At 32.3% G+C, this 72,089-nt stretch overlaps 1 long non-coding RNA gene across 1 annotated transcript; it reads right to left on the minus strand.

Annotated features, from left to right (window-relative positions):
- Window positions 1-14,671: 14,671 nt before the first annotated feature.
- On the minus strand, window positions 14,672-30,944 carry LOC142871381 (uncharacterized). Its single transcript, XR_012919632.1, has 3 exons — window positions 30,863-30,944; window positions 25,258-25,358; window positions 14,672-14,840 (listed from the first exon to the last, which is right to left on the minus strand). It is a non-coding gene; the product is annotated as an uncharacterized LOC142871381 (long non-coding RNA).
- Between the last annotated feature and the right edge of the window lie 41,145 nt (window positions 30,945-72,089).

Below are 72,089 nucleotides of genomic sequence, written 5' to 3' on the forward strand. Positions count from 1 at the left end.
TAATTGCTTCAACTTCCTTTTCCATATTTCAACATCACTTATTTATATTTATTTCTATCGACCGATTTTTCTCAATATTATAAACCATATTTCCCAAGTTTTATTAATGACTAGACATTTTGTATAAGATAATAAACTGTGAATTTTATATTGTTGGTCTCAGGACTTTATTGTAATTCCATTAAAAGTATTGGATTTTGTTTGTGCATACTGATAATGTATTAATACTTTGAGTCCATAGAATTATTCCTAGACTTGCTTATAATCTTTGTTTAGTGTTACTTTAGAGAAGCTTGCAATCTAGGGCCAATTTACCTCTCTTTTTAAGGAAATATCTTTCTAATTGTCTTCTTATGCCCTGTGAATTATAATATCTTTTCCATCCAGCTTGTGGCAACACAATCTCAGCTCTCAAAGAGCTCTGTAATACATCTTTATGGTGTTTTTTTCCTGGAATTTATGCATTTCCCCCACATACTCAGATCAATATTCAGGTGAAGACTCTGGGTGACTTCTCTTTAGATTTCTGGAGATCTTCTTTACATCTTCCTCATCTCCAATACTCTGCCAGGTGATTCTTGCTCTCTCTCCTGAAAATGCCTACCAAGCAGTAAATTTTTGCATTCCCAGAGCTGATCATATTTTCTTTCTTTTTCTGGGAGTTTGTAGGCCGTTGCTATGCATTTTGTAGTATAAGATACACATGATTCAATATATTTTACTGTTTTTCTACCTGTTGAAAGCCAAAGAATAAATCTATCACCTGTTCCTCATATTGGTCATAAGTGTAAGTCCCTTTCTTGTTCTACCATATTTTTTTTTCATTATGGAACTCCGTGAGTCTTTATCATCCAAAATTGTTAGTAATATTTGAAATGTTATCTGACAATTAAAAGTACAGTAAAAATAGCATATTATATTTTGGAAATCACTATTCTATACTATCTAGATATTATGTATCTTAATAGGCGATATATATTATAAATTTGTAATGAAGTTTTTATCATCCATTTCACCACTTATAATCCAGCTAACTAAAATAACTGAAATTCAATTTTGTTTTATTATGAAACAAATACAGTTTAAAAACATTGTTTTCATTAAAATGCATAGTTCAATTTATGCTTAGTCCTTTTGCCTGTGAAGGGCTTAACAATAAATTTATTCCTTATTTAAAGGAGATTATGAAGAAAAAACTTTCCCTAATTTTTATATCTAGATAATCCCTCCTGGAAGCATTTAAAATAATGATATAAGAACTCTATATCCACAAATTTTATATAAACCACATGAAACTGACCTATTCCTTGAAAAACACAATCTACCAAAATTCACAGAAGAAAAAACAGACAATCTGAATTGGACTATTTCTATTAAATAAATTGAATCAGTAATTTCTAATCTTACAAAACAGAAAGCACCAGGCCCAGAGGTAGTAGCTCATGAATTCTACAAAACATGAGAGGAGAAAATTATCCCATTTTTTCCTACAATGTTTTTCATCAAATATATCCAGAGAGAATAAATCAATGTCTCTGATTAAGGTACATATAAAATTCCACAAAAATATTAGCAAATGGAATCCAATAATGTATAAAAATGATTCTATACCATAACTAAATGGAATTTATTCTAGGTTTGCAAGGCTAATTTATGAATAAGTTTAATCACATAATTTCAATATCTGGGATAACTATGGATGTGTTTTAACTCTTTGCATATTATTCATGCAAAAGTATCTCACTATATGATTTGATATAATTCTACTTCATCTCTTTTTGTGTTTGAAACATTTTAAACATACGGTAACTACTGAAAAAATTGTTTAGCACTTGTATTTTCCCTGATAAAATACTCACATGTATTTTTTTCAATTAATATTGCACTGATTTCTGCATACTCTTACTTACATAAAATTATAACATCATAGACTAAAGTTTTTTTCAAAAGAGCAACTATTTTTATAGTCTTCATTAAGGGAGAAATTATAAACAGAGAGATAATTTTACTGGTAATATATTTCTAGATGCTACATTGTAAACATACCTGCTATCTTTCACATGAAATTCTCTTTCAAGTTAAAGAGTTACAAGGGTCTTTTCCTTAGCTATATTTTATTCACTGGTCATTAAATTGTTTAATTTAGAACAAGTTGGTAATATTGGAATTACTAATAGCTAAAATTTATTGAATGCTTACTATATGCTATACATGCCCTAATATCCTAGGCTACTTGTACCTCATGTCTACCTATATTATGTAGGCATTATGAACACTATTTCAGAGACATATGAATTTGCTTATATTTAAAAATATTTTAGTGATAAAGTCAGGATTTGAACCTAAGTATGACTCTGTATATATATTAGTGAAATACAGTTAGGAGGATACATTTTGAATCTGTTATTAAAGTCAAGAAATATTAAAAAGCATACCGTATTAAAACTTTTTATTTCTCTACAATACATGGAAATCAAAAGCATCCAAATAAGATTTTTATGTAATGCTGCATATGTATAATAATATATTAACTGGAATGTATTCATAATTCACTAGAACCATTGAATTAAAAAAGCCTTGGATTCTCCATAAGTTATAAAAGTGAATAGCTTTTTTTATTTTTTACCTGCTTGCAACAATCCCCTTCCTCATACAACTAATTGCTCCTCTCATATCCACCAAAAAGAGATATCTAGCAAACATGATTTTATAAGTATTAATAGTTTTCTGCTTGTGCAAATTGAGTCAAGTTCCTATTCCGTGAATGTTTTTTTGAGTGAGACACAGACCAATATGCTTAGAGTTTGTACTAATTCTTCAGTGCTGAAAGTATAATTTTTTATTTTTATTTTTATTATGAGCTTCAGGATATCTGTCTATGCCTTGGAAAATTATCATTACTTATAAGAGGTATTTTAAGGAAATCGTTTAAAGGTAAATAGAAACATGAGTAAAATATATGTAATAATTTGGAATATTGAAAAATAAACTGAAAAGGGGTAGAATCATATTCTAAAAGTACCAGTTGCCAGACACTGAACATTTCTTGCTAGCACTTGGAAATTCTAAGTCTGGGATATCTACAGGCTGTGCTATATTTCTTGCCAGCAGGAGTGATCCAGCAAGAGGAACAGGCCATATTGTGAATAGCACATTCTCATTAGAACTAGAGACTAGATATAAATTTCTCTTCTATTTTATACTTAATTACAGAAAATTTTGGAAAATGCATTTTTGAATATTTGGACAAGCACACTAGATCTGCTAATCAACATATATTTGTATCCAACATATATTTGAAATTCAATATCAGTTTAATCTCCTCTTATATCTTCATATGAAATGTAAAATTGAAATATAATGAATTATCAGTTTGAGATATTCAGTACCATAAAAAATTCTGGAGTAGATACAGTATTATTATTTAATAATAACAATAAAATATCATCCATTGGTTCTAAGCTTCTTACCTGTAATTTGTCATCACAGAGTATATGCAATCATCTTGAAAGTTAAATACTGCTGGGAAGCTCAGAATCAAACATGTGTCTTAATTTCGGTAACACATGTTCTTCATATCTGAAATAATCCTCTAGTCTAATTCTGTATTTTGATATAACTATCCTCTGTCTACATATTTTTATTTATAGCACATGTATTCTTGAATGACACAAACATTGGAGGATCAATATCATATGGAGAAAGAAATAGATATGTTAAGGCCCTTTAATAAGTTGCCAGAGACTACAAATGAAGTTATAATTTATTTTGTTCCAATTCCAGGTACAGTTCTTGTGACTAAAGAGATTTTTCTTGTACTTTTGCAATTATTTGGATAACTTTTGCCTGAGTTTTAGATATTTTTATGCCCTAAACTAACATAAAATTCATTTCTCACTTTCAAGAATGTGCTAGAGAAAAATATTTTAAGTTTGTAATTACCATATGAAGAATATAGGGTGAATGTCAATTAGGTTTCCAATAACAAATTCTAAAATTGCCTTAAATATTGATTCTCAACCATCTAAAAAAAGAACATCTTTATGAATAAAAACATAATGTTGACTGAGAACATTATATTTAAATATTCTAAGAATACAGAAAAAATCTTGTATTTCCTTAGAAGTCAAGGGCAAACTCATTAGGCATGCTGACAATATGAGTTGGCACCAGAGAAAGTCCATCAAGGTGGAGTTAGATTGAGCAGGAGAGTTAAGTGATATAAGTAATAAGGTCAGAAGAGTGAATGTACAATGTAATATAGGAGGAATCCTCACGTCAGCATCACTGAGATAGTCTAAAGTATAAGGGTCAAAGGTGACAGTAAAAGTAATAAACAGTTCAGAAAACAAAATTCTGAGATGGGCACCGTCTGGGGGACAGTCACCCTTGAAACTCTGACTCAAGAGGGGAGAGGGGAATGGGCAATATACATGACCTTAACATTTGTACTCCCATAATATGCTGAAATAAAATAATCAGTAAAAAATAAAATAAAATAAAATTAATGTTGTCAGAATATGTGTACCTTTTTATTATGTATTGAAACTATGTTATAGGTATGGGTTGATTATCATAGACTCCCTTTAGAACAAGACTGTGGACTCCTTCCTGAGCACAACAAGGCTTTATACAAGCTGCTCTCTGCCATGACTTCAAACATTTTCTACCATTGCCCTATGACCTTACAATGTTTCAAGCTTACTGGCTTTGTGTCCGTTTTATAATAGGGCCCATTTCTGCTTTCTGGCCTTTGGATTTTCTGTAACTCTGCCTAGAAACTCGTGCCCCAGATATTCATATTGTTGGTTTCTTCTTCTTATTAAGATATTTATTAAAACCCTATCTCCCTTTAAAGTGACTTCCTGATCTTGATACTCCAGTTCTGGAGCTGACTAGTTACAAAGATCCACTGCTATCTATTATGAATATCACCTACCACATTCTGAAATCATCTTTTTTGTTTTATATGTCCACTTGTTCACTGTTTCTCTCACAGAATTTAAGCTCCAAAGAGGTGGTCCAGGGGTTGCCTGTCATATTAACAACTCTATTTCAGTACCTTAAAAATACCTGGCACATTGTAGGCAAAAATGTACATTCAGTAAATGTATTTATATCAGTCAATTTTTATTAAATACTTCTGGAGAACCAAACAACTCTTAAATCCCAGTAAATTATGTATAAGACTTATTTATTACTTGTGCTTTGTATTTGCTGTGTGCCAACTGCCAACGTGCTGCATAAATATTCGTTCTAGGACCCAGGATGAAAGAGCAACTTCCATATGGGCCATTATTGAGGCAGAGGGGAGCAAATGGCAAAGTAATGCAATGGCACAGAGAATTTCATTTTTGTTCACTTGCTATTATGTTAAGAAAGTCACTAGACCAAGGCTGACTTGAAGAGGAATATAGCAAGTCATATTGCAATGACCAGGGATGTATATTCCTGGTAGCATGCTTTAGAGATACAGGTTGATTAGTGCAGACTACGTAGAACAGACTGCACATACTCCTTTCTGTGCCTTCAGGGCGGAAAATCAGGTAACTATGAGCAATAAAGCATTCTGTCATGGTATTAGAATTGATATATTAGTCTACATGTAACAGAAAACTATAGGGCACATTATGTGAAGCTAAGTGAACTTTAGGAAAAGCTAAACCTTTGACCCAGCTCTCATAAGCACAATTAACAAATTGATCTAACTAACATTGAAAAGTCCTTCTAAATATATGTATTCCATGGAACTAAGATATCTTCCATTATAAGATAACACCATTAGTTTATATATACCTAAACAAGAAAAAAAGCCAATTAAATATACATAATGTTAAGAAGATTTAGCAGAGATGTTAAAATGAGACTAACACATGAATATTAAAATCAATAAAATATGTATTTAGACATTAATTTAGACATAAAGACAATAAAAGATGTATTTAGCAAGTGTTTAGACATTAATTATTTAAACTTAAGATAGTTTTAAAATATTGAATGTGTTTCTCTTTGACCTAACAAAGAAGAGATTAGCTAAGCAAATTAACAGATTTCATAAATTTATGTAAGAACATTTAACCTGCTCTTTTGGTTTTTCAAAGATAATCACCTATTAATTTTGATTCATAAATGATTGCTACTAGTTTTTAATTTTAATTTTTATTAGTTTTTATTTCAGAATAATATGGGGTGCAAATGTTTTGGTTACGTGAATTGCCTTTGCACAGCCTGAGTCAGAGCTACAAATGTGCTCTTCCCTCAAACAGCATGCACCACACCCATGAGGTGTGAATTTGCCCATCCACTCCTCCCCCTCCCACCTTCCCTTCAAATGATGAATGTTACTTCCATATGTACACATAAGTTTTGATCAATTAGTATCAATTTAATGGTGAGTATGCATAGTGTTTGTTTTCCCATTATTTAGATACTTCTCTTAGGATAATGGTCTCCACTTCCATCCAAATTGTAGCAAAAGGCATTAAGTCATCCTTTTTCACGGCTGAGTAGAATTCCATGGCATTAATATATCTCATTTTGTTAATCCACTTATGAATTGCTGGGTATTGTGGTTGATTCCACATCTTTGCAATTGTGAATTGTGCTGCAATAAACATTTGAGTGGTTTCTTTTTGATAAAATGATTTATTTTGCTTTGAGTGAATAGTCAGTAGTGGGATTGCTAGATTGAATGGTAGGTCTACTTACAGTTTTTTGAGGGGTCTCCATATTGTTTTCCATAGAGATTGCACTAATTTTCAGTCCCACCAACAGTGTATAAGAGTTCCTTTTTATGGATTTTTAGGTAAACAAATAGTCATTATGAAATAGATTTAGAGGTAATGAAATACGCTTAATCAAGGACAATTCTTAGATTTATAGATGATGGATATATCTTCTATCATAATCAAGATAGAAAAATCTAGGGGATAAAGAGATTCACTGACAGTTTCAAGAATTCTGTCTTTCATTTATTAATTTTGAGAAGTATATTAGATATCCAAGTAGAATTTTAGGAAGAGAAATGTATAAATTTTGATTTCTAGGAAAAGGCTTGTCAAGAAATGTAGGCAACCTCTCAGAGCGAATCATAGCATTCAGGTGGTGATAAAGAAAAGGGGACTTATAAAATATTTAATTGATTAATAGGAAGTGCTAGATTTGGCAAACTAATAATCTTTGGTAACTTAATATTAGTAATGCATGCGGGGAAGAAACTTGGGCTCTATCAGGGTAGGTTAGTTAGAAAATAAATCATGATAATGTGGAGACACTGAGCATGCAAAGTTTTGGGAGAAAGCTTTTCTGTAAAGTATAGAGGGGAAAATTGGAATGGTTGATCTGAGGGAAATAGAGTGGTGGTGTACATTTCTCCTAAAGATGGATATAATAGAGCTATGTGGATAGGTATGAATAAAAGGGGGAAAATCACAGGAGTAAGTCCTTGAGAACACTAGAGAGGGCACCAAATAATCAAGGATATTACCTTTAGTTTATCAAGAAAGAAGACTGATAGAGACAGCGAGGCTAATTTGATTTAGTAGATTTGAATTCTGGAATTTCTTATTCAAGAATTTATGTTTCCTGGATAAAATTTGAAAAGCTTGACATCTTAATAGAATAAGTTGTTAGGGAAGTCCTTGTTGAAAAGTATCCCTTTTCAATAAATGGTGCTGGGAAAACTGGATAGCCACCTGTAGAAGGCTAAAACAGGACCCACACCTGTCACCTCTCACAAAAATCAACTCACGCTGGATAACAGACTTAAACCTAAGGTATGAAACTATTAGAACTCTAGAGGAAAAAGTTGGAAACACTCTCCGAGATATCGGCCTGGGCAAAGAGTTTATGAAGAAGTCCCCAAAGGCAATCACAGCAGCAACAAAAATAAATAAATGGAACATGATCAAACTACAAAGCTTCTGCACAGCCAAAGAAATAGTCATGAAAGTAAACAGACAACCTACAGAATGGGAGAAAATTTTTGCATCCTATGCATCCGATAAGGGACTGATAACTAGAATATACTTAGAACTCATGAAAATCAGGAAGAAAAAATCAAATAACCCCATTAAAAAGTGGGCAAAGGACTTGAACAGAAAGTTTTCTAAAGAAGACAGAAGAATGGCCAACAAACATATGAAGAAATGCTCAACATCTCTAATCATCAGGGAAATGCAAATCAAAACCACAATGAGATATCACTTAACCCCAGTGAGAATGGCCTTTATCAAAAAATCTCCAAACAATAAATGCTGGTGTGGTTGCGGAGAGAGAGGAACACTCCTACACTGCTGGTGGGACTGCAAACTAGTTCAACCTCTGTGGAAAGCAATATGGAGATACCTTAAAGCGATACAAGTGGTTCTACCATTTGATCCAGCAATCCCATTGCTGGGCATCTACCCAAAAGATCCAATGACACTCTACAAAAAAGACACCTGCACTCGAATGTTTATAGCAGCACAATTCATAATTGCAAGGCTGTGGAAACAGCCCAAGTGTCCATCAATCTAAGAATGGATTAATAAAATGTGGTATATGTATACCATGGAGTACTATTCAGCTCTAAGAAACAATGGTGACATAGCACATCTTATATTTTCCTGGTTAGAGCTGGAACCCATACTATTAAGTGAAGTTTCCCAAGAATGGAAAAATAAGCACCACATATACTCACCAGCAAATTGGTATTAAGTGAACAGCACCTAAGTGGTCACATAGATACTACAGTAATAGGGTATTGGGCAGGTGGGAGGGGGGAAGGGGGCGGGTATATACATACATAATAAGTGAGATGTGCACCATCTGGGGAATGGTCATGCTGGAGACTCAGACTTGTGGGGGGAGGGGGAGAAATGGGCATTTATTGAAACCTTAAAATCTGTACCCCCATCATATGCTGAAATAAAAAAAAAAGATATAAAATAGTTACTTGAGACAATTGAAAATTTAGGGAGATTTTTAGGTAATGATTGTACCCATTTGTACCCTTTGATCATCAATTCAAAGTGACACCAGTTGGTTCTATTCTTTGATTTTGATTTTTTCCCAGCAAGTTAAACTATTTAAGGAACATCTGATGGGTCTGAGAGATACTGGTCTAATCTGAGCTCTTCTACTTGCAGAGAATTGACTTGATGATCAAAGATGGATGGTTTACTCAAGAGGACAAATCTAGAACCTAGCACTTAGGTGAGACATTAGACATTTGATATTAAATTAAATTAAATAAATAATTAAATAACTATAATATAAAGAGTTCAGTAAATGATACTGTTCTAATGGCAACAAATATGGACAGAAGACTGATGGGAGAAATACAAAGTAAAAATTTATTTTCATGAAAATTAAACAAGAATATCTACTCAATAATATTAATAGAATCAGCTTGAAGCTTTCAGCCTGATTCATACTTATCTAAACAGAGACAGAACAAATTGTCATGAGATTATGGCATTTTGTTGGGGAAACTTTGATCTTGTAGTAAACTAAACAGGTTTTAAATGACATACATAAAAAAAAAATTCGCATGGTTATAATTTGGTTGCTTGTGCGATTGCACATTTGGAATATTAACAATATGAAAAATATATGAAGCAGAAACATTTTCAAATCAAATGTAATATTTCCTCAAATTGCTTAATGTAAACTGTCAAAATCAGTTTCTCTTGAGAGTATACTTTATTCAATTGTGTTTTCAGATCCACTTAATTAGTAGTTTTCACTGATGCAATGAAAATCATGATCTATAATTTTAAAATATTGTTCCTATTAAGATTTGGTCACTTGTGGAGTTTTTTATTTAAAATGTTAAAATTTTTAATATTTCTATTAAAAACCTAATTTACTCTGAACAAATTGGGTAGGAAGATGTCTATGTTTTAAAGAATTAAAAATAATAAAGTACAGATGAAGTTTTTAAGATAACAATTTTAATTTTATGGGACTAGTGAAGACAGGTTGCAAATCTCACATAGTAATAGGAAAAGTAGAAATTGAATGGCAGAAGAAAAGGAAATCGAGCATTAAATAGTCAGAAATTCATGGATGAGTGAAGACAGATTATGTATTGATAGTATTGACAGGATTGGAAGAAAAATTAAGATTTGCATGGTTCTTCTGAGGTCAAATAATAGTTGGACGGATTTAAAATGAAGCTGTAGGTTATGAGCCTTGTAAACTGCACTATTTAATGTGGATATAATAGAACAAGAACTAAGGATACATGTGTATTTTCCTGGTGCCCAATTTTAACAGCTATGCAAACATGAGAAGATCTAAAATTGCTAAACCTGCTGCTTTTTTCTCTAAATTAGAAATAAAATTGCCTCCATACATTCAAAAAACATATTTAGTTACTTAGAATATTGCAGACACTGGAACAATGTTGACAAAAATAGGCAGGGGTCTTGCCCTCTACTGTAAATATAATTAACAATTATATAAATAAATATGTGATTAAACTATAAAAAGAAATATATAGAAAAATTGCAAGAACATTGAAGCATAGCTGGAAAAATTAGTTCAATCTAGGCTAGTCTGAGGGAAAACTTTTCTAAAAAGTGAAATTGTACTTGTTATTTATAGGAAGTGTAGGTGTTAGCAGGAAGCATAGGTGTTTGTTAAACGAACAGGATTATGGAGGGAGGAAAACAGTTCAAACATTAGTACAACTTGAGCAATATCCTGAAGTAATAAGGAACATGTGGAGATCCATAAACAAATTGATTTGGTACTTAGTCTGTAGCAAGCAGTTGATCTATTATTTTCCTGTATGGTTGCCTTACAATTTAGTTTCAGGAGGAGCATGAACACTAAATTTGAACTGAATAGCTGATGCTCAATTTGAAAACATTGACCTCTGTCAAGTTATGTCTGAGCATTGTTTTCCTATTTGCCTACCTAAGCCAATATCACATATAACAGCTTTCTGTGATATGTAATATAAGCCAAGTGTTTATCAAAATATCCAATGTATAGTAGATGTTCAGTAAATTTATCTATTTTCCCTTTCCTTCATGGATTTTCTAAATGTTTTGCTGCATTGTTTGCAATGATTTCATTAAAGTCAAACATCAAATTTGAGAATGTATTATAAATCTGTAAATTCAAATTTTTTGTGGGAAATTATGAATTATCTCTATTTTCTCAGACCAGCAATTGCACAAGGTTAAAACAAAACCTTATAGGGTAAGAAGGAAAAATCAGCAAGTAGATGTATCCATATCTATATACAATATTTAAAATTCCAAGTGATTCTGAGTATTCAAATTTCACCAGTGAATTGCTATTTGCATTAAACCATGTGTCAATAGGCATAGTTTATATTTCAACATGCCAATCTATAAAGAAATCCCTATGATTTCCATAATTCTCATAAATGATTTGAACAATAGTCTTTAAAGTAGTGATTCATTGTAAATACAATAAAGGTATAGTATTTAAATTAATGTGACTGTAGATATTTTTAAAATAATGTAATTAAATAGAAAAGAAAACCCAGAAATAACTTTACAAAATGTAGTTCATAAACAGGCAATCACAAAATCCTTATAAGAAAAGATTACTCAATAAATAGTCAATAAATGAGTTCTTTGTACTCAAACAAATCAGCAAGGTAAAAATTTAAAAAAATTGAACAAAAGACATGAAAGAAGCTTTACAAAAAAAGATAGACAAATAGCTAACAAACATATGAAAACAATGCTCATTAATCATCAGGAAATGCAAATTAAAACCACAATGAGTTATCACCTTACCCCTATCGGAATGGCTATTATTGGAAAGCTCAAAACAATAAATGCTGGCATGGATGAAGAGAAAAAGGAACATTTATACACTGTTGGTGGTGCTGCAAATTTGTATAACCTCTATGAAAAACAGTATGGAGATTTCTCAAAGAACTAAAAGGAAACCTACCATTCGATCCAACAATCCCACTACTGTGTATCCACTCAAAGGAAATGAAGTCATTTTATCAAAAGACACCTGCACTCAAATGTTTATCACAGCACAATTCACAATTACAAAGATACTAGAGCATCTGTGCCATTATCATTTGTCTGACCAAGCAAAAAACACAAATCATTAACAAACAAAACCAAAGTGAAGATAAGCCTATTAATTTCCAAATATTCTGTAAATTATATTTTATGATATTGTAAACATTTCTAAATGTTTAGCACTGAAACATCAACACATGCTTTGAATCAGGAAATAGTAGTTCTTTTTCACCAATATTAATTACAAATTTATAATTACACCATCCAACTAGAATTTTAGTATAGTTTGGAACTGAAAGATTATAGTTTCTTCTAAGATAGTGATCAGGGTGCTTGGTTAAATATGGCACTTCTTAAAAATGCATAATGAACAAAAGTGTCAGTCCAAACTTCAAAATTCATAACACATTTTATTGTCATTTTACATGGGACTTACTTCTCTGCCTAAACTCTAAAGAAACTCTGTCACTTTGTAGACAATGATTATCCTATTTCTGCACAAGTACTATTGGGATTGCAGTACTTTATAGGTCAAATACCGCTTCCATGCAGTGGATATTTATAGCATTCAACTTTTCTGGCAAAACGCTGACATTGCACTACTATGTTTAACTTGTGAGCTCAGCTAACGGACTGAGTTGATAACATTAATTCCAACTTTTACATTTCACCTTTCTTCCTTTCAATATAAAGGAGAAAAAGTAGAGTATCCTCTTTGTGGATCATTCTATCTACCTATTAATACTTGCCCAAATGTCATGTCTGTCAATTCAGGAAATATCTGTTCCCTGTTCTTTTCTCACCCTGGAGCATGTACTTTGCTTTGAGAGACACAGAATGAAAATAAGTGGTATCAGACCATTTCTTTAACTAAGCAAGCTGATAAAAATGTATAGTGTTCTTATTTGTGGGGATTTTCTTCCTTCGATGATCTCAGAAAAAGCAATGCATGTAAGAATATGCTCATACAGGTTCAAAAGCACCAAACACAGACCATAATATGCATAATTGCTAGCATAAGTCTTTTAGTTCAGAGTGGAGCACATATGTCAATCTATTTGGGTAGCTGTAATGGAGTATCTGAGGTTGAGTAACTCAGAGAGAAAATAATTTTATTTGTCTCATGTTTCTGCAGGCTGTAGAGAAGCATGGTGCCAGCATCTGCTTCTGATGAAGGTCTCAGGCTGCTTTCAACCATAGCTACAGGTGAAGGGGACCAGACATGTGAAGATCACAAGGCAAGAGTGGAAGCAACAGAGAGAGGGTGCAGAGGAGGTGCCAGGCTCTTCTCAACAACCAGTTGTCCTTGGAACTAAATATGACAACTCGCTCATTTTCCAGAGGATGGCACCAAGCCATTCATGTAGGACCCACTCCCTTAACCCAAACTCCTACCACCAGGCTCCACCCCCAACACTGGAAATCAAATTTCAACTTGAGACTTATCATGGCCAAACCATAACCAAACCATTGTACCACCCAACCCTAAAGGAAATCTGTTATTGACTCAAGTAGAAATAGCTTGGTTAAATACATTTGAAAGTACATGCAGACTTAGCATTTATAGGATCTCTGGATAATTTTTCAGATGAGATTAACTATAATGCAGTATTATGATTAACTAAAACAAAATAAATAATAATGATATTACTACTATACTTTTCTGGATTTCAGTGGCCTTTTAGAAGTCTCATCACATCTGGTTATCCCAGCAACTCTAAACCAAAGTGTACCTGGAAATGTATTAATATATTGGGGAAAATAAACAAATTTCAGGGTAATTAAAGTCAAGTACTTAGACAAACAATCAAATGAATAATATAAATATAAACTGAGATAGGCAGAGAAGATAAAAGACTAACGAAGTAAAGAAAATATAGCTGACAAGTTCATCATCAATCTTAAATAAATTTAGGTTGATTTACAGAAAGGAAAAGACTGAAAATTTATAAGAGCAAGCCATTAGAAGAGGCACAATAATAATCCAATTGCCAAGACTCTTTTCTAAATTTTCATTAGGTTTAACAACTATTCCCTTGATACAGAAATGAATATTAGGTTGCATTTGGTGAATTTCTCTTTCATATAACATGTTTTCATATTTATGTCATCTAGAATTTATTTGTATGAGTTAATGACTCAATATTAAATCCTTGATAAGGATCATATGAGATTTTTAAGCAGCTTGAATGAGTATACATTGCATGCAATTCAATGCACCATATTTAGAAAGGTTTTCACATGTAATAAAATCATTTAACACTACTACAGTTACAAAGGTAACCCAAAAAATCTGTATTTGCATACTGCAATAATACTGGCTTAGCACATGCAAAAATACACAAACCACCAAACTTTTGTAGCACCATGTAGTATGATTCATTAAATGTTTGAGTTAATATTTATTCAGTAGTATTGAAACACATATTGTTCTAATATTTATTTAATGCCCAGTAATTTAAGTTTCAAAAAATATTTGATAAAATAGTTTTCACTACTAATGCAAAGTGATATTTTATCAAAGAGATATATTTTATGTTCAAAGTGAAACTATTTTAGAATGTACAATTGTAGATAAAATTTGACCTTCATATCATATCAGCAAAATATTCCATTTGAATTCTGAGAATATGTATTCAAAAATGTTGGGCTTTAAACAATTAGGGTTTTTAATTTCATCACATAAGAAGAAACATAAAGTTGGGCTGTCCAGGGTTAGTACTAAATCAGTGTCATCAAGTACCCAGGCTGTTTGTTCTCGGTCATTCCTTCCATGCTTATAATATGCACAGTCCCGAGATGGCTACTGGAGCTCCAGTCATAATAGCGATATTTCTGAAAATAAGAACATATAAAAGGGGAAGACTATGAAGAAAAGGCATGCACAGGCTGTTAGCCAACAACAGCGCCAACCTCCCTCCCCTGCCCCTTAGGAAACTTTTATGAAAGTTCCACTCAACCATTTTTGCCTACATCCATTACACAGAAGTTAGTCACATGGAAGCCACTGTAAAGGACAAGGGAGAACAATTTTTTAGCAAGCCACTTTACTGCACCCAAAACAATGATGATCTGTTAACAAGAAAGGAGGAACTGGGAATGGGTGGGCCACTGGTAAGTTGTACCACAACATAGACTGAAAGATGGAAAAATGAATATGTTTTGTTATTTTTATTAAAGAATCACAAATTCCCTTTATGACCTTGCTCACCTACATTTGGAATTATCTCCATTTCTACTTCCCATTTATCCACATCCTACCTACCAAGCACACCCTTCTTGATATGTAATCTCCTCCCATATGTTCTTGATCTATTGAACCTACAAGTGGCTGAATGTGAAATGTTTGTTTTTCTAAATATCACTTCAGATCTTTTGAACAGAAGTAATGTTTTCTCATCTATTAAAATAATTATCTTATTTAATTTAATCATTATATAACATTTTTATTACTACCCTCTGTATATTAGAATGGTACAGTGTGAAATTCTCATCAACTATATTAACCCAAAAATTCAGTACCATTTAATACATTATACTTAATAATATCGTAAATTTAAGTTATTCTAGCTGTAAGTATATAATGACTTACTGATCATAAAGGTCTAAGCTAAAAGAAAACACAGCATGCTTGAAGCTAACAAAGCACTACTCAGGAAAGACCAAAAGGGAATTTAAAAAACCTAGATCATTTCATGCACGTGAAATTCTATTTCATGGCCTTATTTTAAGCTTTCTAAAGCTTTGTGAAATGCAATTTAAAAGCTCAATAAAACACCTTTATACACATACAAGAATAGCTAAAATTCAAAAGAACAAAAATGCCAATTATTGTTGAGTAGTGGAACATTTAGGACATTCTTCCACTATTGATGGGAATCTAAAATTGTACTACAGTTTTAGAAAACAGTTTGTTTCTTATAAAGTTTAATATGTACTTACAATGTGTCCAATCAGTTCAACTAAAGTCAAATCAAAACATGTTCACAGAGCAATTTATATCCACCTGTTTATGGCAACATTCATCATAATATCCCATATGTTGGAACATATATAAAATCAACTGATGAGTAGATAAATAATGACAAATGGATAACAATGGAATATTCTGGATATATGTACCAACATGAATTAATCTTAACATCATCTTTCCAATTTACAGAGCTAGACAGATACTATATACATTTTATGATTCCATTTAAGTGCAACTTTAAGGCAAAATTACAGTAACAGAAAGCAGGCCAATTTTATCATGTGACTGTGGCTAGGGACAGAGTATTAACTACAGTAGGCACAAGAGAAATTTTATGGGTGGTGAAAATAGCCTATATTTATTTGCTAGTGGTTACACCACTGGATTTATTCGTGTAAACTCATGGAAATTTGTACTTAAAATGAGTGAATTTTACTTTATATAAATGAAACCTCACTAGCAATTTAAAAAATGTATTATATTTTTCCTTTCTCTTCCCTTCCTTTCTCCTTTCCCTGCCTGAAAAAAAATAATAATAAGTCCAAGCCATTAGATAGAAATGAATAAAGTAGAGTCTTATGCTACTATGATAGTGAAAGTGGAACGAGCCACAGTGGTTCAGAAGGCAGTGAGTGCTTCCATGGCAGTGGGTGAGGGCCCAGCATAGAACAGTGCATGGAAACCAAAGGGCATTGAAAGTTCTTTGGGCTTGCAGCCTGTTGAGGATATACAAGTTCAGGTGCAGTTATATAGATAAACATGGAGGAGATCACCTGTTAGAAAACACAATATCACTTCTCTGATATTTCTGCCAAAAAGACAAGAAAATAAACTAAGGAGGAATATCAAAGAAACACAGATTTGGGGATTTTACACAAAATAATTGGCAAAAAAGGTCAAGATTTTTATAATCAAGGAATTAAGAGCAAAATGATAGAACCCAAGGAGACATAGCAGTATATTCAATGCATTCAATGATTCAATGCATTGAATTCAATGCATTCAACAATACCAGACCAGATCATTTAGCTATTAAAGACACTTTTTAGAAAATTGGTGAAATTTTAAGAGTATGTGAGAAGTAGATAGTAGTAACATATAAAAGTTCAAAATTAGATATTTTTATTGGAGCTATATAAGATAATGTTTTTGGTTGTGGGAAATATATACAAAAATATTGAGGCATCATATGAGTAATTTTCTCACAAATGGTTGAGAAAATTTGTAAATTCTCTGAACTACACTTTTTTGTAAGTTTGAGTTTATTTCTAAATAAAATTGAATTATATATTACAGATTTCCCATAATTAACAGGGTTATAATGTTGTAATACTCTGAGACAGATTAGTTGAATATGATTGATAGCTAAGTAACAATCCCTGATGTTTAATATTTTAGTTTAATATAAGAAACAGATGTTGATATTTAAGGGGAAAATCATACGAAGTATATTTGCTATATAAATATTGAATATCACCACATAGTATATAGTAATTCAATAGTTTTTCTCAGCTTAGACACAATTCTTATATAAATTATTTGCAAGATGAAACATTCCAAAGTGCCTTTTAATTATTTCTCAATAATTAAAGTTAAATTTAATACAATTTCTGAAATGGTAAAGTCAGCAATGTTATGCAAATTTTGCATTGCAAGATTTTGCATGTTAAACATGTAGAGTCTGATCTATGATAGAATGATACAATAATCTGTATTTTATACATTTTATTGATATATTATTTATATATAGCATAATTCACCTTTTAAAGTTATAATTTTATGATTTTATTATATATATATATATACACACATACACACACATACATCCACCACCAAAATAAAAGTAAAAATAGTTCAGTAACAACATCAAAATTAATATATCTTCTTACTTATAAATTTCAAACATTTTCAACATTAAAATATAAATATTCATGAGTTTCAATATTTGTTCATCATGCAGTATTCAGTATATACTTAACAGACAATAGACTACAGTCCTAAATTTTAATATCCTTTCTATCTATTTCTTTCCTTATTTGTATGCTTTTGAGACTTTGTGTTTTGGCAAAAGGATCCTAGGATCACTGAGCACAATCAACATAACTCATTCACCATTTCTTATATCATTCATATAATTAAATGAACATTAAATAAAATTATTAATGATACTTTTCTTCACTGCTCGTTTGATATTTTTTTCTAAAAATTTCTATAAATTATCAATCCATCCTGAAATTTTTTTTTTCATTCTAATTTCCTGGTCTTTCCGTTTATATTTATGGTCAAGTAAGATGTTTGTAAAAATGTGGCACATAGTCTTATTGACATCTTTTACATTTCCTCTCCCCCCAAAAATGGAAAGAAAAGATAAATTATAACTTAAAAACTAAAAAAAAACCTGTGTATTTATATTTTAAAAACCGTACCTTCTATTTCATAAATATATTTAATTCCATTATAATATTCTTGCCATCTTATAGAGGTTCTTAGTCTATTGCTATTGTTTTGCATTTAATAACAAGTATGTTAGAATTAAAGGACAATGAATACACATAAATATTTCTACCTATTTGTATGAACCCAGTAGAGTAAACAAGTGAAGAAAGAGCCCTTAGAAGTAATCTAGTCCTAAAACAACTAGATTCAGAAATTGGAAAAAAGAAATGTTGATTTTCCTGTTCAATAAAATCTTACTAATTGGAAAATCAACAGTGTTTCAAAGTTCCAAAGTTTTATTTTTTCTGAATTAGGTACTATTTCATTATCCAAAAGCATTGACAGTATTAAAGTATTTTATGTAGACTCATGCCTTTTCCGATTGCTCTGCATTTATTCTTTTTGTCATTGGAAGAAAAATGGTCTGCTTATGGAGCACTATCATATGATAGGTGTCCTATATCATTGGGTATTTATGAATATTTAATCAAACAGTAAATCTTCAAGACCACTTTAAATATTTTCTAGGGAGGAATTTATCTTAAAAACTGATAACTAAATTGTTAGGAGATACTCAAAATCTTAAATTTTCTACCACCACCTTAAAAATCAAATGTGTGTTTGGTGTTAACAAAATTCTCTCTCTCTCTTTCTCTTGTCATTTATTGAGTACTTGCTCAACAATACTATAACTTATATCCTTTTTTTTTTCCTACAGGCAGTTCTCATAGGTTAGGGAAACAAAATTAAAATACCACATTTCCTTTGCCCTGACATTTATAGAGTATTTGCCACAAGCATTTGTACAGAGGTGTCTGCCTATTGATCAATTGTTAAATTTCTATGTACTACATGTGAAAGGAGATTTTGAGGTTTTTTTCCCACAAAAAAAATACCATGGAATATTCTGTGTTCTTTTAGAAGCTAAATTTCACTGAAAAAAGGTAAATATTTTTAGGAACATTAAGTATATTTGTGACCATGTTGGAGGTGCTATCCTTTAAACACTTCATCAAGATGCACCATTGCATTTTATTCTGAAAATATTCTCTGTTGTGTCCTAGCAAAATATGAGAATCCAAGCTTAGACAATAATTTGTAAATTTAATATTCAAGAGCACAGAGAGGAGGATCAAGATGACGGACAAGAAACACCGCCAGAAAGAGTGTCTCTGCAGAAAAGACAAATTCAAGCAGAAATTTGAAAAAAGAAGCAAGAAGGCGAGCATACAGCAACCGAGGGCCAGAGGAGGGGTACCTGAGACACCGGGAGACTCCACAGAAGGAGGCTGTGGAGGAGAACTGGAAGCTGAGACCGCCAGAGCAGCCCAGAGACCAGAGGGAAGGGTAGGTGGATAAATCACCTTTCCCCTCCCCTGCATTTGGGACTCCTGGTGGGCTCCCCAGCAGGTGGAGAGACCTGCAGACACCAGCCCAGAGACGGCCACCGCCAGCTAGCGGTGAGCCTGTAGCGGACACGGCACCAGGTTCCCAAATCCCTCGGGGCACCTCCCTGTGCACAGACCCGGGCCACGCGGCAGGCGCCATATTGCCTCTTTCTCTCCTCCGCGGACCCTACCTGCGGCTGTCCAGAGAGACAATACAGCCACCAGCTGGAGGCACCTCCAGGGAACGGGACCTTCCCTTTTGGGACCCTACAGCTGACTAAGGGGAAATCAGATGGTGAGCTCCCTACCCACCAGCCCTCCCAGGTGCTGCTGGCACAGTGTTCCCAGGAGAACGGTGCCGACTCAGAGGCTGAGAGACACAGACACAGCTTGGGCTCCCTGTGAGTGAATTGGGACCAGAACTCCTCTCCATGGTGGGGATACAGTTTGAACTCTGGGACCCAGAGGTCGAACCTGCAGACCAGATCCCATGCACCCAGGTCTAGCATTGCCTGGGACACAGAAGGGATATTTGTGAACAGCCTGCTGAGGTGTGTGTGCCTCCAGGGGCAGATCAGCGTACTAGAGGGCAACCCTTCCACCAAAGGGAGGCCATTCGCCCAGCCCAGGCAGCGTTTCTGCGCAGGGAACCTCCCCGCCGGCATCACAATCCGGGGAGGCCTGGTGGCGTGTGGTCTGGCCTGCTGGCAGAGGCCCAGGTGTAGTTGGGGAGTCGGGGAGGGTGGAAAGAAGCGAGGCCTGCTCCAGACTGGGGGTCTCAGACAGCCCCACCCCCACAAGCAGACTTTCTGGCTGAGTGGGACCATTCCAGCCCCGCCCTGACAGCTTTTCCTGGAAGCAGAGAATAGAACATTGACCCTGCTAACAGCATTGGTGGTGCCTGAGGGCAGGCTTATCCAACCCAGCTCCACCCAGAACAAGAGCTGATAACAGGACACAAAAACAACAGCATAGCCTGTTCCTCCAAGCAAACGCCACCTACTGACAGGGACAGCATCCTGCACAGCCTTTTCACGGCACCCACTGACTCATTATACAGGGAGTGGTCAAATCTCACCCACAGACACCACCTAACGGCTCAGAAACTAAACAAGGCCTCTGAATACCCAAACAAAAACCTAAAGGAAAGAAACAACAACGGATCGACATGGGAAGAAATCAGTGAAGGAACTCAGGAAATATGAAGAACCCAACGGAAAACACACCCCCAAAGAGGAGCACCAGCCCCCTACAAATGGACACCAACCCAAATCAGGCAACCAAAATGACAGAAGAGGAATTTCGTATATGGATCATAAGAACACTCACCGAGCTGCAACAACAACTCAATAACCAACACAAAGAAACCACAAAAAGCCTCCAGGAGCTAGAACAAAAGTTAACTAAAGAAATAGATACAATGAAGAAAAGTTTAACCGAACTCCTGGAAATGAAGAATCAATTCAGGGAACTACAAAATACAGTGGAAAGTCTCAAGAACAGGGTAGATGAAACAGAAGAAAGAATCTCAGAGATTGAAGATAACACCCTCCAACTACATAAAACCATCACAGAGATAGAGCAGAGAAACAAGAGAAAAGAGCAAAGCATACAAGAGATGTGGGATTATGTGAAGAAACCTAATGTGAGGGTCATAGGGTTACCAGAAGGGGAAGAGGACAACACCCAAGGGTTGGACAAGCTATTTGAAGATATAATAGAGGAAAATTTCCCAGGCCTTGCTCAAAATCTCCATATACAAGTTCAAGAAGCTCAGAGGACCCCTGGGAGATTCAATGCAAACAAGAAGACGTCACGACATGCAGTCATCAGACTGACCAAAATATCAACTAAAGAGGCCCGTCTAAGAGCTGTAAGATGAAAGAAGCAAGTGACATACAAGGGAAAGCCAATTCGAATAACACCAGACTTCTCTAATGAGCCTTTACCAGCAAGGAGAGACTGGGGCCCCATTCTCACTCTTCTGAAACAAAACAATGCCCAGCCTAGAATCTTATTCCCTGCAAAACTAAGCTTCGTATATGAAGGAGAAATAAAGACATTTTCAGACAAGCAAAGTCTCAGAGAATTCACCAAGACAAGACCAGCCCTACAAGAAGTACTCAAAACAGTGTTATGCACGGAACACCATAATAAAAACTCACGAATATAAAAACAACCAAAACCCAAAGATTAAAGGCCAGATAATACAATGGCTCAAGAGAGAAATCAAAGCAACAACATCCAACCCAACAGAATGAACAGTAATCTACCTTACCTATCAGTTCTCTCCATAAATGTGAATGGCTTAAAGTCTCCACTCAAGAGACATAGGCTGGCTGAATGGATAAGAAAATACAGGCCAAGTATATGCTGTTTTCAGGAAACACATCTAACCTGCAAGGATGCATATAGACTAAAAGTAAAAGGGTGGAGATCAGTATTCTAGGCAAGTGGAAGCCAAAAGAAGGCTGGCGTGGCAGTTCTAATTTCAGACGATTTAGTTTTTAAGCCAACAAAAGTAGTGAAAGACGAAGAGGGTCATTATATAATGGTGAAGGGCACACTTCAACAAAAAGAGATAACGATTTTAAATATATATGCACCCAACTTAGGTGCACCCAGTTTCATAAAGCAAACCTTACTGGATCTAAGCAAATGGATTAATAGCAACTCCATAATCACCGGAGATGTAACACCCCACTGATGGCACAAGACAGATCCTCCAAACAGAAAATTAATAAAAAAGTAATGGACTTAAACAGAACCTTGGAACAACTGGGTCTAACTGACATCTACAGGACATTCTACCCACAATCCACTGAATATACGTTCTTCTCATCAGCTCACAGGACATTCTCTAAGATTGACCATATCCTAGGACACAAAGTAAATTTAAAGAAATTTAAAAAAATAGAAATCATACCATGTACCTTCTCAGATCACAGTGGAATAAAAGTAGAAATCAACCCTAACAGAAACTCACATTTCTACACAAAAATGTAGAAATTAAACAACCTCCTACTAAGTGATTACTTCATAAATGAAGAAATCAAGATGGAAATAAAAAAATTCTATACTCCTACACTGCTTGTGAGACTGCAAATTAGTTCAACCTCTGTGGAAAGCAATATGGAGATACCTTAAAGCGAAACAAGTGAATCTACCATTTGATCCAGCAATCCCATTGCTGGGCATCTACCCAAAAGATCCAATGACACTCTACAGAAAAGACACCTGCACTCGAATGTTAATAGCAGCACAATTCATAATTGCAAAGCTGTGGAAACAGCCCAAGTGCCCATCAATCCAAGAATGGATTAATAAAATGTGGTATATGTATACCATGGAGTACTATTCAGCTCTAAGAAACAATGGTGATATAGCACATCTTATATTTTCCTGGTTAGAGCTGGAACCCGTACTATTAAGTGAAGTTTCCCAAGAATGGAAAAACAAGCACCACATATACTCACCAGCAAATTGGTATTAACTGAACAGCACCTAAGTGGTCACATAGGTACTGCAGTAATAGGGTATTGGGCAGGGGGGAGGGGGGCGGGTATATACATATATAATGAGTGAGATGTGCACCATCTGGGGGATGGTCAGGCTGGAGACTCAGACTTGTGGGGGGAGGGCGGGAAATGGGCATTTATTGAAACCTTAAAATCTGCACCCCCATAATATGCCGAAATAAAAAAAAATATTCAAGAGCACAATATTTTACACAACTTAATATACTTAGTCACTTGAATTCCAAACCTCCTCTCTGTACAGTTAATCACACATTAAAAGTTGTAGAAGTTACCTGGGGATACTTCATATTCAGTTTCACTGCAGGTATTTACACGTTAAAAATAATGCTATTTAAATATGTATGGAACATATATAAGTACAAATCAAATGTAGCATATTTACATTTGATTGATGCCTATGAAGTAAGTTATTTACAGTTTCAACTAAATAAACATTGCTAGTTGATCCTGTTATTATTCACAGGAAAGAAGTACAACTCTTTATCCTATTGTTCACTCTTGACATACTGGAGCAATTGTGATTAAAGATATACTGTATAAAATAGCTAGATCTTTAGCTATAGTCTTCTAAAATGTTAAAAGAATGTGCATATTATTAATAATACCTTAATTTAATTTTCAAAAGGCTTTGTATTCTTAAAGGAAATGAGTAGAGTAATAAAAATCATTATGTTTTCCTTTCATCATTATAAATTTAGATGAAAATAACGTATAAAGAGTATAATTACAATTTGATAAATATTTGATAATTATAAAATATGTCAGAATAACTCACAAAATAAATTTTAACCACCTACCCATAACTCAAAGCATATTTGAAAAGAAGGTTTTTCTTGAAATTTCGGGCAAACTTCCTTACTAAGAAGGAAACAGACTCAAAATTCCCCAATATTTTTATTTTCTCTGTAAAAACAAAGGCCTAGGTAATTATCCAGAGAGGAGAATGGTGTTTGTTTATTATAAACTCAGCAAACTTGGCAACTACTTTGGTATTTGCTTTGCTATAAGACAAATATCCCTTGCAATGAAAACATATCTTTTAAGTGGTTAATTTTGCCTCATTAATTTAGATGTCACTTTTTCCTGGAATCCTTTCATAATTTGCAAAGATTACATTAGGTTTACATCTATGAGAGGATTCTTAAGTTTTAAATAACATAAATGACTGACCGAAATGTTGTTGATCTAGAAGAGATGGAAGGCTGGAGAGCAAGACTTAAGGCTGAATGTAGAGAAAAATTAATTCAGAATTTGGAAAAACAATATTAGAACTCTCTGGTAAGAGCCAAAGTTTATCAATATAGATATGTTACTGGTTGTAAGAAATCTCCTGCTGGCAGGTAAGAAGCAAGCGTGAGAAAGAAACGTTGTCATGTGGAGACACATAAGGGCAATATCCTTAGTGAAGCAGAGCAGGACCACAGTAAGGAAGAAACTGTTAAATCTAACAGTCTTGCTTGTAGCCGTTTGCTATGAGTATAGGTATGTGGCCCTTTCTACTGCTAATGAGTCATAATTGCAAGTAACATAAATATTAATATTCAAAGTATAATCTATTTTGCAAAAATATTATGAGTAGCCAACAAGAAAAATTAGGATTGGGAAGCAAAATAAATCTTAAAATTGGTAGGTTTGACTTGTGATTTGGTGGAACACTGTCAATCTGCTATAAGTTAGAATATTACTATATTCAATTCTTCCTACTAATGTTCACTGCATTTTCCAATATTTGAGGGTTCACTATAGGCTATAATTTGTGTAAGTAGTTTAACTCCTGTTAAAATACAAAGATACAAATATGGTTGCTTAAATATGTCAATATAAATTCAGTAACTAAAATCTTAATTTACAAAGGCAATTTCAATCTCGCCAGCAAAACTAAAATATTCACCATTAGACAAATGAAATGAGCTTACCAGAAACAACATGTCTTCTAACATCCAGCTTGAATATGCTTTCCAATACAGCCTTTATTATTCCACCAAGGTAAAAGCAAACTGGAAGACATTTTCTATATCTGGAATATTTGTCAATAAACAAAGATGAAGACTCTCAGAGCAATTAAAGCTTTGTGTGTTTAAACTTTTTTTAATAATCATAATTTTTAAGTATTAAATGTTTGTGTCATTATCTTTCAATTTTAAAATGTTGTTTTGGCATTTATCAGTGTTATAATTCCTTTCATTAATGTTTCTATCATTAATATCAGTCATTTCATATATGTAATGTATATATAAATACATAACATTTATATAATATTCATTTCTATATGAACTCTTCTGATATTTAAATTTTGAATATATTATTAAATACAAATTTAATATAAATATATATTTTTAGAATCTCTGAAACTTTTAGCATAGCAATTGCAAAATATGATTTAATATTTATTATTATGGATTTTATGATTAAGGACTTGTAAAGTATTATAAAACATAAATAATATCTCATAATTTCAGAAAGTTTAATTTTTTATTTCTAAATCCTCAAAATTAATATATTCCAGGAATTTAAATACATAGCATATACTTCAATGATCACCCAAGAAAGATCAGACCTTTCTCATCTATTGCCATATATTTCCCTGTATTTTGCCTTCATAGAAAATCCCCAGGTGAGTATAAATGATTTTTATGACTCTGATCTAATGCCCTTCTTCTCCAGTAAATATTAAGTGCCACAAGGTCAGGTATAAGCGTTTTTGCTCATGGCAATACCATCAAGTCCCAGAACATTACTTGGAATAATACAAATATTCAACAGGCAAGAGCTGAATAAATGCTTAATGAATCAGATAGATACATAAATAAAGAGATTAAGGAGTATGAGGATCCTCTCCGTTACTTGCATGAAAACTTCATAATTTCAAGGTGATTTTGCTTTAAGATCTGAGTGGACATTTTACTAAACTATATATTTTTCTGTTTTACAAATCCCTTATTAACGGAAAGAAAAAACATTAGGGAAATGGAAGAGAAATAGAATTGTCACTTTTGGATACTGACTACATAACCACCATTTAAAACTTATGTAATCACATTTATTAGACTTTCCATAGTCAGGTACACTGGCAAGTGCTTTATGTTCTTTATCTCATAAAACATCACCAATTTTTACAGATGAGAAAACTGAATACAACAATATTAGTGAGTTTTTCTTACATTCTCACATATTATGAATGGCAAAGTAGAGATTTTAACTCATGTTCATTTCACTCTGAAGGTGCCTTTCTATCAAAAAGAATATGTATGTGGCAGGACAATTTTATTTCAGGGAATCATAAAAATTTTACATCTATATTAATACCTTATATTAATGTTTTTAAAATAACAATATATAATTTTTAGATTTATTTTTCTTAAGGAGATGTGAGAAGTACATTTATTTGACATCATTTTTATTGTTGTAGTTTGTTTATGCTAGCTTTAAATATTTTTTCTACCCATATTGGATTTTAAATTTTTAATTTTGTCACATTTATCAACACTTTCAGAAACATCCAAACTATTTTCTACAGGAGAATAACTTACATTATTTTTATACCCGTTTCCTTGGCCTATAGAATATAAAACTATTTTTAAGTATTTTAAATTTGTAGAAATAACTGTGACAAAAGCAGATGACTCTTGGTAAACAAATCATTTAAATGTGAGAAGAGTTCCATCTTACTATTGAATAATTTAATAACCCTTGTCAGCATCAGGCAGTATATCTTTAGGCAAAATAGAAAGCATGCATTAATCCAGAATGGAATTCTGTTTTGCATGCTTCCATTTTATAGCAAAAATTGAAGGTTTTGTTCCCCTGACACATAGTAACAAAATTCTAATAATGACAATTTTATATGAATACAAGCTCATTTATGTATTTCTAGCACCATATCAGAGTGCTGGATAACCCATATTAGATGCTGAGTGAATAGTTGTTTAATGGAGAGTTGGGTGGCTGGACATATAATTATAACTTCCAACCTTGGAATGATTCATTAACTCTATTCAACATCTATTTAGGGAGCACCTATGTTAACCAGGTATATTTATAGAGATTGAGAATAGAGCTATAATCAGAGTGAACAAAATCCATGCTTTTATGAAATTTACATTTTAATGCATGTGATATACAAAATAAATTGGTAAAGTATAAGAAAGTGGAATTATTAGCAATGAACTAACTATACATGGTGTAGTAGCCAGTGCAAAATAATTGAAAGCAAATATCTATCATTGATTAATTTTGTCCATCTTGCACACTTGGATATAAACAACTTAGTATATGATACTTTAGTAATAGGTATATTTTAAGATGATGATAGATAGAACAAGTGATCAGTTATACTTCTAACTTCTTTCCAAATGGAAAAGGCAATCTAAAAAGTTGACAATTGCACTGTTTTTTAATGTAACACCTCAAATACGGCAGTTTCGTATTTGACTGACTTACAGTCAGTATCAAACATGAAGATTAGCCAACAATAGTAGGTTAAGGAGACTTTCTGCAACTCTAATACTCAATTCTTTATTATTTAGAGCATTTTCAAGTGTGATCTATATGGAAGCTCTTGAAATCTGAGAGAGAATACTGATATCTATTTCCCTGGTCTTCAGTATTTTTTTCATTGCTATTTTACAAGTATTTTAATGTGTGCCTCACTGGATAATTAGATTTCCCCCACTGATACCTTCATCGTATGGAAACTTTGAACCTTTCATTAGAGTTACTTTTGTCTTAATAATTAGTTTTATTTCCCTATGTATATTTTTAATTATTTAAAGGACAAAGAAACAAATCTATGTAAACAGCATTGTATAAATCATGATGAAGGTTGAAATGAATGTACAAAGACTAAAAATTGTTTTGGTTGAAAGGGCTCTTAAAGGTTGAATAATCCAACTATCTCAATCATGATGGAATCTTTTTTTACAACATATTACTTCAAGGGTTCATCTAGTCACACTACCCAAATTCTTTTCTAAAGAACATTTAAAATGTATACCCTTTAGATGTGTTGTTATTTCTTCCTAAATATTTTTATACTAATATATCTCTCTTGATGCTGGTGGATTTCCAGAAACAGCTTTTTTATTTTTTCAATGGTCAAGAATCCCAGATTTAATCATCAGGCTCAAAATGATCTTAATCATAAATCTATATGCCTACATGCAAATTTGAAGATAAAGTTCAATAGTTCTAAAAAAATGAAATGGAAACCAACATTGAGCTTATAAACCTTTTTATAAAAAAGTAATACTTTAATATATATATATATTACAGTAGCAATAGTTATTTTTCCCCTATTTAGAGCAATACAAGTCTAGCATTTTGGCCTCAAGACCCCTTTACATTAAATCTAATAAAATATACTTTATTAGAAATTAAGACTATTAAAATTAAAACATAGTAATGTATCAATTCTTCTTAAAATAACAAAACACACATTTTACATAAACACATTTAACATTCTTTATGAGAAAAAATACATTATTCTCCAAAGCAAAATAAGCAAACAAAAACAGCAAAAAAAAAAAAAAAGTAGTGAGAAGAGTTGCATTGTTCAGGATTTTTACAAATCATTGATGCTTCTTATATCTGCTCTGAATTTAATTTACTGGGAAATTATATGCCATGTGGAAAACATGCAAACATACCTCTGGAAAACTCCATTGTATATTTTGAAAAATGCTATTTTAGAGATTTATTCATAATGATATCAGAATTTTTATGTGATTTCCTAGAAATATTATAATCTTTTTCTATGTGATTGTTAATGAGATGTTATTGCTCCTACTATGTTTTCTGAGACATTATGAATAGCTATTGGAAAGATTGTTGAACGATATGTTCTCTTATTATTTCTTCTGGCTTTTATTTTTGCCTTAAATTTGACACTTTAATACTGATAAAACAATATGAGATTTCTTTTTGTGTTTATATAGGCATATTATATTTGATGTCATTGTTGATTTTAATATTCAAGCCTATTTCATATTTATTTGTTTATCCCTTATACCTATCTCTATTCATTTTCTCTCTATTTTTGACTTCTTCCTGATTAATCAATAATCACAATTTCAATGTCTCCCCTTTGTTAGCATTTGGTCAAGAATACCTCTACTCTTAGTGGTATCTCTAGAGATTAAAATATTTTTCTTGATATTATTAATATAAGGAAAATTACAATATCATGATTTACTACTATCTCAAGATGCAATGTTTCTCCCATTCATGTGATTTTATATATTAAGCTCTGTGTAATTTATAGGTATTTTAACCACCTTTCTCATTCATCAGTTTTGAAAGTGATATTAAACAAGGCTCACAAATATTATTTTTACCTCTTGCTTGCCTTTTGTGGTATTATGATAATGCATTCTAGCTGCCCATCTATTTAAGTTTAACAGGTGATCACTTTTTATTTTTATATAGTCAATATTCAGTTACATATACACATATATACACACTTATGCTTCCACTTCTGCCTCTTTTATTATTTTTCTTCCCTGTTTTCCTGACCCATGATCAAGGATCATTTTTCTCCTACATGAATGACATCACTTTGATGTCAATGTAGTGAAAAATTCTAACAGGAGTCCTTAGTGTGAAATACATTATGATGACTCTATTTGATAAACCTGGAGTAGTTACTGTTTGTTGCTAATGTTTCCACCACAGACACAAGAATAAAGGGCCCTTATACTTTCTGTCTGATTGTGGCAACGAAAATTGGGAAAGTACAGCAGAAGAACATGGAAATACAGGGGAAAATATAGAGAAAGAATTTTTGCAACTCAAAAATAGCCTAGTAAACAGTGAAGAGCTGCTTTCCTCCTCTTAAAAAAAATCTAAAATTTGAGTTTTTAAAAAAGAACTTTACATATGTTGTTTCAAAGAGTAATCTTACATGGGAAAAAGATCCTAAGTTGACAGCTATTTCCTTTCGACATATTATTTTGGTGGATAATTTCTGTTACTCTTCACTTAGGTTCTACCCCTTAATCTCTATGTGCTTTCGTGTGTTTGTATTGTATACTGCTATGGACTGTCTTTCAGCTCACTAATTTTCTCTTAGTCTCCCTCTAATTACCTTTTAAACTCATCCATTCACTTCTTAATTTCAGTCATTATATTTTTCAATTCTGAGAAATTTATTTCATTTTTTTAACAGTTTCTTTTCCTCAGCTTATAATTTCAATCTTGTATTTCATCTTCTTGAGCATTACAAATAATAACTTAAAAATTAGTATTTAATAATTTTATTTTCTTTATCTTTCTTTGTTTTCTTTTGCTTTTCATCTTTTTGTTCAACTTAATTATTTTTTACTAGTCTTTGACTTGTGATGATTAGTCTATTTCTGGTGTGTACATGCTATTAGTGTTTTCCCATCATAGTCTCATATAAAAACTGACAATTTTACCTTCATTTCCACTATCTCTAGATGCAACTTTTATTTCCCCATCCCCCAAGATTTAAACATTTCCCATTAATCAATCAGAAGAGGAAAAATAATACTTAAAGGGACTCACAATTCTGGTTTTCTTTACTTTTCAGGATCTTAGCCCCATAAGACCTTACTAGCTTCACAGCAATCTGATGACTTCAGGGCACACGTTAAATATTTGCCAACATCAGTGACATAAGGATTCATCTTAGAAATGAGGAGCTGGAAAAATTTTCACTCCCAAGACAGAAGCCTGACAAACTGCACTTTAGTGACTTTTGTTGAACCCAGGAAACAGCCTGGGTCACAGAGAATGGAGAATACGGAAGAAACCTGAGTTTTTGCTTTCTTGCAGAACATGCTGCCAGATACTACATAAGCCCATAAGTTTAAATTTCTTACAAGAAAGTTTTAAAACTTCTTGTTTTGAAAGTTTAAAATTTTCCAAGGGAAACTTTAGGAGGTGTTGCATATGTCTACTACTTTGATTGTGGTGATGGTATTATGGGTGTGTGCACACACATGTTCAAACTCATCAAATTATACTCTTTAAATATGTGTAGTTCTTTAAAAAGTAAAACTGTTTAAGAAATCAATAGCATTTAAGTGTGAGTTACTGTGAGATTGTAAAGCTTCTGGTTTCCACAGTAATAAGGAGGTCCCTTCCTACTTGTAGGCTTTCCTTTAAGAAACTCTATCTGGTTCTCAATTGAAGAGAACCATAGATAATCCCCCTCTTGTGTGTCACTAGCTGGTGGAGAGGAAAAACAGCCACTACTGAAATCCATGTAGACTCAAGTTCCCTATTTCACTTATAGAACAAAAGAGGCATTCGCCAAGGGAACTCTTTATTGCAGGGCTGGAAGACCAGAGAAGTCAACACAAACACTCTGCCCAGAGTCATTTTTCTTATATCCCTTAAGTAACTAAGACTTGTGGGGGAAACAACTCCCAAACTGTAGCCTGAAGACATTGGTAGACATTCACTGCAACTAGAAAAAGGGAAGAGAATGAAAACAAAAACAAAAGCAGTATATCTATCCCAAGAGAAGGGCAGGGAAACTGGTGAAGGTTACACCCTCAACTCAGTTCCATAGGCTTAAAACTAAGGCTTGAGTTGATCTGAGAAGATTAGAACATCATAGAATGCACATGGCCCCCTCTCTCCACCACCACACTAGCAAGACTCAAGGATAAACTAATGGTAAGATGGAGTAGAGAGAGCTGCAAGAGAGAGACACTTTCAAAGAAGCAGCACAAAAGGAAGACCAGACAAAAACAAAGTCTTGCAGTAGGAATCTGAGGTCTCTGATGACCATCACAACAACAAACGCTACACAAAATCCAACTCCTGAATAGATTAACACAAATTTTCACGCTAAGGTCCCAAGAGAAAGAAATGGCACACTTTTCCAATCATTAAAAAGAAGTCCTTTGGATTCTGTTGTTCTAGACCACATATCCAGCTTTCAAAAATAATTACAAAACATGCCAAAGTCAAGGAACAAAACATAAAAATCTGAACAGAAAAATCAATTAGAAGTACTGGACACAAAGATGTTATAGCTGTCAGAACTACCAGACTGGGAATTTAAAGTAACTTTGATAATTAAAAAGCCCTCTTGAGTGGTTGTCATTACAATGTCTGCTGCATTTGAGATGAATCTCTCCTTAATTTTTCTTATTGATATCTTCTCATGCAAACTATGATTTATGAATAAGAGTACATGTGGAGAAACAATTATTTCCAGTGTGTTATAACCCATAGTATAAAATAAATATGCACAAATACATACTCATATACACAAATGGATTTATCATTCCTAATAACAGATCATGAGAGGAAAACATAACTTGACAGTGAAGATATCTGAAAAACACTACTTTAACAAAGTGATCAATAGTACCACAAGTGATAAGTCCTGTTAATAATTATGTGCCCCATTATGATACAAAGAATGAATGATTGCTGAGAAAATCCACAATTAGAAGAAAAGTTTTATTTAATAGAGGTAAAAATAATGCTTCCAGTATAGTAACTAATTGAACTTCCAAAGACATGAGTACAATAAGCATAATATGATGATATGATAAATTTGAATGTGTTTATTTTTACTTGTATTTTTCTATAAAGGGATTCAGAAAGACAAGTTAAACAGATAAAAGATAATAATAAACTTCTAAAAAGTAAACACATACACATTTGAATATATTTTAATATAGTTTTCTTTGATGTCATCATGCTACTCTTGACTGAACAATGGGTTTTTGTAATTTTATTTTTCTGTCGATAACATATTTGCTCATTTTTAAACTATCAACGGAAAATAAATAATCAGATAAACATGATATTCTTCAGCATATTCCCCAAGATTATTTCCTCTTTATTTAATAAAGTATTCTGCATTTGAAGATAACGGTGAGATCCTACATTCTAGTAATTTTAAAACAATAGTTTCTTTTCTTACAAAATTGTATTACTTGTATAATACATATGCTTGATATCTGTTGTGATAGCGCACCTGGGCAAAATGAGCTACATCTTCAAATGATAAAAAGCCCCTTAATGCTTTGCAATTCCTATTTTCTCAATACATTTAAAAAATCTGTTCAGAAAAAAAAAATCCATGTGTTTTTTAATACACAATAAAAAAAAACCACTTTATTCTCAGAAAACTGAAGAGTATGCAATGGGAGTTTGGGATTTCAAAAATATTCTTAGACATCCTGGAATAAATGGAGACATTTTGTATAATAGGTTATTAATTCTTAGGCTATCATGGAAACTGGAGTCACTACCATAAAAAAGTAATATTGCAAAAGGTATCTCCTTTCGTCTATTCAAGAAATAAGTGCTCAGGTACTGACATTTCAGAAATGCCTCTCTGAAAGTGGGCTAATTAAATATTTCTCCAGCTATTGCTCTAAGAAATGACAGCAATGCTCTTTGGTTATTTAGGTTAATGGCAGTTATATGTTTGCAGCAAGACTCCTTTTAGGACAAATAAAATATCTAGGTCAATAGGCCTTCAAGCACAGCTGTTTCAATAAATTTTGAGATTGGACAACCCAGTGACCTATGTATAGATTTGTGTGTGTGTGTGTGTGAGTGTGCACATGCATGTGTGTGCATACATGTTTATAACATCAGCATAAACAGAAACATACATTGATTCTTTGTAAAGTATGTTTTAAACTTAGTGGAAAAATAAATACAAATGTGGTCTTATCCAATTTCATAATATGTAAGAGGTATTTAAAACAGAAAAACAACAACAACAACAACATTGTCTGAATCTGTTTCTGGTACTATAATAAAATACATTAGACTAGGTAATTGATAAATAATACAAATGTATTCCTCAAGTTCTGGAGGCTAGGAATTACTAGATAAGCCACAGGCAAATTTGGTGTCTGATAAACCTCTCTACTCCATAAAAGACACTTTGTTGCTTCTGTCTGCACATGATGGAAGGGCAAAAAGAGAGGAGCAGCTCTCTGGCACCTTTTATATAAAGTCATTAACACCATTCATGAGGGCAGAGCCCTCACAACTTAATCACCTCTTAAAGGCCCTACTTTTTAATAATATCATATTGACAATTAGGTTTCAACATATGTGTTTTGGGGAAACACATTCAGAGCATAGCAAAAGGTAAGTACAATATGATTTTAGATTACATTGATTCTCTGTATTGAAAATTCCTATAAAGCAAATCTAAAACCAAACATAGTTATTAAAAAATTTATCATATCATCTAACATTTTACACAGAATGTAAATCTTCTATGATGATTACATATTAAAAACTTTAATTTAAAATCTTCTATTTAAAATTATATGTGAATTTCAAATCACAATATGATATCTACATAAAAATATCTGTACCACTAACAGAATACAGAATCAATGTTAGCTAAAATCGTACTGTACTTAATATCATACTGGCAATTAGGTTTCAACATATGCATTTTCTCTTTTTAAAAATATACAAAACTGACATTTAACTCAAACTATACCTCTTTTATCTTTCATAAGTGCCTGGTGATAAAGTATGCATAATTTGTTAAACCCATGCACTAAGTAAAACTAAATTATAGCCACCTATAAATTTTTGCCTAAAAGCCATTCAGCAAGATGAAATGTGAGAACTTTTGCTGTAGTTGTCAATAAGTAAAAGTTTTAGACTTTTCCATGAAGTCCAAAATCATAATTAGGAAATAAGTAGAGCTGAGTTTCCACTGCTCATAGTAAAATGCTGTTATACAGGAAAGAAGATAGTGAAATTCTAAGATCTGCCTATGCCTGGGATTGGGAAATTCTTGACACATTTGATGAGTTGGTTGACTTAGATTAAGGCAAGAAGTTTTAACATTGGTAGAGAAGGGAGGAATTGAACAAAACCAAATGGGATCCATATCTTACAGCTCAGAACAATGTATTTTTGGTCTGAATTTATATTAGATTTCTATTGCTGTACAAAGAAATTAATATTTAATGGCTTAAAAACAATTTATTACTGTGCTATTCTATATAAGTCTGACATGGGCCTCACTAGGCAAATATCAAGGCATAAATAATGCTGCATTCCTTTTGGGAAGCTGTAGGTGAGCTTCTCTTTCCTGCTCATAAGGGCTCTTGTCAGAATTTAGTTGTAGGTTATAGAGCAGAGGTCCTCTGTTTAGTTTCTGGTTGTCAGCAGACAGCTGGTCTCAGCTTTTAGAGGTTGTCTACATTCCTTTCCTCAAGGTCCCCTTCCTCTATCTTCAAAGCCATGAAAGGTAAGTCAAGTCCTCCTCACAACATTATCTTTCTGACTCACTTCTCAGCTTCCCTCTTGTTTTAAAAGAACATATGATGCAATTTTGCAGATCCCCAAAATCCAGAATAATCTCCCTATTTTAAGATCAGCTGATTAGCAAACTTAATTTTATCTACAACCTGATTTTTTTTTTTTTTGAGACAGAGTCTTGCTTTGTTGCACAGGCTAGAGTGAGTGCCATGGCCAGCCTCTCTTACAGCAACCTCAAACTCCTGGGCTCAAGCGATCCTCCTGCCTCAGCCTCCCGAGTAGCTGGGACTACAGGCATGCGCCACCATGCCCGGCTAATTTTTTCTATATATATTAGTTGGCCAATTAATTTCTTTCTATTTATAGTAGAGACGGGGTCTCACTCTTGCTCAGGCTGGTTTTGAACTCCTGATCTCGAGCAATCCGCCCGCCTCGGCCTCCCAGAGTGCTAGGATTACAGCCATGAGCCACCGCGCTGGCTGCAACCTGATTTCTCTTTAATATGATAATTAACAATTCTCTTTAACAATTCTCTTCAATATGTAATTTTGACAGATCCAAAAGTTCTAAAAATTGGGAAATGGGAATCTTTTCATGGGTATTATTTTGCTTATCACGGAGTTCAAAAGAAGGAAGGTTTGCATATTGATTCTAAAGAAGTTATTTTATTAAAGCTTTGGGCAATAACTGGGGACATAAATAGTGCTGCCTCAGCATAGATATTAGAACTCTTGGGATGAATACTAGCAACAGAAATAATAACCAGTTACCCTCAAATAGAATCCCACAGAGGTCTTTGAGCATTGAGGCTAGAGAAGGAGACAAATAAAAACACACAAAAAAGACTATCTATTGCAGTGGTCATTGATATATTTGTTCATTAAAAAATCATCTGGAGATTCCTTAGAACTAAAGATGAATTATCATGTTAGTGCTACATTATATACATTACTATCTAGTCTATAGGATGTCTAAGGGACTTCTAGTTCATTGTTAGGTAATTTGGGACAAAAAAAAATTATGCTATTAGTCTAACAGACTTCATGACTTGCCTGAGGTAGCCTGAAGACATAATTATTGAAAAATAATAGTACAACGATGTCAATCTACAAGTTCTTGCTTTTAAATGTGCAAATTTATAATTGCTGCTTAATAAAGATAATTAAAGAATCTTGCTAGAACGTCAGTAAGAGACAAAGCCAGAACATTAAACATTAGCAAAAGAGTTCTCAGCAATGTTATGTTAAAGGACTTAATTAATAACTCAATATGTAGAGAACATGCATGGGAAAGGATTAATTGCTTCCTGTCAGGTTTTTGACATGAATTTAGCTGTGAACGTGGTAGACATGTGAGATGTACTGATCCTGCCTCCTCTTAAGCAAACAAGAACAAACATATGCGATTTAGAGACTTCAGACATTATAGTGAGTCCAACAATAAACTATTTATTGAACAGCTTCAAAATCTCTAGGCATTGTCTCTGTCTGATCTTTTTATATCAAATATGATTTCTCAAATAGACAATTTATTTTGTGTGCCTATATGCATCTAATATTTTAAATATGAACTATTTCACTCATTAATATATATCAGTAGAATATAATTTTTTTAACTTTATATTGTTGGATTCTATGTACATTTAGTAGGTGTGTAACAATTACATAATTATTTTGAAGTAAACGTTTATAGTTCTAGAATTTAAACAATTTAGATAAAAGTTTCAGTTCTATGTTTTATAAAATGTTCTACTACAATTTGGATATTTTTTATCATGTAAGTTGTGGTCAAGTATTGCATAACTACCGAACTCTGATATGAATGTCATAACAATACTTAAAAGCAACACTATGAAGTGCCTTCAGTAAAATGCCAGGGGAAGGCTCATTGAAAATTCTTTCCTCCACAAATCAATGACAATTGTCAGAATTGATTTTTTTCCAGAAATTTAGAAATTGACCACAGGCTTTCAGCAAGCCATGGAGCACTTATTCAAGAAAAAAAAAATGGCTAGATCTCAGTAGGAACAGCAAGGTTTGCAGAATTTTAACAATTCTATTCCTTTCTCCCTGAAGTTTTACAGTAGCTTTGAAAACTGACAGTCCCATAATCAAAGGAAAAACCAGCAGCCTGGCAGCCACTCTAGTGGCAGAATGTGGTGGGACATCTGCCACCTCTAGGTGGCAGAATGTGGTGAGACATTTTTCAAAGTCTCATTCACAGATAATTGTTGACATTTGAACTTTCAAGTAGTTTCCTCAAAGAACCCACTGTGACTATTTATGTGAACTAACTCAGAGCTTACCCAGTATAAAAACCTATTTCCATGGAAACACTGTTAATGACCAGTGAAGTAAATTGCTTACCTTTGTGGCTGCTTGGGGAAGTAGATAGCAGTTATAGCATAACAGATGATAGACAAATCAAAAAACTTGAAAGGAAAAGAGGGAGAATGAGATGACCATAAGGGTTTAGAAATGCTCTAAAATATTCCTGGGAATCTGAAGGCCATTTGCATTCATAGAGCTCTGTGCAAACTGGGGCCAAGCACATGCTCAAATAAGATCTAAGAAGGATCTATGTGCCCATTTCTGGATAATGCTGAGGCTCTCTTCAATCAAGAAGTAAAAGCTAAGATAGAGTTGCAAAATGCCTGATGAAGCATTGTAGTCATATCCCAATACTCACACAGAGCCCCTAGGAAAAGCTTGAGAAAATTTTCGGTTCTTGCTAGTTATGAAAATTTCTATGGAAACATTAGCTAGTCACTAAGCTAACCATTAACAGTTATCTGTGTCCATGAATAATGGATAATATGCACTTTACTGAACTATATCAGAAAACAAACAACAAAAACAAACATGGGAGAAGCATATGATTTTCAAGGTTGATAATTTATATTATTTAAAATGTACAATTTTCAACAAAAAAATAGGAAACATGCAAAGAAACAAGAAAGTTTGGGCACAAAAAACAATCCATTGACACTGTCTCTGAAGAAATATAGACATCAGAATTACTCGAAAAAGATTTTAAATCAGCTTTTTAAAAATATGCTAAAAGGAGTAAACAAAATATGTCTAAAGAATTAAAGAATGAGAATTTTTTTTCCTCAACAAATAGAGAATAACAATAATAGATAGAAAGAAACCAAATAGAAATTCTGGAGTTGAAGAGTAGAATTTCTGAAATGAAAAATTGACTGAAGGTTCCCAAGAAAAGATTTGATCAGGCAAAAGAGAGAATCAATGTACTTGTAGATAGGTTAACTAAAATTATCCAATCTGGAGAGGACAAAGAAAAAAAGAGTGAAGAAAAATGAACAGAGGCTCAGAGATCTATGGGCCACCAAAAAGGACAACAATATACAAATAATAGGAGTTCTAGAAAGAGAGGAGAAAAAAAAAAGAGAAGAAATATTTAAAGAATAATGGCTGAAAATCTTCCAAATTAGATGAGAACATCATATCTCATAAAAGTTTAGCATTATATAAACAACTTTATGTTTCAACATTTAAAGGACACCCAATTTAAAAATGGATGAAGAATTTGAATAGATATCTCCAAAGCAGACGTGTAAATAGCCTATTAGCACATAAAACATTTTCAACATCATTAGTCATCCATGGATTATAAATCGAAACTATAATGAGAAACACTTCATTTCCACTAGAATGCTTATAATTAAAAGACAGTGGATAACAACTATTGGTGAGGATGTGTAGCAATTGGAACCCTCAAATACAGCTGGTGGGAATGTAAAATAATACAGCCACTTTCGGAAAAGTTTTGCAATTTGTAAGTTAAAAAAAGTTAGCATATGATCCAATAATTTCACTGTTAAGTACATACCCCAGAAAATTTAAAATATGTTTATACAGAAACTTGTACATGACTGTTCATGGTAGCATCGCATGTAATAGTCAAAAAATGTAAATAACCTAAATGCCCATCATGTGACCAAGAGATAAACAAAATACAGTATATGCATACACTGAAATAGTATTCAGATTTAACAAGAATGGAGTGCTGATATATACTAAACTGTGATTTAAACTTAGAAACATTTACACTAAGTGAAAGTAGTAAGACACAAAAGTCATATATTGTATGATTCCATTTACATGTAAAGTCCAAAATAGGTATTTTGATAGCAAAAGACAGTGTATTAATGGTTTCCAGAGACAGAAGAAAAGTGGGAAGAGACAGCAACTGCTAATGGGCATATGCTTCTCTATTAGGGTGAGGAAAATCTTTTGCAATTAGTGGTAATGTAGTGATGGTTGTACAACTTGTGAATCTACTGAAACAAACAGAATTGTATACTTTAAAAGGCTGAGTTTTATGGTACTTGAATTATATTTCAATTAAAAAGTTATATTGCATTACAGTCTTAATTAAAATTCTAAGATAGTCTAGTATAAAATGCAATTGGACTAATAAACTGAAGCTTAAATATGTAGTTATGAAAATAAATTGTATAGTTCTCTAATGTAATTATACCTTCAGGGCTAAGAGGTGGTTAAACTTCATATTTTTAAAAAAACTTCCTTCATGATGACTGACTAAAATCAGGATTCTTGTTTACTTTATTTTTTCTTATGTAAAGAGCATTTGAAGCTCATAATAGGAGAGTGGATTCACGTTGATCTATTTTCTACAAATTATAAGCTTAAAATTGTTGGAAGCAGTCTCCTAATGGCTTAGCTTGCTATTTCAGTTACTAGTTAATTGAAGATGTCATATGGAGAAGAGATTTGGGGTCTTGTTAATAATGCTATTTTCCATGTAAAATATAAATCTATGCCAAGGTTTTTCAATTAATATATTTTATGACAGTAAGGCTGTATACTTGGATAAAAATTCTATTGTTTACTATTCATTTTCCAAGTTACATAGCATTTGGGAGAATAATATTATATATTTTATAACTAAAATGTATTTTTTACAATAATGTATTGTTGGAGGAAAAACATTTGTAGAAGAGATATATGGTATACTGAAATCCTTTGTATGAATAGTCATATGAAAGCATGTTGTATATATTACATTCTGAGAGAGGCCTCTTATCAATAGAAATATATAATAATATTAATTTTTACCTTTTTTGATATGATATATAATCAAGAAAATATTTTTATTTTCTGTCATATTGACTATGTGTAACCAGTTGAAAACAAATTTGCAAAATATTTTAAATAAAATTCCCATTTAAAAAATCTGGGATTTTATATTTCTATGTGCCATGAAGAAGCTGAAAATGATTAAGTATGAATACTTATTTTAGGAAGTTTCTGTATTTTAATAATATGTAAGTAATAGAAGGATAACTAGTCAGCATGATATTTATTTTAACCTGATATGGGTTTTATAGAAATTATGATTTCCAAGTAAACAATATCACAGAACAATATCGCAGAACAATATCGCAGGCTGAATTACGTCTCCTTAAAATTTGAATTTTGAAGATCTCCCTCCCAGTGTTGCAGAATGTTACTTTATTGTGGAAGTAGGACTTTAAAGAAGTGATTAAATTAAAATGAGATCTTTAAGGGGGACATTAATCTAATCTGACCAGTGTTTTCATAAGAGAAGGAAATTTAGACATATAGAGAAATATGTTATTGTGGACTGAAAGTTTCTGTGTTCAAGCTCCAAAACCCAATGTGACTATTTGGAGTTGGGATCTTTGGGAGGTAATTGGGTTTAGATGAGGTTATGCAGATGGAGCCCTGGTTTAATGAGATTAGGGCCCTTATAACAAGAGACAACAGAGAGATAGTGGGCACACTCTTTCTCTCTCTCTCTTTCTGCCTGTTGAGGACACAAAAGGAAAGCACTCATCTGTAAGCCAAGAAAAGAGCTTTCATCATCAACTGAACTGGCTGACATCTTGACCTCGGGCTTGCCATATAAAAAATAATTAGTATTTTGTTTTGTTTTCCTTTTATTTCATCATATTATGGGGGTACACGTATTGTTAGGGTTCCATATATTGCCCCTGTCACCCCTCTCTCCCCATGTGCCAGAGCTTCAAGCATGTCCAACCCCCAGGTGGTGCGCACTACACCCATTATGTAGGTATACACCCTTCTCCTCCTCCTCCCCCCACCTGCCCTCCACCTGATAAAAATTTTTTATTTTGTTTTTTTGACATTTTGGTTACATTGTATATCTTTGCCTCTTTTGATCTCCTTGTTTATGAGAAAAGAGCACATAAGCAAAGAAAACATTTTCCCTTTATTAGCTACATATAAAGTGGTAGTGACATTTACCCAACACAGTAGCTGGTGCTGGGGCTACATTATGTAAATTTTGGCAGTTTGTCATTATTTTCCATGTTCCATCTAGTTTTCCAAGATCCAGACAATTGATTCAAATGGAAATAAAATAGGGAATCCACATTAGAGTTTTTGATGACTTTGCCAAACTTTGCATTTTCTAATTGGATTCAGTAATAAATCCAATGCATTGTCTTGGCTGAGGCAGGAGAGCACATTCAGGGGCTTATATTTGTGCTTTTCGGTAATAATGGTTCTCATTTCACACATCAGAAAAGCAATGTGGGAGTTCTTCAAGCTGCATTTTCTATATTGATGACAATTACATCTGTCTTGCTTCTGAAAGTTACGTGCTACCCTCTAATCTCTGTTTATATTTTTATGTCAGTTTGCCAAAAAAGCAATTCTTACTGTCAAAGCAGTAACAATCTGCTTGAGATTATACTGTGAGATATTACATTCATGTTGTTTTAAGCCACTAAATTTGTGGTAATTTTTTATGTAGCAATAGAAACTAATATACTTCCCCCTCACCTACCACAGTGGTGAGACAAGAAGCTAATGTAGATGCTGTATATACAATGGATTTGTGTCATAGCTGAGAAATCCCACTTTAGGAATCCCAGCACCTTATAATGTATATAAACAAATAAATCTTCCCTGTACTTCATAGAGACACAATCTTTCTATATACCAAGGCATTTGGGGACATAGCATCCTTGGAAATGTAGTCTTGAACAAAAACATCCCAGACTTCTGCTCACAAAATGTATGGACATATGACAAACATGCCTCACAGCAGAAATAACCACTGGCTCCTTCAGAGAATATATTCATATGGTGGGTCTCTGGTCTCACCAAAAAACCTTAATTCTTTATGTCTATCTAATGTAACTAGAGCCTTACTTTCTTCATACTTTACCTTACTTGGTATTCAAGTGACACAAAGTTATTCATTTGGTAACTATTGGTTTAGTGTAATGACACTAAACATTATCATTAAGAAAATAATTCAAGTTTGTGTAATATATCTTTATTTGCTTTTATTATTTCTATGATTATTTGTTTTGTTATCTGTCATTCACTTATCATAATGTTTTTTACAGGGTAACTTTGAATGCTATATTTATGAAAGAATATAATGAATATGTAGTAGATACTATCTATCTGTCAAAAGGTAATTTCAACATGATTAACAATTCAGTCTATAACATTTTATAACATGTCTTATATAAATAATTTTTTTTCCTGAAATTGTATGAGCCAAGTGAAAGGAAAAAGATGTTATGTAATTTATCTGTTAAAGTCATACATATAATTTTGTTACACTTAACAGAATTTTAATTTTAAAAATTTTTACAGTTTCATTATATATAAACAACTGACAAATCATTTTTTGCTATGCAGAATAGAGCAAAATAGCAATAGAAGTTTAAGCTTTATATACTTTACATAACTCTAACATTTTGATTTAACTTTAAAATCATTGAGGAACTCTAACATTTTTGTTTAAAATTTAATTATATGATTTCTCAATTCACCCATCTTTAAAAACAACTTTAATGAGTACATGGCCTTGATGATGAAATTCAAAATGTCATACAAATACTGACCTTTTCAAAATTGAACTATAAAGTTAATACTTTGGGTCTTAGAACAAAGTGTTTATTCCTGATTTAATCACACATATTGCAGTCATATTTCTTTGGAAGTTCTTATTTTAAAAAATTCTGAAATAGTTTGTAAATTATGAAGAAATTTTGTGGAGAAAAAACGTTAAGCCTGAAAAATTACAAAAGTTATTTAAAATTTCAAAAACATAGATATATGTATGCGTATATATCATATACATATAGATAAATGTGTATCTAATAATAAAAGTCTTATATGCAAGAACACATACACCCTTTATCAACCAAAATATTTGCTTCATGTACACAAAAAAATCATAAGGAGAAAGTTCAGATTTAGATTTCTTCTTGCTGTCAGGGAGAAATAAACAAGACCAACTAACAAAAATAGTAATATGGAAAGAAATTATTTCAACAACCAAACCAACACAATAGTAATTTAAAGTAATTTTCCTTCAAGTAATGTAAAAAATATGTAAAAAATGTCAAAAAAATTAACTTTTCATTTGTTTTAATAATATTTTCTATCAAACCTAAATTTAGACTATCTTTTTCATTTAAGATTTATAAAATATAAATATTTCATGCTTTCTCCAAAAAGTGTTTCTTTTATAGAACTCTAATTCATTCACTTGAAAAATAAACATTTATATGTTTACAATTCTACTTTTATCTATATACATGTTTATTCATGTATGTAATGTTGTAATTTATAAATATTTTATAATTATATACTTAGCTTATATCATTTACTCAAAATTATCAAAACTATTTTGCTACTCTTAATTTGCACCACTTTCAACTTTCCAGGCCTCTTTTATTGTCAACAATGCATTTACTTTCCTCTTGGTTCCTTTTATCATTGCCCTAACTTAGAAAAATTCTAAGGTGATGTTGCTGAAAGATACCCTGATAGTTTATAGTTTTTATTTCTTATTTATGGAACTGCTTAATTATTTATCATGTAGGCTGGTGCAATACCTCTTGTATTTAGAAATGTAAAAGCAAAATAAAATGTGTGTTATATATCCCTGAGTTACATTTTCCACTCTTTTTATTCATAATAGAAAACAAATCATAATTTTATACCAGACAGCTGCCTGATGTGTTCCAATAAAGAATAATTTAGAGTTTTCCTTTCAAAAGCATAAGAAAAATAGAAATAGGAATTACAATATTTTAATTTTGAGACCATTATCACTTTACCAACACAAAATATCTGACAGAAATCATTTTAACTATTAAAAATCTTTATTTTAAATCAAATAACATCAACTTTCTTATAATTTATCACAATGTATAATTTCATGAATTTGAAGACGATAGAAGGTGATTTTACTGAATGTAAGGAGAAATATAGCTATAATTATAAGTAAAAATAAAGTACAGACCAATATTACATCTCTTTCTAGGAAACTCCATAGCCCAGTGCTGGAAATAACAGGTACAGTGATGTCTCAATACTTCTCAAAGCAACATTTAATATAAGGAATGATGTTTAACATTAGAAACGTCAATAATTAAAGGCACAAATTATATTGTTTCCACCTTTTAGTTCTTTGTGCATGTAGCTCTTGCCTCACAGGGGCATTTAAAAATATAGATACCTATTACTACACTTTTCCACATTACTTTTTATAAAGGAAGGAAACACCGACAATAACAAGTTTGCCTTTAAGTACAGTAAAATATCAATGCTGTTATGAACTGGCTTCTCAAAAAGTTCTATGCCTACTTGATACTTCAATTTATTTTAGCAAGACATTAGTCCTTTTGCTAAAAAAATTAAGGGTGAGTAATTCAGTTCAAAATGTCTGCTTAAAACAACTTCCAAGATCATATGTTTTAGTAAGGTAAAATTCACTAGAAACAGGAGGATCAGAGAGCAGAGACATTAGCTATCTTTAGTGATGCTAGGAAGAGGATGTATGATCTGAGATTTTAGGGAAAGAGGACAGATTCAAGGTTTATGCCTAAGGTGGATTTTGTTTAAACTTCCCATAAATGGACAGATAATAAATGTTTTTATTATTCAAAAATGTGTACAATTTAATGAGAGAGTAGCTTTTTTATGTTTGCTTTTTGTTGCATATATATAACTAACATGTCTCACATCACATATAATAATTCATTTCAGAGATTTTCATTTCAGTATATGATATTTTTATAGTGTAAAATTCAAAACTTTACAAAATAAACATGTTTTTAAGTGGAAATGATTGTATCAAGTCTAATATAACTATATCTATAGGTAGTACATTTTAAAGACTTTAAGAGATTCTATTAAGTACTTGAGCAGCAAAATCCCTGAACCGAATACAGGAGGTCACAATGAAGATAAATGTCTAGAAGACATTTCTAATTTAAACTAAGAAAAGTGTACCATTCTGTTGTCATGAAATTAAAGAAATAAATGGCCAGTACAGAGAAAGGTTAGATTATATAGCAGACTAGTAGCCACTCTGTGACATTTCTACTACAGGCAATAGTGATATCAACATTCTTTTATTTTCCATCTAACTCACCTCTGCATCCCCAGAGATCAATTTTCAAGCTTTCTTTTCACCTAGAAAAAGAGATAAAACATTTTTCATGGACACCTAATCCAACTTATTGTTTCTAGACAAAAATATCTTAACTATCACCCTTAAGTCATATGATATTTCATGATTATAAACCCTGGGGAAGAATTTTCCCAGTTTCTATTATTTCCTAATAATACTAACAATGTTTGGAGCTTTTATTAATTCTTACAGATCAATGGAACACTGAATCACCCTTCATGATAATAAGCAATTAATTAGCCAAGAACACATAATAGAAGTGTCAAGCACACTGCTATCTCATTGTAACAAATTGTATCTTTATGTCTTGATCTTCAGGAAATTTATTAAAGATCTCCAATCAAAAAAAATCTTATAAAATCTAGCTTTAAATAAAAAATATACATTTTAAGTAAATAAATAAACACTTAATAAACAATTGCATGGGACAATCACTGGGCAAAAGCTGTTCAGGTTTAGAAACTAATTCAGATTATTATTTCTATAATTTCAGAATTAATAACATAATGGATAAAACCAACATATTCAAACATTCATAAAGAAGAAAGAATATGATGGGTTAGGGAAATACAAGCAGTTTAATAAACTGAAATTTATAATAGTAGGCAAACAATTCAGTGGCATTTAATGCCCCCAAAAAGTTATATTTTTCTGCGCCAAAATCATAGCTTATTTGAATATATTACATATTTGTACATATAGAAAAGTGACTTAAGGTCTACGGCCACACCACCCTGAACGCGCCCCGTCTCTTCTGATCTCCGAAGAAAAGTGACTTAAGATCAGATCCTGAATGAGTTCCTGAGAGTATAGACTACATATATGTATATATATTTTATATTTTTATGTTTAATTATTATGGGTACATGGTAGTTGTCTATCTTTGTAGAGTACATGTGATCTTTTGATACGGGCATACAATGAGAATTAATCAAATCAGTACAATTGGGGTATCCATCACCTCTTTATTAACTTTTATATCGCTAAAAATTAACACAATGTTTGACACAAATTATAGACTAGGTAGCATTTTGGATGAAGTATCTAATTTAATCCTAACAAGGTCCATTGGTATACGTTGAAGAGAAGGTGAATAGTAACACTCTATGGCCTATAAAACTAAAGTACTAGAATAGTTTAGACTCTGAAAGAAATTACATATTATCATGATAGTTTTGAAAAACTACTGAATAATTTTTAAAAATATTTAAATAATTTCAGGAAAGAGATGAGAATGTGAATAGAAGAACTGTTGGAGAAACAGTAAAGCAGTTACTGATGAAAAAGAATAGAATTAATGCATTAGCAGAGAAGACAGAGAGATAATGTAAATTCTTAAATGAACTCTTAGTGTAGCCTTATTCTACTAGCATTGATTTTTTTTTTTTTTTTCAGTTTGGGTTATCTTTCTTTCTTGTTGTCTTCTAGGGTTCCTCATTACTATCAGCATAAGCCTATCCTCTAGTGATACCTCATGATCTACTTCCTTCTCAGTTCCCCAGCTTTATCTCTCATAACTCCCTCAATAAAAATGTCTTATACACACATATATTATGCACAGTTCCTTTGTGATTTATATTTTAATTGCATTTCAATAAGATGTATAACTATTATTTAGTCTTCTATTTATCTTTTAACTGTAATAACTTTTATATCATTTCCCATTAACACTTAATCCTTTTAAAAGTGTTTCTTTGTCATAATATATCTTCTTCTATTATCTTAAAAATAAATTCTTTATAGATACATGAATTATCTCTTTAATTCACAAATGATCTGTTAAACCCTTGCATAATTGGGAATATATCTGTGACTGTCAAAATGTCAGAAAATTACCTAGGTTTAAAATTCTTGAATAAAAAATGTTATGTTTTGTTATATATATTTTTGCTGTTCTAACAAGTTTCATATAATTTGTTTAAGGATAGCATGTTTTCAGGTGCTTTCTAAAATTGTCAGTGCAATTTTTTTTTCTGGAGGCACATATGTTTTTTTCTTAATTCTTACAATTAAAGGAAAATTTTCCAGTTGCACATAAATGTGAATATGTTATTTATTATTTGATTCTAACCTATTTATAGCATTTTTGCTCAATTCAGGGTCTTACATCAATCACATTCTCAATTGTAGATCCTCTTCCAGTAATTATGTTTTGCTTCCTTTAAAGAACAATACCAATTTGAACATGTGTCCATATATTCTCTATGTCAAATCAGTCACATTCTTTTTCATTTTTTAAGGTCTTTGTTATCTTCCAATAAATCCATGTTTTATTGCTCAATAGACCCACTTCTGGTCTGTTGATGGAAAAGGATTGTAATTTAGTTGCTACACTCAAAGGATGACAACAATGCTGTCTCATCTATATCTGGACCTATTTTCAAAGATGAGATCCTAGAACTTGAACCTATATCTGAGGCTAAATAGACACAATTTCAGTGGTCAATATAGGGTGGGGTGCTTATTTTGAATATTGTGGGCAGGAATGTAAACAATATGTGAGCAGACAGCAGACAATGGCAGTTTTGAACTTCTTGGCATTTGGAGGGATTCCTTACACAAAAATTGGAACGTAATTCTCCACTTAAATACAGGTTGCATAGCGGCTCACTCTTAACAAAGAAAATGTATGCAGTGGAAGTAACAAAGTTGGAAGCTGAAGCTAGGTTTTAAAAGCAGAGAATTTTCTGTCAGATCTCTCTTCATTAGGATTCACATCCTTGGAGCCTGGTGTCTTCGTAAAGGATATTTGTCTTGAAGCCTCCATGTTGGTGAGATCACATGTTGAGAAGAAATGGAGCAAGAGTATCCAGAAAGTGTAATCTATTCCAGCTCTCAGCTGTTCAAGTCTTCTCAGACCAGAGCCCAGACATGAGTGAAGAAGTTCTTGAAATGATTCTGTAGCCCTAGCCACCCTACCAATGCAGCATGAGAAATCAGAACTGTCAGCCAAGCTGCTCTTGAATTTCTGACCCAATGAAACTGTGAGAGATAATAAATTGCCAGCATTATTTTAAACCACTGTTTTGTATGATTTGTTATTCCACAATAGAACAATAATACAGTAATTCAACGGTGAAATCGCAATTTTTTTCACAAATGTTGGAACAATTAGATATTCTAGTGGAAAAACAATGTGAAAACTTATCTTCACACCAGTAATTTTTTAAGTTATCTCAAAATTATTACTATAACTACAAATTTTCTTAATTTAACTTGCTTCCCCTTCTAAAATAATGGCTTCCATGACATTTATTCACTGCATATTATATATATTATGCCCAGTCAGGAACTCCTATGATAATTTTTCACAGTGTAAACATAATAAATGTGGAGTTGGAATTGACAGGTAGAACTCTTTTAAGCATTATTCCAACCTCAACATTAGATGTACAATTACATCTAAATAGCAGACTGTATAATTTTGCCACATTTTGTTAAGTAAATATTATTTTAAAGATAGAATACAATTATTAACAAGAAATAATGCTGAACTATTTTGATATTTCAATTATAATTAAAATTACACTTCAAAAATATGAAATGGGCTTAAATTTGAAATACTGTGCTGAAAAGTTACGGCCTATGACTTAAATTTACACACAAAAAAAATCCCCTTAAGTTTGGTTTGGCCACAATAAGGAAACACATTACCAAAATAGATATTTCAAAGTGTGATTTCTTTCTTGAGAATTTACGAAACAGTGTGTTATCTGAATTTCCAAAACAATGGAGAAGAACAGATACTATAATCCTATTGCCTAAGACTGCTCACAGGTGAGCTCCATCTGGTCATATTTTCTTGGCAATGTAGTATTTGTTATTTCAAAAGCAAAACCTGTACAAATGAGTTGGATATCATGTGAGTTTCAGTTAAAAACATACTATCTTTCATTTAACTATGTATAGATAATGGATCTAAAGAATAAAATATTTCAGAAAATGAATATCTTCCAATTTATCTATTTTGTTGAAGGATATGGGAAGAAGACACATGAACTATAATTATTTAAATATTTCTCAGAAAATGCTCATTTGATGTTAACCAATATTCATGTGCATAAACATACTTATGAACTACACTTACTTTTTCACTTAAAGCAAGATGTTACGTTAAAGGATAACTGTCTATTATTTTTGTGGTATTAACTTTGCAGATATAAAGTTCGCCACCAGTTTGTCGATCCAGACATTCAAAGTTGATTAGTCTCACATTGTTCAAAATTACAAAATTGGAATCTGAATTTTAATAAAAACCTCACATGGCTTCCATGCACATAAAGTTTGAGGGGTACTGAGGTACACTATACTGTAATTCTTCATATATAAAAATGAGAATACTTACCTCACAGGTTTGTTGTGACAATTAAATGTGTTAATGAATGTAAAATAACGTGTCAAAACACTACATTTCAGGTTAACCTGAAAAATAATGGTAATCGATAAACATGCAGAAGATACCTTGATGATCACAGCACCTGGACAAATGATCCAATAGGTCCTTTCTGACCAAATCCTCAAGCCTGATACTCTAAACTTTCACTGTAGTGATATATGTGGCAGGTGATTTCAATTACCTGTGTTAATTGACCATAGCACTATCTTCTCAAATAATTCAGGAGGCAACCTGTACAATATTACCAAAAACAAAGAAGCAACATTTTTATATGTTTCATGTCTCTAATAAAAGCCATATCCTTCTATTTCTACAGTTTTTACTTAGCCATTCAAATCATTGTACAAATTTGGATTCCTTTTTCTATAGTAAGCATAAGCAAATTTACTGATTAGATACAACTATTTTCCAAATGTCAAAACACTACATTTACTTCTGCAGGAAACTACTTTTATAGCATTGATTATTAGTAGTTTCACATTCCAAAGGTGGCCTTTGTTCTGATACTCTTCTTAAAATTTTGTATTTCTATTATTGTTGATTCGATTAATTCACTGCACAGAAACTTTGTAATTATGTAATAGGTTTTGCCAGTGTTACTGTGTCTTGCAAATTCATGCTTAGTCCTTTCACTTTCCCACTTATCTCATCAATATGTTAGCTTTAGTTTAATATTTCTTTATAAACATTGATTTATACTTGATAAACATAAGTAGTTCTTTATAAACATTGATTACATGTGGAAAATTTAATAAAATACATTGAATTGATTATATCTACAGCAGAATGAGTAATGTGTACTTTATTTACAACATAATTAATTTAGCAACTCCATGTTTCATGATAATCTTAAATAAAAGATAATTTAGTCAAAATTATCTTTTATATTATAATAAATGAATATTTGATAATATTTTTATTCTCTACATTTTGACTATTTTCAAAACAAAAGACCTCTCTAAAGTTTAGCTGATATTTGATTAATACTAAGATGCAAAAAAAAAGAAGAAAAAAAGAAAAAAGAACCTGTAATGGGGAAATCAAACCATCTTCATAACACATTACAGCTAAAGAAGAAGCGAGGTGCTTACAGGCATATTGTTTATGAAACTGGGTAGCTAAATTCATGTTGCAAAATTTAATAATCATTTGTATCAGTAGATGCTATCAGTAGGTATACAGAGAATATTGCTCCCTAAAATTGTATATTATCATTATATTAAATAGTGGAGCTTGCATTTGCAGAACGCTGTGCTATGTAAAGCACATTGTTTAATTTTTTTTCAAAATAATCTTGCAATGTGGATATCATATTCCAATTTTACAGATCCAGTATCTGCAAAATTTATACTAGGTCCAGAAGGGGTGAGTAATATAGTCAGCATTTCAATTCAGCACATAATGGTGTGGAGACCAAATGCTCACACACACTAACCAGAAAGCCTCTCCATCATTGTACCTTCTTCATCACCGTTTGTTTATAATGTATGAATCATTAACCATGCGAATTACTTTAGAGTGTGGAGAAAAAAAAGTAGTGCAATCCAATTAAGATGCAACCTATCATGAAAATTCTATTTAAACAAATTTATAAAAAGATGTTTCTAAATATGCCCTTAAAACCTAAGTCCTACACAAGTTTCTTAATTTTCCATCACATTTGATCATGTTATTGAAATGTTTGCTTCTTTAATTGTCAACTGATCAGATTTTAAAATGTATTGCTTTACTTACTACTCCATGACAGCACATATAAATCAGTGAAATAGTTATTTGCAACCATTTCAATAAATGGAAAAAATAAATGGACTAAAGTAATTATTTGCATTTCTGTGGTTTAAAGTATGGTGTCTAGGTAAATATCCAGTAGTGGGAAAGAAGTCATTTTATCAAAGAGACACCTGCACTTAAATGTTTATTGCATTTATTGGGTGTCGAGCAGGTGGGAGGTGGAGAGGGGATGGGTATATACATACATAATGAGTGTGATGCACACCATCTGGGGGATGGACACGCTTGAAGCTCTGACTGAAGGGGGAGGGGGGCAAGGGCAATATACGTAACCTTAACATTTGTACCTCCATAATATGCTGAAATGAATAAATAAATAAAAATATTTACTGCAGCACAATTCACAATTCAGAAAAGTACTGTGATCATTGGACATAACAAAGTACTAAAATAAAGAGTAGAATTATAAGTAACAGCAGATTTTTCCCCAAACCAGGTAAAAGTTATGGAGTTTTTACTGCTAACCAGATTAATCATATTCCTGGTCTTACTGTACTTTAATATAAAAAAGTAGGTAAGAAATCAAACCTGAGTGTATTCCTGATAGCTCAATTCATGTGTTAGATCAGTTGGAATAAGCTACAATAAAAGAAAGTTATTCTGTGGAAAACAACTTATTTAATATTTCAGTGCTACACAAAGCTTTATTTCTTAATACAGACTATTATGTGTTACTGGGAAGAAAGCAGAGCAACAATGTCACTCGTCATCAGGGAAATGCAAATCAATCCACAACGAGATATCATCTTACCCCAGTCAGAAAGGCTTTTATTAAAAAGTCCAAAAACAGTAGATGTTGGTGTGGATATATAGAGCAAGGACTGCTTTTACACTCTCGGTGGGACTGCATATTAATACAACCTCTATGGAAAACAACATGGTGATTCCTCAAAGAACTACTGGGTATTTGCTCAAAGGAAAAAAAGTAATTTTATCAAAAGAATACCTGCATTTGAACAGCTATTGCAGCACAATTCACAATTACAAAGATTTAGAATGAACCCAAATGCCCATACATTCCTAAACGGATTAACAAAATGTGGTATATGTATACCATGGAATACTACTCAGCCATTATGCAGAATGACTTAATGCCTTTTGCAACAATTTGGATGGAACAGGAGATCATAATCCAAAGTAAGGTATCTAAAGACTTGAAAAACAAATACTACATGAACTCACTATTAAATTGGAACTAACTGATGAGCACATATGCATAGAGGGAAGTAGATCTTACAGGAAATCAAGCAGGGGGAGAGGAGGGAAGGGGCTGGGCAAAAACGTGCCTAAGGGGTACAATGGACACTATCTGGGTGATGGGCACACTTTTATCCCTGACTCGAGCACTACAAAAGCAATCTGTGTAACCAAAAATATTGTAGCCCCATAATACTTTGAAATAAAAATGTATATTTTTGTCTGCTAGAAACTTTTTTCTGTTAACTTTAAAATAGTTTTTGATAGAACTTCATTAAAAGAAAAATGTTTAAAAATAAATATCAAAAGAAATTGGACGTTAAGAAGGCAGTGTAGATGGCTAAAGGTCTAGGCAAGGTGCAGTGGCTCATGCCTTTAATCTCAGCACTTTCAGGGGCTGAGCTGGAAGGATCACTTGAGGCCAGGCATTTAAGACCAGACTGGGCAATATAGTGAGATTCCTGTCTCTACCAAAAGTTTAAATATAAAAATATACACAATCACCACAGCAATAAAAATAAACAAATGGGATGTGATCAAATTAAAAAGCTTTGGCACAGCCAAAGAAACTATCATTAGAGCAAATATACAACCTACAGAATGGGAGAAAATATTTGCTCTCTACACTTCTGATAAAGGTCTGATAACAAGAATCTATCTAGAACTCAAAAGAATTAGCAAGAAAATATCAAACAACCTCATCAAGAAACGGGCGAGGAAATGAACAGAAACTTATCCAAAGAAGAAAGAATAACGGCCTGCAAACATATAAAAAAAAATGCTCAACATCTCTAATCATTAGAAAAGTGCAAATCAAAACCACAATGAGACATCACCTTACCCCAGTGAGAATGGTCTGTATCAAGAAATCCCCAAACAACAAATGCTGGCAAGGATGTGGAGAGACAGGAACACTCTTACACAGCTGGTGGGACTGCAACTTAGTGCAACCTCTGTGGAAAAGAATTTGGAAATACCTCAAAGAGCTAAAAATAGAAATACCATTCGATCCAGCAATAGTACTATTAGGCATCTACCCAGAAGAGCAAAAGACATTCTATAATAAAGACACCTGCACCTGAATGCTTATGGCAGCACAATTCACTGCTATGTACTATGTACTATGTGCTATGTACTATGTACTATTCACTATTGTGCTATGTACAATTCACTATAGTGCTATTGTACTATGGAAACAACCCAAGTGCCCATCAATGCATGACTGGATTATTAAAATTTGGTATATGTTCACAATGAAATGTTACTCAATTCTAAGAAAGGACAGCAAGCTAGCACAGTTTATACTATCCTGGATTAAGCTTAAGTCCATTATCCAAAGTGAGGTGACACAAGATCAGAAAAATGGGCTTCACATCTACTCGCCATCAAATTCGTATTGACTGATTAACACTATGGTGCTCAAATGGTGGTGGTGTTTACCAATGATTCGGGGGTTAGGTAGATAGACCCACATCTGAGGGATGTGGTGAGCATTGTGGGGGGGGGGAAGGGCATAGCTCTAACCCTTGCTAGGGAGAGGCAAAGATATAAAATATAACCAAAATGTTCCTTCTTTCATATTTTCTTGAAATGAAAAGAAAAACATAAAAGTACCTTGAAAAAAAATCTTATAAACAAATCCATCTAATTTTAACCAATTTGACTGCAAGTTAAGACTTTCATAAATCTTATTTTTTAATGATCATTTACATTTACATATTAAATATAAGTAGTTTCAAAAACCAATAAATTAAACCAAATTATCTTTTAACAAAACTAAATAAATAAATAATAAGTTATGGTGGCACATGCTTGTAGTCCTAGCTATAGGAGGCACTGTGGAAAGAAACTCGTTTGAGCCCAGGAGTTCAAGGTTACAGTGAGCGATGATCTAGCCACTGCACTCTATCCTGGGCGAGAGACTATCTCAAAAAAAAAAAAGAAAAGAAAAAAAGAAAGAAGAAAATGTCTAGTATGTAGACTTTTTTTAAATTATGAAGTCTCTGAGAAAAAAGATGTCTGAAAAAGGAAATATGAAATTGTGAACTCTTTAACAATATTTAATTTTTTGTTTCAAATTTATATATGTCATATATAAATAGAAACATAGCTGAAAATTGAAATTCAAAATTTTAGAAATAATTTGTAAAATCAAATACAATATAGCTCAAGGCCCTATTTTTCAGAAAAATCTATATATTTTGTAAAACGCATTTATTAATTTCTTCATGAGCGCCAACATAACTTTTGAGAGAACCATCAAAAACCAACATCAGCCACTATGAATGGACACTTTTAGTGACATGGCCCAAGATAGGTTTTCTGGGAATTACTTATGCATAATTTCTGGAATTCTTTTGGAACAGGCAAAATTTTTCCATAACTTGTGCATTAAAAAAGGAAAAATAAAATTAGAACCAGATTGCTTGCCAAGAATAGTTTATTATCTTTTGTCTGCAGCACCTTATATGAAAGGGCTTTAGCTGAGGTTAATGCACCACTCCTCACAAATTAAAAATAATTAAATGGATAATTATAGCCTTAAACTGGGAAGTAACCTAATACATTGAAAAAGTATATTATTCATCTAAAGCAGTGAGTTTAGCAATAACTGCATTTTTTAATGTGCTGGGCATGGATAGACACCTGAAATAAATAAGGAGTAATTATGATTATAAATAGGGTGCAAGATTCAGTGAGCTCTAATAGAAAATAACGGCCGTGTGACAAGTAGACTTTCATATTTGGCTGATGGATTCATTTTATATCTTTACTCTTCAGTAGAAACCTCAGATTTCACTGGGTCACAATCTAACCCTGCATTAATTCTTTAATGCTTCTTTAAAGTTTGCAATGCAGGGCAGAGTTGCCTTAAAGGATATGAAAACATGGTGATAGTGGAACAACTTGATTCTAGTTCTGTGTTTTTCACCAACTGCCTGTGTGAAATATACCAAATTATTCTGACTTTCTGGGTCTCATTTCTAAAATCTAAGATTGAATAATTAAATGATATCTCAAGTTCTTTGTCATTTTTAACATTGTTATTTTTAATATTCTCAGCTTTCACATATTCATGTTTCCTGGTATAAAAGTCTGATTCTTTAAATATATCAGCTAGGTAGCTTAATTTTTCTACACCATAGACTTAAATGCTATATTTGAATACCTATTTTAATTTATAATTTTCAAGACATTTCCCTAAGTACTTCTTTCAGGTGATTCTTGAACTACATTTTTTTATAACTGAACCTACACACGTGTGCACATACACACACAAACACATTCATGTAGAGTAGAAAATTATTTTACTGCATGGTAATACATGCTAATATATAAACTATATCTATATAAAAAACTCAAAATTTTGAAAAAGAAATAATTTAAATCTGGTCATTTAGTGGTCAATAACATACTGCTTTTAAAAGCTCTATTAAAATATATACAAGGATTATGTGCAAAAGGAAGGAGAAATTATGAGGAAAAGGAAGGCTAAAATTCTGATTTCAGATGAAATGTTTTCTAAATTAGTTAAATGAGAGTGCTTTCCATAAGTTGTGAATAAATTGGATCTTCCACATTGGAATCTGATAATTATGAATTCTTTTTACAAAAACTGTTCTCAAATGATTTACAAACATGTCTATTATCAGGATGTTCACCCAAATTCAGATATCACACAACCAATAGTAGAACTAAGTGGTATATATGTTGAACTACTTTTAGAGTCTTTGAAACAAAATTAATTTTCTGATTAAAATCAAATTATTTATCACTATATAAATGGATCCTACCTACTAACACTGAATAATGTGAATGAAGACACTTTTAGTACATACTTGTGGACTAAATAATATTATAGCAATTATATAATTTTTTTTTTTTTTGAGACAGAGTCTCTATTGCCCAGGCTAGAGTGAGTGCCATGGCGTCAGCCTAGCTCACAGCAACCTTAATCTCCTGGGATCAAGCAATCCTGCTGCCTCAGCCTCCCAAGTAGTTGGGACTACAGGCATGCACCACCATGCTCGGCTAATTTTTTCCATATATTAGTTGGCCAATTAATTTCTTTCTATTTATAGTAGAGACAGGGTCTCACTCTTGCTCAGGCTGGTTTCGAACTCCTGACCTCGAGCAATTCGCCCGCCTCAGCCTCCCAGAGTGCTAGGATTACAGGTGTGAGCCACCGGGCCTGGCCCAATTATATAAATTTTGATAAATGCTATTTGATATCGTGACATAGATGTTCAGTTTATATTGGCTGGTTATGTGTGAGAGCATATGTAATTTACATGTATATATACACACAGATATATGTATACAAATACACTTGTCATACTTATAATTTTAAAACTATAATTTGTAAAGTCATAGATGTTTAAGAGTTGTGATAACATAAAGATAATATTCAAATAAACTCTAACAATTTTGAAAAGTAATGTAAGTAAATTATAGCATGCCAGAATTTGTCACATTGCTTTAGTACTGAATAGATATACAGAAATGCTGTTTCTATAGTAACAGCATAGGCTTAAGGAACCAAATAAAGGATTTTTGTGTGTGTGCTAATATTGATACTCATCCAGCCTAGTCTACATACACATTAAAAGTTTTTTTACTTTGTATATTTATTATTTACTATATATCATTATCAATAATAAAAATAAGGTATGACTATTTTCCTCTAATATAAATCTAAGTATAAGCAAAGTCCAAAAACTTTGAATAGGTTGAAAGTATGAATTTCTATTGATTATTTGTTGTTCTTTATATTACAGATTGATTTTCATGAATTGCTGTGATATAGACAAGTTAGATGTAGTGATAGAGATTTATATTTTTGTAATATTTTATATGTAAATTAATCCTTATTACAGAGAGAATAGAACTGTATCTCTTAATTTTAAGGCCCAATTTCAGATTCAAATATGTGTGTATATATAAATGTATATATATCTACCAATATATATAATATTATAGTGATTTGAAGATTGAATAGAAATTAAGAGGTAATAATGTTTCTAAATATTGCCAATTGTATCCTGGGGAACAAATCACTCCCTGCTGAAAACAACTGGTCTAATGATTTAAAATATTCTTCATTGTCCAAATATATATTAAATATGTTCAGGAATAGTATGAAATATTTAATAAGTTAACCTATTTGAAATATGTATCAATCTTTAATGAATTTTTGTCAACTCTTCCAAACATTCAAATCTTGGGTCTTTAAAATATTTAAAAATATTAGGTAAATCAGTAAATTCTTTTCCTAAAGAATAAGTCACTTTATGATAATAGTAAAAAATGATACACTGTACATATAAGCAACTGTAAAAGGTCTTAAGATTTCATGCTATTTACAAGCTGATGAATTAGTTTGTCACAGTTTTATGGTAACGTGAGACATCTAAGTCAAAGATAAACAGTTTATTGTTAAAAAACTAGCAGTAGCTCAAGTATCAGCTTTATTTGTGTCATTTCCTTCATCCCCAATAACTGAAACCATGGAGATACTTGAGACATTTGAAAACCAATAAAGAGTTTTTGTGGATGAAGTTAAATGAGCTAGGGAAACAATGGAAGGCAATGAGTTATCAGGGAGCTAATATGGAATTATTAATGTATTGTACAATTATATATTAATATAATACACATTACAGTACACAAAATGACAGAACTGAGATGAAATTTGCTGGCCATATGAAGTAACAAAAACAGACTATCTCACCTATTAAAGTATGTTAATTTTCATGTCAAATGTATGTTACGTAATTTTATATAATATTACACACATATTTACTTCATAGTTGCTTTTCTTTGGGTATTCAGAATTTTGAGATCTGATTTATACTTTTAAATTAATATCTTATAAATAACACACTCCTCTGTTATATAAAATCCTTTAGATTATCTAAATGAGCATTAACAGATTTATATATTAGTATCTTCTTTCACTCATTCTCTCTCTGAATATCTGATTTTTAATTATTTTTTACTCCAAGTTAATATCTGCAAGGCAGTCCATTCTTCTTTTTACTTATACTAGCCTATATCTATCTGTTTTTGTTTTTTATTTATATAAATTGGATACTATGACATTTGCATGCTGTTCTACCTTTCTCCTCCCTATCATTCATTTCTAGATTTTTAAATACATTAAATGCTCACTTCAAGAACATACAATAAAGTTTCTTCAAATCTTTCTTATTTATGTACAGCTTATTCTAAGGAGTGGGTAAAATCAATATTCCCTGAGATCTTGCATTTTTTTCTGTTCCATTTATTCTTGAAAGACACTATTGCTTGATAGACAATGCTAAATATGTTACTCCCTTCTGTTTTGGAATAAAATTTAGCTTTAAAGAATTATGAGTCCAATTTAATTTTCTTCCCTTTATAAATTACTTAGTCTTATGTAATTATCTCAAACAACTTTTCCTTTTCTTCAAAGTCTAATAATTTTACCTTGTTATGTCTATGTTAGAACATTTTGGTCTTTGCTTCACTATATAATGTATGTGCTTTCCAGTATGTGTATTCAAGTTTCCTTTTATTTTAGGACATTCTCTGAATTTGTATTTTTAGGTAATGTTCCCTTCTATTGATATGGTCTTTTTTGAAATCCTATTTTTAATTTATCTCTTTGTCTATAGCTTCCTCTAGGAATTGTTTGACTCATTCTTTGTTTTTATATTATTACTTTAATTCATTATCATTTTTTTCATTTCCATGCTGTGATAGCTAATATACATATTCACTCCAGTGTACCTTTTTATTTAGTCTTTTCTAACATGATTCTTTTCTATTTTATTTATAAGTTGTTTCGGCTCTTGTGTAATATGAGTCCAACAATCTCATTCTAAATGTTTAATACATACTTATTCTGTTCATATGAAGCACATTATTTCCTTAATCTATTACAGTTCATTTCAAATTATTTTGTTGATATTTTTATCTTCCTCAATATCACATTAGTCTACCATTGGTATTTTTTAATCAAATTTTGGACTGTTAACTTATTAGTTTTCATGCTTTTATCACAGAATATATGTAGGTGAATGAGTAATAATTCTTACTTGGTTTCCATGCTTAAGTTGCATTTTCCTGGATTATTAGGAAGAAGTCTCCATGCATAGTTAAGTGATAGAGTAGATTAGCTTTTCCAACATAATGCCCAAAGTCCTCACTTTGTGTTTTTAACATGAGATATTGACAAAAATTAGTCACTTGATGTAATCCCATCTCTGTCTTTCATAGATAAGCCAACTCAGAGTTACTTTCTGCCTCTTTATAAATATTTCCTTCAAGCTGGTGCTTTTATTTATGAAAAATGTATATTGCTGCTAAACTACTTTCTGAATTCTGTCTCCTCTGAATCTCTCTTCCTGCATATTTGAACCTTCTCTATGTCTGAAATTTCCAGTATTTGTATCCAGAATTTGTGCTATGGGCAGAGTTTTGGAACAAAGTTCCGTCAATTGGAAGGGAAGTAGTCCTTTTTGCACTTTTCAATCATTTGATGCTTGAATTTTGAGTTTTGTCAGTTTTCTCACATTTGCTCACATAGTTGCTACTCAGCTGAGTGTCCCGTGTTAGGGTGTGTACAATGTGTTGACAGTATCTTCACCCTGAGACTTGTTGGGTTCTTCTGTATTACACTTTTCCTCTATCAGTTCCAAAAACCTGTGAGTCCAGCCACACATACCTGGGGTCAGAGATTGGTAGCGATTCCTTGTTACTTCATATTTTCAGAGATGCATGCACAGGTTTTTTCCTTTCACTCTACAATTCTGCCAGGTATATTAAAAAAAAAAAGTTGTACCATATCCTTGACAGTGGGAGTCTTTATCTTTAATGGTGTTATAATACATGGAATTGTATGAGGTAGCTAAGTCAGTAAACATAGGTAAGAGGGCCTGAGAAACTGTTTGCACAGGGATTGAAAAGTAGAAAGGACAAGAGTAGAAGAAACTAGTGTAATAAAAAGAGAGGTGGGCATTGTGGAAATTAAATTTTAAAATGTTTCAACAAGAAAAAAATGCTGTTAATGGGTTAACTATGACAAGAATTATAATAAAATGTGATTTGTTTTATTAATATGTTAATATAGCCTAACATCTCCATAAAAGCTTTTAAAATTGTGAATGCAAATAAATTTCTGATATGTGGTGTCAGTTTGGCCAATATTGCAGATACTCCACTCAAGGTTCAATATTTTCTTAAAGATTGATCATTAATTGAGGACTTTTTCTTAAATATTATAAATGCAAATAATATTTGTGGATTTCCCAACTCATGAGGATTTCTAGAATCCACACTAGGATAAAATGTGCTCAATAAATTAGGACCCATAACAGAATATAAGTTTTCATAATCACATTGCTTGTGTTTGCAGTATTGCACCTGTTATTGATTTATTTCTTTTCAGCTCCAAATTCACCCTGCTCTGGGAAAATGGTACTTGACCCTTTAAAGACTTTTATCCTGTGCCAGCTGGCAGGAAGCTTTGTCAGGAAAAAGGCTGAAGAGATATAACAGGAAGAAAGAGTTTTTCTTCTCAGCTCAGGTCTACTCACGCATAGCAATAGGCACCTACAGGCACTTGCAGCCTCTTCAATGCCTATTCTTATGGGAGACAGGGGACAGCAGCACTAAGCAGCCAACAGCTTCTTCTAGCACGCTGCCCCTTCCACAAGTAACTTGGAAGCAGAGTCTCTCCAGTTCCTTTAGTGCTTGCAGCTTCTCCAGTTCCCAGTTCCTGCATGCACAGCTGTGAGCACTCAACTGCCAGTTGCTTCCTCAGCACCTTCCCCCACCACAGTAGTTTCATAGAGGAGTCCCTCTGACCCCTGCATCACACCTGGCTTTCCCAGTACCCTGCTCCATCAGTGTATGACAACCAGCAGTCTCAGCAGAAAACAGCTTTCCCTGGCACCCCAGAGGGTAGATTTCTGGCCATTCCCACCTTAGTTAGAAGACCACATGTACTTATCTGCCATTCAATGAGCCATGGCTTTGCCTCCTTCAACAAGGGCTGGATGTCAGTCTGGTAGATGCAGGGGTCTTGCTTGGGCATTCTGTCTGAACCCTAGGGTTAGTGATTGATCCTTTTATATTTACAGTTCTCTTTACTTCCTTTTAGAAACCACTCCTTAGTTTAATCCTGTTATAATTAATAAATATTTATATTATTTCATATTAAACTTCTATGTTCAAATTACTGTGTGGTTTGTCTATTTTGATTAGATATTAACTAATATTACCTCCCCAGTGGAGGGGTTTGTTTTCTTGGCAGAAATCAAATCAATATACACAGCCAAATTGGTTATAACCAGGGGTTTTTTATTATTTGGCACAAGTAAGGCACACCCTGGGGATAGTTCCCAAAGCAGTGTGCCTTCAAACAAGTGGTTTGGGATAATTTTATAAACATAGGGTAATGAGGTGTAATATGGTTGGATTTTGCAATGAGATGATGCCAAAAGGCATGATCTGACTGCATCCTGCCATGGGGGTAACGCCAGGGCGGGACTGGTTAGATCCTGGAGCCTGCCTTGTGGTGTCCATTTCTTAATTCATTTTGCCACTCCTCTGTCCAAACACTTAGGTTCTACCCATGGTTGCACACTTGGTTCATATGAGCATGCTTGGGTTACATGACCTTCAACCTCGGGGACCATGGTAACTGAAAAACAACACAGCTTTGTTACATATAAGTTGAAGCAGATCGGGCTGCTGTAGTTACAGTAGGAATGTAAGGAATGTAAAACACATAGTCCACAGTTCCATTTATTGATCTTATACCATAAGTTTAATTTGACTCTCTCTTAATATTCTTTATTATCATTGTAAGTTTCTCATCATTATATTTTGTATTGAATAATTAATATGAACCTGGCACTATTTAATACACATTTCAAATTAGTTATTTATATACACAATTAGTTAATTTTTGCAAAAAGTATGAGAAATATAACATTATTTTTTCCAGTTTTCATAGATAAGTTAACTGATGCTAGACAGGCGGAGTAATCTTGTCCAAGATTATGCAGTTTTGGTAAGTGGCAAAGCTGAGATTCAGACACAGTGTATCTGGCCACAGAATCTGTGTCACCAACACTGCACTATACTGATGTGAAGTTTTCTCAAATCCAAAATAAGCAAACATCTCTCTACATAAGAAAGTATCTGTATTACCTATATTAATAATATGGGAAAGATGATCTAATCAACTCTTTGTAGCAAACCTGTCTTGGATTACTTCTATATTAGCCAAGAAAAACAGTGAAGCCTTAGCACATTGTATATAATTATTAGTTATCATTGAGTTAATTATAAGCACAGGTCATATCTAAATCTGAATGATAGACATTTAATCAGACACATCAAGCAAATTGGCAAGGTTAATAAGCTATCCTGTCTCTACTATGTTTAATTGAATTTCCATCCAGAATTAATTGTTTAAATTCATTTTTTATTGTAAATATGTGTTTATTTCATTATTGTTAAAAATAACTGGAAAAATACAGCATATCCAAATCTCATAAGTCACATAATCAGCTCATTAATAGCCAATATTAATGTCCTGACTCTTCCTTTCTGAAGATACTTATATACTACTTGTTAGTATATAATTTTTATATAATTACATATATGTTGTCTGCTTTACCTTATAGAATATAAGCTACTTGTGGCTAAGAATTATGTCTGTCTCATTCATCTTTAAAGATTAGCATAGATCATGCTTGTGTTGAAAGAATGGATGTGTGACAGAAAATAAAATAATTATCTCAAGTTTTGTTTCCATAGTATTTTGAAACCTGGATTTTTTTTCTCTTATTTGGGGAGGTGAGGGAAATCAGTTGTACATGCATAAATCATTTAGACCACACTGAGCTTTTTGTCCTTCCTCTGCATATCAGCACCATTCTCTTAAAACAAGTTTTTATAATTTTACTATTAAGTCAGTGCCCATATTTAATGGCTTCTGAACACAGTGCATTCTCAGCATGGGCTGTTGATGAATTCTCTAATCTACAGTTTCTAACTCTGAACAACAGAGTATAATGAAGTAACACAATGCATTGCATTTTCTAGGTGTCAGTGCTTGGAATTATGTGTTCCCTCTAATGATGCTATGTTGAGGAAATGGAATGTGAAGTACCATTCTGAGCCTGTAAATATGGCATGTTGCATAATGAAAAAGAAAAAGTGGCAGTTGTTCAGAAATATATTGGTGGAACCTTTCTGCAGAAATGTAACAAAGAATACTGAGGGTGAGCTAGCAGATATTTTAAGCCCTTTTCTCATCTCTTTCATTTGTTTCTTCTGCAGTTCTATGTTTTAATTAAAAGAGTAAATTGAAACAGCCTGAATCTTTTAGCACCAATGTTCTCAAGGGATGTTACACAGCCAATTGGGTTAAGAATCAGGCATCTGAAACATAATTTTCAGCCAACTAGTCAATGACTAGCACTCTGGTTTGGATAAATCTCATAATCCCTTTGTAACAGTTTCAACACTGGCAAAATATAATGGCAACTTTGTCAGCTCATAGTTTCACTTGCTACAAATAAACTCTCTTTAAAACAACACTCATGACTAAGGGCTATTGGATTCATTGCAAATCCAACTCTTCAAAGGAAAAAATATTGAGAAGTTTTGATGATTTACTTCATATCATGATGCAAGGAACTTATTAATACTTAAGTGCTAAAACAAATATTTCATCAAAGAATAATGGACATGCAATGTCCAACTTACATGCAAAACTTATATGTATACATGGAAAGTAGATTAACAAATTTGGCAGACTGTCATACTGGTATTTTTCACCTTAATTTACTGAATTCTATGTAGGCAGTTTATGAGATTTCTAATTTCAGATAAGAATGTGGCTTAGAATACCAGGTTGTATTTTGATTTAGACCACTATGGCCTTCATAAAATTGAGTTACAGACAATTTTTTTTCTTTAATGTATTCAAGGGTCCAAAACAAAGCAAACATAACAATGTAAAAATAAACATTATCAACAAACTAAAGTAATGAACATCTGATAAAACAAAAGATTCCCCCAATTTACTGTACTGGTGAAGCTTCATGTGCAATGCTCAGTCAGAATTTATATTTTCGAAATAATCTACACTTATCCATTCCTGTTTAATATATTGATGAATTACATTCTATTGAGTAAACCTACACTATCATCTATGAATAGGTTCTCTTATACTGTAGAATTAACACTCTGAAAAATTGTTATTAAACCAGAACTACTTTTATTTCTATTCCTTTATCTCCTTTCTAAATACTTGCAATATATTATTTTATATACTCTCTTATTTCTGTTTTCTTATCTAAATTTCTTTTTTTTTTTTGCTTGTTGGTTTGTTTTAGTGAATAATAAACATTTATCTCAACCAGGAGATATATATAAATTTAGAATTTCTACAGGACCAAAAAAATCTATAGAAACAAAGAAGATTATGCATTATAAACAGGAAAGAAAAAAAAGTTTAGAATTGAGAAAGCAAGAAGGAAAGAAAGAAAGTATAATGGGGAGGAAGTAAGTGTGGGGGAAAAAGAAGATAAATATAATAAAAGGAGACCATGTTCTTTGTAATGGACTGAATATTTGTGTCACCTGAAAATTTGAAAATTCATGTATTGAAGCCCTAATCCCCAATGTGACAGCATTTGGAGGTGACACCTTTAGTAGGTAACTAGGTTTAAATTAGGTCACAAAGATGGAGCCCCTAAGATAAGATTGGTTTCCCTATAAAGGAAGGGAGACCAGAGCTCTCTCTCCCCCTATATGACAACACAGTGAGAAAGTGGCTGTCTGTAGGACAGAATATGTCCCACACCAAAAATGGAGCTAGCCTGAACATTGATGCTGGACTTTCTAGCCTCTAGAACTGTGAGAAATAAAGACCTGCTGTTTACATCACACCATCTATGGTATTTTCTTATAGTAGTTAGAGCTGACTATAATAATCACTATCAAAAGAGATTTGAATTCATATTTTTAAATACTTTGAGTTGTTTAAGTGACATTTAATCTGGACAGAGTCTCCTGATCTAGAGCCATTATCCTTGGGATACAAAATACTTGTAAGTAAGTGAATGATTGAGGGATAGGTGAAGAATTGATGCTCCTGTTGTAAGTCACGGGTTTCAGCAGACTGGGAGATATCTTTCCTGTATTGTGTAAACTTGGATCTCCATGTGGTTTGACAACATGGACTTCAAGCTCTTACCACACAAACAAGGAAAGACTACTGCATATGCTAACTCTGTATAAGTCACCATTTGGGAGACTGTTCACATTCATCATGGGCTCATTTGGGCTTATCCTTCAGATCTTATTAGACACCATACTATGAAGCAAACTTTCTCTGATCCCCAAATTTAAGGAAAGTATTCTACTTTGTGAGTCCCTAAAATATTGAACTTCCATGTAGTATTATGTGCCACAATATATTGTTGGTGTCTATTTGTTTTTTTTTTCTCTCATTCAATTGTAAGATGATTAAAATCTTGTAGCATTAAGGCTACAAAAGAATGGTAATAATAATACATGTTTTACAATATTTAAATTCTCTATATGCCAAGCACAGTTCTTTACACAAATTATAGTGCTAAATGCTTTACACTAATTTAATCCTTACAATGACCTTTGAAGTTGGGTGATATTATCCTCTTTTAATCATTAGAGAAAGGGAAGAAAATAAAGATTAAAGAACTTGCCCAGGACAGATAGTAAGTTATAAAACCAGATTCACATCCAAAAAAATTAGTACCAAAAACTTTGATCTTAATCATTATACTATTTTGTATCATTATTTTAGCCCCAAATTATAGCACCCATGTCTGGCATGTAATAGGCTTTCAGTAGATATTGCTAATAATTAATTGCTTTACTATTTGTGAGTACAAAACAATAAAACAAATAAATCTAGTATATTCAGGTACTTGATTTTATTTTCAAAATCTTTATACTGATTCTACTTGCTACATTAGCATTTTCATCACCAATTAACAATATGTCATCTTCCCCTTGCATATATGTTTAAGGGGTTTCTCTTCCATTCATCTTACTATTAATAACTGTCTAAATTAGAGGGCAAAGAAAAGAACATCAAAACAGCATTTTGTATAAAGGAATTATCTGTAAAATTGTGTCCATGGTAATATCCCTCTGAAAGAAAAGAAAAACTACAATATGTTTAAAGTTCATTCATCCATCTATTAATAAATTAATTAATTCAAAAATATTAATTGAATTCCTACTAAAACTAGACACCATGTTAGATGCTGAAAGGTATAATAGTGAGTTAAAAAGCATGTTCTTTCTCTCATGAATGTTAGTGACACAAATAAGCAGAAGTAAAAATAGAAGATCTGCATGCAATTTCAGACCCTGATGATACTCTAAAGGAAATAGACACGGAACTAATGGAGAAGATATTAATAGCAAGGAGCCCACCGCAGGCTGTGAGACCAGGGAAGGTCTTGAGTCAGCAAAAAGCAAGAATAACTATACAGAGTCTGGCAATGAACTTGGAGAAAAGCCTGGAATCATAGCATCAAAAGTCTTATAGGTAGAGTTAATTTTCATTCTAAGAAAAACAGAAGACTATTAATGAATTTTGAGTCAGGGGATGATATGATGAAATTTGCATTTCTAAGGGACCATTCTTGCTCCAGTATAGAGAATTGATATTAGAGTTTTCAGCAAGCAGATAAAGCTATAAAGCATCTATTTCCATTCCTAGCAGAGAGATTATGTAAATGCTAAATTTACTGAACTTTTACTGACACTTCATAGGCATATCAAATATATAAATCTATTTAATCCTCAAAATACTCTCATTAATAATCCAATTTTTATAGGTGAGGAAATTGAAGCAAGAGGTTATGTAACTTGCCCAAGGCCAATTTAGGCACCATGCAATGATGTCTCTTTCAAAGTGTCTTGGATTAGTGTCTTGACAGTAAAAATAGAAAAAAGAAATTAACTTCACAGATATTTAGGAGGTAAAATGCACCACATGTCCTTAGCAATAGATTGATTTGGGGAAGGTTTAGCTGGGGGGACAGTGGGGGAGAAGTGTAAAGTTGACTTCTAGGTTTCCTATTTATGACCCTAGGTATGGAAGTTCTTGCTTACTGAGATGGGGAAGAAGAACTACTCTTTCAAAGAAGATAAAGCGTCAGCTTTGGACATGCTATCTTTAGATGATTTTGAGTTGTTTCTGGTGGCATATCATGTATGTAAAAATTGAGTAAAAAGTTCTGTATGTCAGAGTTGAGATCTGTAACAAAAGAAGACTTAAATACTTGGAGTCCTAAGCAATGTCAGCAGTTGTTGAGAAGGGCAGCCAACGGCAGAGGTGTAACTCTTGAAGACAAGAATATAACAAAAATGGAATTAAGCCTAAGTTTTTAAAAGCTCTGAGATTTAAAAGTAGAGCTGTATGTTCTCCAAGAAGCCCAAGAAGTGACTATAGTCATAGAAAAATCTCAGGTAATTATGCATGAAATGTGTTTCAAATTGGAGGAATTAATCAAGTGTACAGAATGATGATATAAAGTCATGTTATGTAATAAATAAAATACATCTTTAAATTTCAGGTAGCAGAAATATGCTGACTTTAAGGAGAGTGCTTTCACTGTAGTGATAGACACAGACAGAGCAGGGTAAGTTGGGAACTTGGTGTCATGTGAGGAAGTGAAAACATTATGGGGAATATTTAGGCCTTTGAAAGATTGGTCAGAATAGTAGTAAGAAGGAGAGTGGATTTGAAGTCACACCTTTGATTTTTCTTTTTAAATGTAAGAAAGACTTGATGCATTTAAATGCTAAACCTGAAAGATCAAGAAGCCAAGATGAAACTGAAAACAGAATATTGAGATGGGAGAGTCAATAATGTAGGGTTCATTAAAGGGCCTAAGAAAAGATGATCCTGTGCTTGTGAGGAGGGACACTACCTCAATTGTATTGTAGATAATAACCATGCCTACGCATAAAATATAAAATGAATCAAAGAAAATTTTACTTTGGTCATAACAATTACAATTATATTTTGTTTGTAAATGTAAGCAAACTCCATAACTTAACCAAGTTTACTTGTTTAAACAAATACTAAAGAGAGCTCTATACTTATAGAATTCTCTTCTGAATGGTGTAGAACACTAGTTTACAGAGATGTATAAGGAGGCAAGTGCTTCATGAGCAAGACCAAGAAGTTGTGGTGTGAGTTCAGATGCTCTACAACATATATGTAGGCTGTTCAGGTGACATTTTAAGGTCAAATTCAAATCCCATTGATTACCAGCATAAGTAAACAAACTACCTGGAAACCAGTACTTTAAAGCAATCATATTTCTTGTCCCAAATAAACTGACAGCTACTTCTAATCATATGCAAGATATACAGACCTTGAAAATTTCTTGCACTGGGCCCTTGGCAAAGAAAATGGGAGTGTGCCTAGTGTTATGCCTACTTTTCCTAATGTTTCTGTTTGTTTATTTGCTTACTATTTGCATATTTGTTTACTTATTGGTCTGTAACACCTAAGTTCACTATCATCTCTTCTTTTAATTAAGGACCTGGAAAAGAGTAGTAAACTTGACTGATCTATGAAGATAAGCTAGGAAGGATGTACATAAATGTATCCTTTAATTCATGTTGCTTAAAAGCCATTTGGCAATAATGTAGCCAAGGAAGAGTGATACAAAATTTGTTCAATGGATTTGCTAAAATGAGAAGCCACATATTTTCACTGGATAAAGGCAGATAAGAAGAGGGTGGGAGGTTCTAAGTATCACATGTACACCCACATAAAACAGAAACACAAAGGGTTTTTATATGACAAACAAATTAAATAATTGTAACAACACAACCAAAAAAGATTTCTTTATAATTTTATAAATATTGTTGGAATCTGATGATGACACTGCAGCTAAGTCAATAAAATGTGTTTTAAAGGAATTTATTATTTTAACTGAAAATATACATATGAACTTTTTCACTAAGAGTTTTATAAGCAAAGAAGTCCTTTAAATATGGATTACAAAATAATTGTTTTCTGGCCAAATTTTTGCAGAAAACATGGGTACAGTGCATCTTCTATTTTAATACTCTTTATTTCATCAGAGATGACCAAGAAATTAAAGACATCTATGAAATTACTTGAATATAGAATTATTATATTTTTACTTTATTTTTTCCTTCAACACTAGCATATAATGATAATTTGAAAGATTTTGAAATTTTCCTGAATATTTCAACAATGATTTTATAGAAACATAGTCTTTTACTTATCTAAAGCATAATTTATCTAGTATTCAATAACATGATTTTTGTAATATTTGATGAAATAGCTATCACTATCACAAATAAAACTAACACACACAGATTTAAGGGCAAAAATTCACAAAATTCATATCACAGCTAATGGGATTAAAAGAGAATGTGAAGTAGCTCACAAGATGTACATCTTTGTGTTTCATGACTATGACTCAGTATGTTTAAACAAGGAACAGGAGTGTCTTAATCCAGTAAGTAAGCTGTGTGGAAATTTATTCTTCTGCACATATTAGCAAACAAGTTCATTAATAATAAATACTGTGCAAAGGTGGTAAAGGTATGTCAATTAAGAAAAGGAAGAGTTATGAATACTTATTAACAGCCAAACTTCTCATGAATATTTTGGTAAAGAATGTAATATGCATTTTAATTATAGCAAAATAATTAAAACATGCTAAAATCCATCACTAATAAGAAAAAAGGTACATTCAAGGATATAAATATTAAAAAGTACTTATGATTTCTCTTGGCATCAAAGAAACGAATACATTCACCCACTATTTTAAAACAATATCTGAATTTAATTAACAATATGTAGAGATATTTCAGTGTTTTTCAAATTGTTATGAACTATTCCATTTAGGAAATAATATAAAATATAAAAGTGAAGAAGAAAGAAAGTTACATATGCATTATAATGTGATCCAGACAAGGAGTAGATTGGGTTTTTAAAGGATTTATCATATTAAACAAAAATGAATGGTTTTGACAGAATTGCTAAATACATACACTGACATATCTTGAAGTTATTAAAATGTTGACTATAATATTAGAAGATTATGCAAAATTTATTCAAATTAGATGGGATGTGAACACTGTCACGATGACTGACTAGAAAATAGCATAATGTTTAATGATAAATGGCAATGTGTCAATGTGTCAAATTTATGGGAAGGCCTCCAGCTGAGTGCCATAGAATCTGTAATATATTCACATATAGTGAACATTTTCATGTGATAGAAAAGAGAATAAACAGAAAATAATTACAAATAAATGTCAAACTTTTAACTTGGTGGTTTTATTACTGTGACATATTATAAAACAAAAATTCATAAACCATTTGAATATACTGAGGTTTACATCATTTAATATATAAATTTTATTTTTGTTCCACTTTTCTTAGATATTTACATATATCAGCAAAATTATCTACCTATTTCAATTTTCATTAAAATATACCATTAGATTATTACATTAAGTTGACATTCACAACTCACATTTTTACCCTTAAATAAGAACTTTGATTTAAAAGAATCATAATTTATTTATTGTTTATTTTGTATT

Source organism: Microcebus murinus, chromosome 6, assembly GCF_040939455.1.
Source record: "Microcebus murinus isolate Inina chromosome 6, M.murinus_Inina_mat1.0, whole genome shotgun sequence".
Lineage (NCBI taxonomy): Eukaryota > Metazoa > Chordata > Mammalia > Primates > Cheirogaleidae > Microcebus > Microcebus murinus.